General features: G+C 30.3%; 5 protein-coding genes across 10 annotated transcripts in view; 2 read left to right on the top strand and 3 right to left on the bottom strand.

Moving 5' to 3' along the window:
* Window positions 1-1,830, top strand: part of LOC101260962 (pectin acetylesterase 8-like) — a 3,566-nt gene extending 1,736 nt beyond the window's left edge. Inside the window, exons 7-13 of the mRNA XM_019215087.3 lie at window positions 1-67; window positions 617-677; window positions 792-845; window positions 929-1,006; window positions 1,101-1,206; window positions 1,304-1,449; window positions 1,535-1,830. The exon at window positions 1-67 is cut by the window's left edge and continues 58 nt beyond it. Coding sequence (XP_019070632.1) covers window positions 1-67; window positions 617-677; window positions 792-845; window positions 929-1,006; window positions 1,101-1,206; window positions 1,304-1,449; window positions 1,535-1,624 — 602 coding nt within the window. The 3' untranslated portion in view covers window positions 1,625-1,830. The remainder of the gene's footprint in view (window positions 68-616; window positions 678-791; window positions 846-928; window positions 1,007-1,100; window positions 1,207-1,303; window positions 1,450-1,534) is intronic.
* Window positions 1,831-7,542: 5,712 nt separating this feature from the next.
* Window positions 7,543-15,025, bottom strand: LOC101257588 (pectin acetylesterase 8-like). Of its 3 annotated transcripts, none has more exons than XM_010327331.3 (13): window positions 11,945-15,025; window positions 11,521-11,642; window positions 11,227-11,309; window positions 10,438-10,567; window positions 10,267-10,346; window positions 10,031-10,158; window positions 9,853-9,921; window positions 9,659-9,719; window positions 9,255-9,308; window positions 9,096-9,173; window positions 8,302-8,407; window positions 8,013-8,158; window positions 7,543-7,909 (listed from the first exon to the last, which is right to left on the bottom strand). In XM_010327331.3, exons 2-13 carry the CDS (start codon window positions 11,639-11,641, stop codon window positions 7,772-7,774), a joined length of 1,194 nt encoding a protein of 397 aa, XP_010325633.1. In that variant the 5' UTR covers window position 11,642; window positions 11,945-15,025; the 3' UTR covers window positions 7,543-7,771. The 3 variants fall into 3 exon arrangements, with proteins under 3 accessions (XP_010325633.1, XP_010325632.1, XP_025888145.1); XM_010327330.3 differs by having other exon boundaries at window positions 9,853-9,977; window positions 10,072-10,158; XM_026032360.2 differs by lacking the exon at window positions 9,096-9,173 and having other exon boundaries at window positions 9,853-9,977; window positions 10,072-10,158.
* A 15,092-nt stretch (window positions 15,026-30,117) lies between these two features.
* Window positions 30,118-41,373, top strand: LOC101260665 (exonuclease-endonuclease-phosphatase superfamily protein). Of its 4 annotated transcripts, XM_010327334.3 has the most exons (11): window positions 30,289-30,481; window positions 31,503-31,579; window positions 35,446-35,546; window positions 35,638-35,678; window positions 36,295-36,344; window positions 36,834-36,903; window positions 37,207-37,328; window positions 37,828-37,955; window positions 38,948-39,095; window positions 39,195-39,342; window positions 40,878-41,373. In XM_010327334.3, exons 3-11 carry the CDS (start codon window positions 35,465-35,467, stop codon window positions 41,178-41,180), a joined length of 1,092 nt encoding a protein of 363 aa, XP_010325636.1. In that variant the 5' UTR covers window positions 30,289-30,481; window positions 31,503-31,579; window positions 35,446-35,464; the 3' UTR covers window positions 41,181-41,373. The 4 variants fall into 4 exon arrangements, with proteins under 4 accessions (XP_004246039.1, XP_010325636.1, XP_010325635.1 ...); XM_004245991.5 differs by lacking the exon at window positions 31,503-31,579 and having other exon boundaries at window positions 30,118-30,361; XM_010327333.3 differs by lacking the exon at window positions 31,503-31,579 and having other exon boundaries at window positions 30,290-30,481.
* A 14,957-nt stretch (window positions 41,374-56,330) lies between these two features.
* Window positions 56,331-57,487, bottom strand: LOC138337798 (pectin acetylesterase 8-like). The gene is made up of 7 exons (XM_069288212.1): window positions 57,406-57,487; window positions 57,271-57,331; window positions 57,136-57,189; window positions 56,977-57,039; window positions 56,797-56,902; window positions 56,572-56,717; window positions 56,331-56,486 (listed from the first exon to the last, which is right to left on the bottom strand). Exons 2-7 carry the CDS (start codon window positions 57,295-57,297, stop codon window positions 56,382-56,384), a joined length of 501 nt encoding a protein of 166 aa, XP_069144313.1. The 5' UTR covers window positions 57,298-57,331; window positions 57,406-57,487; the 3' UTR covers window positions 56,331-56,381.
* LOC101264243 (pectin acetylesterase 8-like) lies at window positions 57,405-58,816 on the bottom strand. The gene is made up of 7 exons (XM_019215080.3): window positions 58,558-58,816; window positions 58,320-58,441; window positions 58,161-58,243; window positions 57,944-58,073; window positions 57,788-57,867; window positions 57,617-57,703; window positions 57,405-57,529 (listed from the first exon to the last, which is right to left on the bottom strand). Coding segments are annotated over exons 1-7 (549 nt in total). The 5' UTR covers window positions 58,560-58,816; the 3' UTR covers window positions 57,405-57,484.
* Between the last annotated feature and the right edge of the window lie 630 nt (window positions 58,817-59,446).

Raw genomic sequence — 59,446 nt, 5'->3', positions numbered from 1 at the left:
TCAAAAGCCTTCTTCCAGGGAGTGCCAGAGTAAAATGTGTTGCAAGTGCTGGCTTCTTCATCGACGGGTATGATTTTCCCATATTTACGTCATGTAAAATCTTATTCTACACCTTCTATTTGTTGGGTTTTATTTACCCTAAATTTCTTGCCATAAATAGGTTTTCCTTTTAGGAAAAATGTTTTGGATTGACTAATCTTTTTCTTGTAGGAAAAGGTTTAGGACTCTATAATAGAGGAATGTTCCTTCTAAATTAATCAGCATTCACAATGTAGTCTTAAGTCTTAAGGGCTTTGAGAGTTTTGGTTAGAGGGAAAATTTATGGGTCACAAGCTTGATACGTTATCACTTGTGTGAACCTCCCATGTATTCCGAGTGAATTGGTTGAGGTTGTTTCTGTTTGTATTTTGTACTCTCATATTTATAGTGGATTGCTCATCTCCTTTGTGGACGTAGGTCGATGGACCGAACCACATTAAATCTTTGTGTCTTTTGGTATATTTTTCGTTGTCTTCTTACTCGTGGTCTTTTGAGATTTGATTTGCTAGCTTCCGTGTTTACACTTGCTTATTTCCGATCCTAACACTATTAAGGGCAAGTTCATATTTACATGCAGCAAGACAATAACTGGTACTTCACATATTCAAGAGATGTATGAAGAAATTGTTAGCCTACATGTACGTTTCATATTTCTTGTTTATATATATATATATATATGTGTGTGTGTGTTTTATAGTGATTTTGGTATGCTTAACTATATATAATAGCCTTTTCTTTTCTCTCCTTTTTAGGGATCGGCCAAGAATTTACCATCAGCTTGCACGTCTGCAATGGAACCAAGTTTGGTAATTTCTTTAAGCTTTCGAAATAAAAACAAATATCTTTAATTGTATGATATAGTTATAACTTTTAATTTTACATGGTGCAGTGTTTTTTCCCTCAAAATGTTGTTTCATATATTCAGACTCCACTATTCATAATCAACTCAGTTTATGATTCCTGGCAGGTCAATGCAACAAATGTTAAATTTCTCTCAATTTTAAGAATTTTATTTGTTTCTTCTTTAGCTATTCTGATCATTCAACAATCTTTAACTCCAGATTAATAACACTTTGGTTCCTTCGTACCTTGATCCTCAACATGCTTGGAAGGGTTGCATCAAGAACATAAGTAGTTGCACATCTAGCCAACTTATAATTATTCGAGGTTAACATTTATCTAGAGATCAACTAATCTACATGATGTTACACATGTATAGTGACTCTTCATCTTGTCCTTTAATTTTTTTATTTTTAACTTATAGCCTTCGGAGTTGAATTCTTGAAGATATTTGGCGCACTACCCCCTTGTTTTACAAGGGGTTATTTCCTCACATCTTGCTATTCACATGGTGATATTCTATCAACATCATACTGGTATAATACTACCTCTCCAAGGTTACTTAGTAAGGTAATGTTTGTTTGTTTTATCCATATATAAAGTTTTAATACACACGTTTTTGTTTTGAATCTCTTATAACATTTTATGTGTATAGACAATTGCTGAAGCTGTTGGGGATTGGTACTTTGAGAGAGCAGGATTTCAACATATAGACCCGTATCCTGATGTTAAAAATTGCAAATAATTACAAGTTCCTTGAGATACTAATGAAGTTTTAGTACATATCAATGGATAGATGATATAGTTGTGGAGTGTGAATGTATACTAATTTACAACATCATCTTACTATAGTATAATTGTTCATTTTCAAGTCACTTATGTTTGATTTTGGACTTGTATCAATAGAAGATAACAGTGAGCAGCTTGAAAGATAAGAATCTTTTATCTTAATATTTTAAAGATTTTTTTAGTTATCAAGAGATCAAAAAAGGATAAGACCTTTAAAAGACAAGTTAAAAATAATAATTTGTATCAATAAAGTCATTGAACTTGTTTACTTGAGCTGATTGCTTAATTCAATAATACAAGCAATGATTTTTCTTTGTTAAAATCCTTTAATGCCCATATAATTTTTTCATAGCTAAATGAGTAATAACTTGTTTGACCAAATATTTAGAAGCTAAAAGGTATTTGTTTTTTGTCAAGATTTATTTATTCTAATAAACAATGAGGTGTTTGGGAGAAAGAAAAAAAGGTATTTCTATAGAGTAGCAATAAACTATTTTTGACCAATTTTCTTTTTTTTTATAAAACACATTTAAGAAAAATATATTTAGCAGCACTTTTAAGAATTTAGTCAAATATAATTGTTGCTCATAAGTGTTTTAAATTTTAAAATTAAACTTATTGGTTAAAAACAAACTACTTCTAAAATAAAATCTTGGTATTTCTCCTCAGGCAATAGGACTTTTATGGTTTCTAAAGAAAACAAGCTTTTTTAGGTCATAGAAGACCACTTTATCCAAATTTTGGAATATTAAAATGAATTTTATTGTTGCATTTTTGGGCTTAAATCTTATAATCCAACAAACTGAGGGCATATTAGGAAATATCATACAAAAATTATTACTATGGTTTTTGAACTATACTAGGTGTGTAAATCACCTTTTAATACTCTTAAATTTTGAGAAAACTAAGCAAAATACTTATAGAACAAAATTTGTTACCATTAATCTTGACTGATTTACCTCAATGAAAATAAAATCCTTTTAATATTATGTACATGAATTTTAAGCATTATGATTCTAAAATCTTAAAATATCCGTGATTATAATAAAATCTTTCAAAAACTCTTATATTGATTGTTACTAGTTTATTATAAGGCTAGACAATTAATTAAACGACGTCGAATAAAAACTTTCACGGCTATGCATTGAATTTATTTTTATAAATAGAAATATTATTATTGTAAAGATATTAAATAAAAAATATTTGATAAAAAATAATAATGCAAAATTATGTTAAAGTTTGTGACTATTTATTACTAGAAATAATTAATAAAAAGGGCATTCTAAAGAGTTTTAAAAGAGCGTTTTTGAACGTCATCATCATATTCATTCTAAATGGATTTGTCCGGCTATGATGTACAACTTGCTAAAGACATAGACAATATAAACTAAAATCATAAATCTGCTCTATTAAGAGTTTTAAGCACTTTTTGAAAAAAATAAAAAAAAAGAATGAAATATTATGTAAACAGAAAATCCATCACGTAAATTAATTTTTTTTTAATATTTCAATCGATCATCAAATAATGCAGAGATATATTATGCTTAAAATAAATTGACTTACTTCTCTTAAAATATAAATTTTTTTGAATTAGGATCAACTCAATTTTTATTCTTAAACTGGCATCTCAAATATTTTACGTGTGCCCTAAATGGAGGGGCGATCCATCTTGACCAAAGGGGTGTCAGAAAAATTACATTATAGGTAGAGGTTAAGTTTTGATTTAATAAATATGTATATAAGCATTGACATGCCTTGATACAAGTAAAAGGTCTAGTCTAGTGGTTATGGGATTGCAAAACTCCTTAAGCTCGTGTGTTTAAGCCTTGCTAGGCTCAATTATAGTTACTTTTTTTTTCCTTAACCTTTGACACCCCTAAATGTCATCGTTTTCTCTTCTAAAAATTTAAATGCAATTTAAAATAATTAACATGATAATTTTATTATGGGAAAAGGGTGAAAAATGTTCTTAAATTATATGAAAGGAACAAAAATATCTTTCGTTTATATTTTGGCTCAAAAATACCTTTACTATAAATATTTTGGCTTAAATTCACAATAGTATGGAACAAAAATGTTCTCCGTTTATTGCACATTTTCACCTTCTTTGAACCAAATTTCGATTCCTTTTCCTAGACAATTTTGCATTGGAAAAGACTGATATAAATGAGTCTATGATTTTTGAAAAGCTTGATCGATTTTCTGTTTATTCTAACCCTCTTTTGGCACTAATGGAAAAGCTTGATGAGGTTCCATGATCACAAATTCAGATTTCTCTTTTTTGGTTTTAGAGACTACAACTTTCTCAATATTTTCAAGGCTAGCTGATATTATAACTTTCTCCACATTCAAATCTTCTTCGACTTCAACCATATAAATAGTCACCACTCCATCATTTGGCTTGAGGTTACTATTGATATTAGGGGTGGCACTCTGAAAAGTGATGACTTTTTGGTCTATCAAATCTTGAATTAATATGTCCAGCACCTCTTGAATGATAAGCACATTGAAGATCTTGATCTTCTTGTGAGGCTAATCTAGATGACTACATTTCTAATCATGGCTTTGATACCATGTTAACTTTCATAGATAAAAAGTCTAAGTTCTTAAATAGAGGAAAAAGAACAGTAGAGGAAGAAGACTATGAAGAAATCTGAATTCTCATTGAATTCAACTTTACATACATGCTACAAGAAAGTACTATTTATACACATACAATCTTCAGTAGCTCATTAGTTAGTTCTCTTAACAGCTAGTCTGACTGTTTAAATAACTTATAACAGCCTTCTAACTGCATGAGCTAATTCTAACTCATGTCTGGTTACATCAGCTTGCTTTTTGTTAATATTCAAGTAAAAAAGACCATAACATAAAAAATCTGCATTTGAAGTGTGCACACACCATATAACAGTACGCTTTAATATTAATTAATGTTTACAATAAATGACTTACGCAGAATATTTGTAATAAGAGAACACTTAGCTAGTGTTTGATCATAGATATTCAAATATTTTTGGCAAATATTATTTGGATGAAAATTTGGGTGAAATTTCACCATGTGTTTGGCCATAGAATTTGGGAAACATATTTCATTTTTTTAAGAAATATGATTTATACCTATAAGTTTTTAAAACTACAAAATTAACCATAAATTTGTATTTTATATAGCAAAATAGAAATCTCGATTTTCAATTTTCTCAAAAAACTCATTCCTAACTTCTATTAATCGTGGACCACTGATGGCATAACCTTTAAATCCGGACTTCGTCGCATCATCATGCAAGACACTTACGAGGATTGATGTTTCTTCATCAGTCCATTTATCAACCGTTGAACCACGTTATTTATTTATTTTTTTACGTTTCTACAATACAACATCAACATTACAACACATCATATGCATAACTTTTTTTTTTGAGTGCACAAAATCTAAAAGCATGTCTTTACTAAAAATGAAAGACGTACGAACACGATTGAAAGTATATTACCCTGTTAATCGAAAAAGGTGAAGCCATAGAGTTCTCGTCGGAAATCTCAAAACCAACTTCAGGAATAATGGGCATTACAAAACTTAACAAACAAGCCTGAAAAATTAGTCGCACCAGTCGAATGAAAAAATAAAACACAAGGAGAAAAGATTCTTATTATTCCTAACTCTTAAACCTAAACAAGAGAACATATTCATACAAATCAATTCAAGCAAGTTCAATCTAAATGAAATTCACTATAAGAAAAAATATGTAGATTTTTACAAATTACCTTCAATTTGTTTCTCCAGAGAGGACTGCCACAGAGCTTTTACTATGGTTGTTCAACTAATTTTTTGGATATAAAAGTCCATGTACGTATATGCTCTATATAATAGAAAAGTGTATTAATTGAGTTAGTTGTCAGATGGGGAGCTAATTGAATTGGTTGGTGTCAATAAAAAGATTATTTTTGTAAAATATATAAGTTAGGTGTAAAAATTGAATTTCTAAAATTTTTCAAATAATGAAATTTAGCCCAAATACTAGTTTTTTCTAGTATTTGGGAATTTGGAAAATTTTCCAAATAATGAAAAAGTATATGGATAAACAAAATTTGTCAAGTTCTTTTCTAAGTTTTACTTGCAAAATCTAACGGCCCCTAATTAGTTGTTTCTCATTGAATCCTCAGTATTGTGCCTAACACATATTGAATGGTAAGCACAATGAAGATCTTGATTTTCCTGTGAGACTAATCTAGATGGCTACATTTTCTGATCATGATTCTGATATCACGTTAACTTTCATAGATGAAGAGTATCTTAAGAGGCACTATTCATACACATACAATCTTCAGAAGCTCATTAGTCAGTTTTTTTAACAGCTAGGCTGACTATCTAACTTCTAACTACATGAGTTAATTCTATCTCATGTGTAGTTATATCAACTTGCTTCTTGGCTTAAGAATATTAAAATAAAGAAGACCATAACATAAAAAAATTTGCATTTGAAGTGTGCACACGCCATGTAGCAGTACACTTTAATATTAATTAATGTTTACGATAAATGACTTACGCAGAATATTTGTAATTTTACATTCCCTTTGAAAGAATAATGTAGCGACAAATAATGTGAGTTCACGATTACTGATTTAACTTTGAAACTATATATTTTTTTTCAATAAAAATATAATTAGGTAGTATTGATTATGCATAGCTGAACACTGTGAGTTTTTTCTAATTGACGTGTTATATTATTGATTATGTATAACTAAAGACTAGACTAGGATACTTATTAGGTAACAGATCAGCGTCTATCTCTATTATCACTCCATCTAAAATTATCATATGACCGATCACTATTTATAAAAAATATATATATAATTTCAAATTTAGAATTCAAATAAGAAAACACTTAATTAGTTCTTTTAATAAGAGTTACTTCTATGGAGTATTATTTTTCTTTACAAAATAGAGGTAAAATCATAGTTGTCCTTCACATCTACTTCTACAGCATAATCATGCATTTCCCTCTAAATCCTCATTTCAATATCATCAACCCTTTCAAGAAGAACAAATTTCTTGTTGCTAACATGTAATCCTAATTATCTCAAGCTAAGCTTTTTTTTTTTTTTTATATCTGTTTCTTTTTGTTTCATTTATAACTATCAATTGTGTAAAATTTACAGCTGTTTTTGTTTGTTGTAGGACAAAAATATCAACAAGGTTTTTTCTCCGGAATACTTCATAATAATGCCAAAGGAAATCCAGATGATCGATGAATCTCATATATATTTTATTATTTTTACTTTTATTTTCTTTTCTTTTGTAATATTATGAATCTTATCAAATTTTGGTGCGTCCAAATACGTGTATCTCAGGATATATGGGGTCATTTATTCCAGATACATTATATCCAAGGAAATTCGTATGTCTCTAAGATACATAGACAAATCTCTTTTGCCTTCCTCCCATCTCGCTTTCCATATTCACATATTTTGTTCGTGTATCTAGTATGTCAGATACATGCGAATTTCACTAGACACATGTATAAGTGTTCTAGTGTGATTAGCATGTATCTTAGATATATAGACAAATATCGCTCGTTTTCCTTACATCTTGCTCGTCATATTCATATCTTGCTTGTGTATCTGGTATCACAAATACATGTAAATTACGTCGTATGTAATATGTACACATATATCTGAAATATGGTATGAAATTACTAAAAGGTAAAATAATATGTAACTATTTCAAACTATATGAAAAATTAGTAAATATGATAGCAACGTTGTATACTTAGGTAGTTTCTCATAAAAAAAAAACACGCACACAAACCTAAACAAAATAAAAACTTTCTGACCGGTGTATAATATATGTATATACATTGCATTTGACAAGCAAACAAGTGTAAAATCAATTTTATTGGGATTATCTTTACTAATTGCATAAGAATACATATATAGTATCTGTATAGGGCATCACAGCATACAATGTTATGCCATGATAACTTTTCCCTTATTGTGAAATATTTAACAAATCAATACAAGCTTCTTTCCTTCTATATTTTCTATTTCCCTTTGGGAGTTTCTGATTTTTCATATCAATGATCTCAAAGAATAACTTCTATCAATGATTTTATATATCAATGTTGAAAGTGTGGACATTCGGATCAAAAACACGGTTGTGACACGTTTTGTCACAAGGGTAAGGGCAATCAATCTTCTGGAATGGATTTTTGTCGTAAAACCAGTCTCCGAGTGCTTTGGCTATAGTCTGCAGAGAACACATTTTTAGCAGAATCAGTGGTTCTACTACACGAATGGTCTACGCCAATAAGAAGTTAAACGAACATGTTAGAGTTCAGTTAATTTCTTACCTTGTTTGCTAACTTAGGAGAGTCAGCCCTGTACCATGTTTCTTGAACTTCAGTTTGACAGTGTGCGTAGCAGGAGTTGATGAAATACCCTCTTGATGAAGAAGGGCCGAGCGCATTTAATGCTCTCAGAAACAACAATCTATAACCTGATGAATGAGTCTCAACTGTCAGACATCATGAACAAATGAAAAATGTATCTTTTCTATTTCGGAATGAAAGCTTAGACGTCATATTGTATCATCTAAAATTCAAATTCAACGTAGAGGTATTGAGGGATTAGAGTCCTGACCATGCATAATTTGAAGCTGCCTGGAAGAGCATTTCAGTATGTCAAGTTTGCAGTTGAGCCAGACCCCATAGGGATCAGCAACATCAGGAGCCAAAATGTTCTTTATCTGAATTCAAATAATACCAAGTCAGGAAAATCAAGTAATTTTATACTTTTTTCTACATTGTTATTCATGGCGTATCGGATGGATGTGTCAGACACACGGGGATCAGCAAGTCTGGGAGCCAAACTGTTCTTATCTGAAGCCAGATAATAATACTAAGTCAGGAAGACCAAGTAATTCCACTTTGGTTTATAAATATATCAGTGGTATCCATGTAATACAAAGTTATCGGATAAACAAGGCAATCTCATGAGATCAGAGTCTTGAAAGGATCAGAACTCATATCCGTATTTAGCCCAGGAACTTTAAATCTTGATCAGATTATTGATGGTGTTCGCAATTCTGAGATGATTCATGCTATGTGTCAATGACATATCTTGTCCAACGTTTGTGTCAACGCAATGAAATCACTCACAGAAGACGAAAAGCAGGTTTCAAGTACTTATTACCTAAAAAGTCAACATACAGTATCCAAAAGTGTGCTGCCTAACACCAAATCTCCCTCTATAAGTTTTAGGTGAGGTATTGTATCACAAACACCACAGAAATGCAAAAGTTTTCAAATCCAATGGAGCTAAAAAGGCAATAATTATAAAACAATCGAGGATTGAAATATAGCAGAGAAAGGAAATTCTAGAAGAGAAGATAGCACAATCCAACAGGAGTTGGAGTTTCCAGAAATGCTCTTTACCTGCCAGGAATCATAGGCTGCATTAACTAGGAAAAGTGGTGTCCGCACGTGTTGAGCAACATTTTGCGGGAAAAAACACTGAAAGATGCATTGGGTTATTGGTGTAAGATGCAGTAAAGTAAAAGGCAGAAACTATATTATGAAAGAAACAGCTCTTACCAAATCCGGCTTCAACCTTGAGGTACACACTGGTGGCAGATTTTTGGCAGAACCCTGAAGCCAATATAAGGTAAAATGAACATCAAATTTATCTTAAGTCTCTCCGTTGACTTCACTATTTCTTCTTTTTCTAGACACAAGTAACATTAGAAAATGGAAGTTCATAGAGAAGGAGATAAAAAGCTACAGATTTCCAACATTTTTATCCTCTAAAGAGAAAAGGAAAGATTACATAACAATCTACAGGATGTTCACTTCACAAATCAGATTGAATAATGGCTGGCTAAACCATGGATTGCTCATAATAAGCCTTGACACATCCAGAAGATGAAAGAAGAATGTGGAGCTAGCTACAACCAAAACTATAATGGAACTCCCATGAGAAGGATGTTAAAGAAACATACATGTAAGCTAACAACATCTCTGAAGTATTCTTCAATATGAGGCGCACCAGAAATATCTTTCCTGCAATAAAAGAGAGAATTACACTAGCAGTCGAAGGAAAGTAAAATTCTTGAAAGCTTTAAGAACACCAAGGTTTTTGTTTTTTTGGTAATTGGAGAACACCAGGATAGAAATAAACTATAAAAATCCTTACACATCGATAAAATAACCAGCATCCGAAAAGCACTTTACTTTAGCACCCATTGGTAGGAGTGCTTTGAAGCTGTCACAATGTAAAATTGAAGTCAATCCGCCAGCTGAACATCCAGACAGAATAGCCTAACATTAGAACTTGATTTGTGAGCCAGTCAACAGTGAAGTGTTACGAGCACCTAAGCATCTGAGATAGAGATAAGAAGGCAAAAGGCGGTACATTTTCAGCATTCTTCATTCCTTTTGCCAACAATTCCTCCATAACAGCAAGAAAAACCCGTGCCCCTCTGAAGTGAAGTTTAGTAATCTGATATGTACAAAGGATTTCATCAGAATCATTACGGTTTCTTTATGAGATATTGAGAGAACCATTGTTTAGGACGAATCAAGACTATCAGTATTAACTCAAAATTACCGGATTGACTTCTTGAACATCACCAGTAAAGGATGATCCATCACAATATCCAACCTTTACTCTGTTCCAGTTATAGAAGTCTACAATTTAAATAAGATGTAACACTGTTATTCAGACAGGAAAAATATTATTCATGAGAGCCAGCAATACCAAAATCAGTGAAAGCTCTACCTGGATTAAACTGAGGCTTGTTGCTGAGAATCCCTGAAAATGCGAGATTTTCTACCATCTGCTTAGATGATCCCAAGCGAGTATTCTTTCGGGAAAGACAAGTGGTGACATTATTGCACCAACCTCCTCCCTGAAAATAAAATTTTAACATTGAATTTCTATACAAATACATCTTGTCCATTCAACACTCATAGAGATACTTCAAAAGGTTTCTGTCAAAAGCATCTTTAGATATTATTCATAGATGTACCCTAGGCAATATGGTTGGTGAACTGTTATTTTTTAATGACAGGGAATCTGCAGCCGCTACCTTTAGGGTGCATACAGGGAAATCCCCCACCCGCAAACCACACATGACAGGTAAACTACACTAGGTGAGCTCCGTGCAACAAGTTTGACCGAGAAAGCATGTTGAGCATCTCAAACCTGAGACCCCTCATTTGGGAGATCCCCTGCTCAACCAACTCAGTCACCCTTTCAAGTTATGGCTGGTGAATTTATAGATCATTAACCCTCATAATCAAATTTTAAAATGTTCCTGCATATTATTCATGCATCATTTTCTCCTTCTGTATTTTATAAATCACTAGGGCAAGAACTCTACTTAGATACCAGAATATTGAAAACAAAAATCCAAATAATTTGTATTGGGATAGAAATATGATCCAAAAAAATGCAACAACAATAAAGTTCTTCCAATTCTGTCTTTCGCACAGAAGTCTATCGATCAACAAGCCTAGTTATCTAACTTAAACTCTAGTCATAGAAATTGTGATTAGATAAACAGACCTCCATTTGGATTAACCAACTGTTAACCCCTGTACCAAATCCTTTGTCATGATGATATGCCGGTGGACTCCCATCCAGACATACTGCAAACACATCAATGACATCAAAATCAACACATTTCCACATTCATAAACTTAAACTCTCGTCTGACCATAGATTTTGAAGTTAAATCTTAAAATTTCGAGTTTTTGAAGTCGTGATCTGAAATTTTGTGTTTGGACATACATGATAAATTTTCAAAATCTATAGTAAAACGCTAGCTTAGTTCGAAACAAAAAGAAAAACAATTCTTACCTGCTCCTTTTGCCACCCCACTGAGAACGTAAGTAATATTTACAAAGAGTGCTTCAGTTCCAAAAATAATCGAAAAAGTAACTAATGAATATATCCATTGTTGCACAGTCCCATTTACCATTCTGCAAATCATTTTATTAAAAAAAATAATAATATCAATACACAAAGTTCTAAGAACATGAAGAAGCCACAGTTAAACAGAGCAAACTGACCAATCACAAACAAAAAGTTTAAAAGTATTAACACATCCCAATTACATAAAGATTACATTTTTATACCAAAAAAATATGTTTTTACCCATATTTAGCATCAAAATTGTACTTTAACAAAACCCCATGACAGAGAAAGTGACACCAATGGTATTAAACCCTTTTTATCAGAACAAAATAAAAATCAAGATTTGAAGAAAGAAAAAAAAAAGTACCTGAAAATGGCAATGAAGAGATTGAGAAAATCTCAAAATGGGATTTTTTGGGATGAAATTTTACACTGAATCCAGTTCAGTGTTGTTATTTTGAAGCTAAAATAAGCTCCAACAACAAATGTAGATGTAAACTAAAACCATATGATAAAAAAAATCCAAGAAAATTTTTGATTCTGTTCCTTAAACAGCTTTTTTGTTTTGTTTATAAGAAAAAGAATGGATTTTTATAGAAACGATTTTGCAAATACAGAACCCAAGAAATAAAGAAGCAGCCGACACTTATTCGCAGAGAAATTTTATTTTTTAAAAGTGTATTTTTTTTTTTTTAATTTTGGTGTTTACTGTTTTTTTGTTTGTTTTTTTCTATTGGCTATTTTGTTGAGTAGTTTGGTATGATTTGATATATGACCCGACCCGAATGACATATATCACGAATCTTATCGTTTTACGCGCTCCACATTGAATATCGATCCGAATTGACAATCAAGAGTGAGAACGAAGAGAGGCTAGGTTTCTTCGCTATATTTATAGAGTTCAATTAATTTAAAATACGTACGTAAGATTCATTCATGAGATCCATTATTTTAGAAATATAGTAATGAAAGGAAAATTAAAAGTTTGTCACTAGTTTAAAATCTTAGTACTTACATGAATAATAGATAATTAATATATTTATACTAAAATATAAATTATAATTATGCTAGATTACATAAACTTGCAGAAATTTAATTTAATAAATACGTTTTGAAGCGTGAACGGATATCTTCAAACGAATGTGAATCCACGAGATAGACAAAAACTATAATGTTCTCTTCTAGGTGGAAAAATATAGTATATAGAAAACTGACTGTCTTTCTAAGTTAGGATAAATCTAATTTATAGAGATTTCTTTCCGGTCTAAAGTAGTTATTTTCCTTCTTAAGAAAACAAACAAACGTTGTTTTTTTTTAAAAAAAAAGTACACTCTTTTTTTCTTTTCCCTTGAAAATAAGATTCTAAGTTTTAGTTAAAATATGGGCACGGTGAACTATAAAATTAATTACTGATGCTTCCTACTATGGAAGTAATTCAAATAATTAATTTGAATTTATTTTTATCATAATAAATTACAAATCATTCCATTAGAAAATCGTAATTGCACTCTCTATTTATATTTCAAAATTTTACATAAAACACTTACGTAATTCTCCATGTTAAGATTACAGATAATAATCAATAAATTAAATTATTGACGAATTTAATCTAATGATTAATGTCCTTTAGAGTACTACTTAACTTATTTCATATGTCTGATTCATGAATTCACTTGCAAGGTTTAACACGATGAAAACTTGTAAGTTTCTCAAAAAGACATATCAATCAATCTCTATAACGAGACATGAATTTCATCAACTAACTTATTATTCATCAATATATAGTATTATCATCTAATCTACCAGATACATTGACTCATCTCAAAATCTCACATTTTAATAAATCAAAACGATCATTAATATACACAGATCATAATAGTTATGTCATGATTAAAAATATATGTATATTTAATAGTTTAGAGAATATGTTCTTTTTCCAGCCATTCTAAAATAACTATTTGTACTCGATCATATTCAATACATACAAAATGCACTAGCACAAGAAGTTGAAACTACATCGTTCCCTTAATCAAGATAAATTACATATATACTTATGCTACAATCGTATCGATGACATGTCCAATTTTCATCATAGATTGTGAATAAAAAAACTTTATACTTATAAGAATCGATGATTTAATTCTATGTGTATAAGCTAAAACTCTACACACTAATCATCAACTATACAAGTAAATAGACACCATAAACAAATATAAGATCTATTAAAACTGAGCAAATATTTATTAATAAATATTATATCTTAACATATGGTTATTAGTATATGTCTCAATAGATTTTTGATCAAATAGTATCGTCCAATTTTTATAGAATCTATTATTATAATACCCCTAGAGGGGGGATAAGGCTAAGCAGAACAAATATAGATGCTACGGGTACAATTTTATTTTTTTTCCGAAATTCATTCACATTTTAGATCTTTAAATTGACTCATCTAGCTTATTTATACCCAACTACATGATGGAAGTCCCATCGATTAATTGTCACTCAGTAGCTCGAAGTTGACCATTATAAATCGTGTACTTGCCTACTCATTTTTCACCGACTGATTTGTATCCAACTACAATCTTTTTTCTTATAAAAAATATTTAAAATTCTTTTTATACCCAAAACATAATATCAAAGTTTCTAATTAAGAAAAAAAGTAAGACCAATTGTCATTATACTATGTCCTTCAGTGGTAAGGTCTAACTTTTCAATTTTTTGTGCACTAGTATTCTTAAGCAATTTTGTTTTCATTCGAACAATTTTGTCTAAAAATATCTAAAAACTCTAAAATCCCTTCCTAAGTGCGTATATATATATACAAGGAGCCGTATAAAATAATTTAGTTGTGTAATTGAAAATTCGAAACAAGTTAAAGGTAATGCATAATTTTATTTTATTTTTGTATACCCTTACACTTGTAAAACATGCATAAAGGATTTTAAATATTTTGAGTTAGAGTTTTAGACGTAACTAAGCTCTCACCTTCTTTTGTTCTCTTGTTTGTAGCAATCTACAAATTTGGATCTTGTATCCATATTGAAACAAAAAGAGTTACGTTAAGTTAGTTGAGAATGTTGGCAACTTGTTGTTAGATCTTTTGCCGTGTTGCACCCATCCTCTTTTGATTAAAGGTTGTCCAAAGAGGACTAAGAGACAGATGTTGTGCTTGCAAGTAAGCTTCAGTCAAGCATCAGATAAATCAAGTGGTATAAAACCCTTGATTCCCTATCACATGTGAAAATTAGGGGTGACAATTTCAGTACATATTAATAAAATGAATTCATTTTGTTCATATTTAATGAATTAGATCACTCATATTTTAATTGATTAAATATGGGTTTCAAATTATTTTAAGAATTTATATAAATATGGTCAAAATGAGTTAAATATGGGTATCTATTTGATCCATATTAGATCACTTATTTTCACTTTTGAAACTTAATTAAAAAAAAAAAAAATTGTATTTGACCAAAAAAAAACTTAGGAGTAATTTGGTGGAAGGCTGGAGAGGGGGGATAAATATTTTTTTTGGAAAAATAGATCTTTTTTTAAAAAAAATAAGAAAAAATTAGGGATAGGTTGGTGGAAGGTAGGAGTGGAGGGCAGAGGGTAAATTTTTATTTTTATTTTTTGCAAAAATAGATTTTTTTTTGTTTTTGAAAAAAATAAATAGGTGTAGGTTGGTGGAAGGTGGGAGGGGGGGAGGGGGGCAGGGGGTGGGAGGGGGGTCAATTTTATTTTTATTTTTGTAAAAATAAATTATTATTCTTTTTATTGAGGGGGGTGGGGGGGAGGGTGTTATGTGGGCAGAGCTACATTTATGTTTTTGGAAAATAAATTTATCTAAATGGGTTAGAACCATTTTGCCTAGACCATATTTGACCAAATCAATATTTGTCCATATTATATTTGGATGGATTGTGGTCCAAATCATTTTTTTCTCAAACCATATTCAACCCATGCAAATTCAATCTAATCCAACCGTTTGTCACCCCTACATGTGATGTAAGTTTTGAATGTGTGAGGGGTGTTGAATTTTTATATCGATCACTAAAGGAATTAGTGGTTCTCTTTATCGGGTTAAGACAACATTAAGTTAGGTCGAAGGTTATTTTAGGAGTACTCGTCCTAATTCTTTATTTATCGATCTTTCATGTTTAATATAGAGTCTCACATATTCTATTAAATTGGTCAATCTCGTGGATTATGTTTTAAAGATATAGTTAGGCGCAAGATTCATATATTTTCAAAACTGAAGATACTTTTCAAACAAATGCAAATGAATCCTCACATCGGTTATTAAAATGAGGTATATTCGCAGAGTCTAAATGATGGATCTTCTCCTCGTGAGAAACGAAATACTAAAGATACGTACGTATACATGTTAAAACACAATTTAAGTAACTAATTAGGCCGCATTATTGAGCTTAAGAAATTAAAATGGGATTACATGTATAATTATATCGAGTTTGGAGTCTAAATGGCAAAAAAAAATTGACCAAAGGGATAAAATTGCTATGCCAGTAGCGATTTTTTGTCATTTCGTTACTCCCATTAAAGTTAAAATGGCTGACCCACGAGCAATTTTCTCGAAAATTCTTCTTTAATTTTTTTTAAAGAGTATTACTGTCTGTGCAGCGATTTTGGCCAATTTTTTCTTTTTGAAAAGTAAAGTCACTGGCTGTGCAACGATATAACCAAGAAAATTCAATCGCTGCCTCGATAGCGATTTTGACTATTTTTTTATTTTACAAAGTCGACAGAAATTTACATGTTGATTAATTGAAAAAAAACTAAAAAACTTTTTACTAAAATAGTTGATGAGAATTTCGTCTTTCTTCTGTAGTTCATCTCTCTCTATTAAGACCAACTTTCTCACAATAAAGTGGTCTCCCCATTATTATTTTTAGTAATATTATACACTTTCTATGATATTTTATAAGTGAAGAAAGTGTAAAAGAACCTCCAAACATAATGTTAATAAATAGATAGAACTTAGAAGAAAGTAGTTTGCTGCACTTAATTACCTATTAACTCTATTGCCAGCGATTTCTTAAAAAAATATTTCACAAATTAATAATAACGCTGCAACAGCAACGATTCAAAAAAAATCAAGGGATTTTGATCTGTTAACGGTGTCAAAAAAAAATCGCTACATTATTAGCGATTTTAATCTTTTGGTTAGAAAAAAAATTTAATGTGCCCTTTTGGACTAATTTTATCATATCTAGTACATACTTAAGCCAAATGTTGATAATTCAAATACACCACAAATTTTACTAGTTTTAGGACTGGTTTGGCCATGCGATATGGTATCATGATATGAATATGGAATCATAAGATGAAATTGATGTTTTGTTTGGACATGCGATATAGAATTTTTGTGTTGTATATATTCTTATAAACATGAAAATCCCATAAGTTGTAAAATTATTAAAATAGCCCATATGTTTATTCAATCTTATCAAATAAAAAATTATTAAATCGCATAATAAATTATTACAAAAGCATTTGTACTCCACTTAAGTAATTGTGTCATGTAGCTTTAATTTAATAAAAAAAAATTGAACATAAATTGTAGTGTACGAGTTTTTAATATAATTCTTCCACATAATACTTACAATTTCTCAAGTTGAACTTGCATATCTCGATCATGTGACTGAGAAGATGAACCAACATTGTTACTTTGAGTCATTTGTTGGTCAATATCATTCGCAACTATATTTTCATTTTTATAGACCATAAATATTTTATATTTTAAGAATCGGTACTTGTGTGAGTTAAAGTTACTATATATTGGTGAGAATAACAAATCTTAAAAAGTTATGATGTGATTATAAATTTTATTTATGTATGAAATAAATGGTTAGTAAATATAAATGTGTGGTTGTTTTAACAAAATATAAACGTGTGGATCAATTTTTATATTAAAATATCTCAAATCATTATCTGGAATCACCATGTTATTTCATATCATATTTTTTGGAGAATATGAAATTACATCTCATGATATGAAATCATGAGATCGAATTAACGTAAAATCACATGTATAAACACTAATTTCATCTCATGATATTATATCATGATATAATATCGCATGACCAAACATTTACTCCACTTGATGATGCATCTCCACCCTCTAAAGAAAAAGGTAAATTCTGTCTATTTAGTTTGTACCTTAAAAGTTATTTGTCCCATAAACTTTTGTCTCAAAAATTGCTTTTGGTGATTGGCACACTGTAAATTAGGATACTCGTTTATTACACTTTTTCTAATTTTAAATATGGGCATAACTTGCATTTTCATGTTTAACTCAAAAAGGCGAAGAATCGTTTAAAAATATATCTCATTAATCATTAACATAAATTTTTTTATTTTTTACCGAATTGTTACTTTTAATTATAAAATAATTGGCACGGTTTGAGAGGCAACCGAGAAAATACAAAGGAAACAGTCTGTCACTTCCAATTCTCTTTCACAAGTGATTTTACAATAATTTGAGTATTTTCGTCCATACAAGAAATATGATTTACATCACTGAAATAAATAAAGAATTTACTGACAATTAATTAATAGAAATAATATTATTGTCACTACGTTATATTTAACATAAATAATTAATATAATATTTCTAATTAATGTTTTACGTAAATAGCATTAAAGACTTTGACAATTTTAAATATAATAATATTAACTCAATTATTACTTAAAAATAAAATCTTATAGTATTAAATGTGTCTTTTATGATAGACTTGTAGTGTACTACTTCTAATTTATTTACACCAACAACTAGCAATACTTTAAATATTTCGTCCACACAAAATGCACCCAAATATCACTTTATAATTTTCTTTCACAACCGATTAGCAATTGTTTGTTTTTTTTCATTCAATTGTTTTATATTTTTGGGGTTGTGAAATAAAATAGTTTGTTAACCGTATTAAAATTAAAATATGTATATGAAATATAATATTTAATCCATATATACAATATATATTTATTGTAGAGAAGAAAACATGTGAACACGAGGATGCCGGTGATTAATTTAGGCAAAGCATAAATACACTTGAGAATTAAGAGGACAGCTGTCATCCACCTAATGGATACTTAAAAGGTGGGTCCTTTATGGTGCACCACTTTTCGGCGCTTAAATACACTTGTAAATAAGATGATACTGGTACTTGGGTAAAACTCGGACGTATTAAACATTTATATCAAGTTAATATATATATATATATGTATGTTATGTTTTTAAAATAATAATTATTTTACTAAAATATAATTAGTTTATATGTGCATTATTTTATTAATTTACGCAATACATTGACTTAACGTAAACATCTGATACAAATAATTTTTTTTATAAACTATGTAAAAAATACTATAAATCATAATAATTTATAATTCAAAATAATTAAAAGATATATAAAAGAAATTACGATTAAAGTGCCACATAATTAAGACGGAAGGAGTAATACTTTTTTGAGCTGAGAATATTTCAAAAGTAATTTCACTACATTTATAAATAAGAATGAAAATTTGTATATATTTTACTCCTTTAATATCACCTATAAAATTACATTAAATATGTTATTATTGTTATTTTTTTAATTTTAAAATATATATATATATATATATATTATTTTATTTATTTATTATCATTATTTTTTAAGAGTAGTGCTAAATATCAGAATTTAACGAGAAATTTAAAAAATCTATAGTATTCTCTTTATTTTAAGATAAATTAATCTATTTTTTATTTTTTAATTGCAGGATATTTAAAGTTATAAAGATAAAAATATTTTTAAAATGTAAAATAACACATTATAAAATATGTCATTTTACTCGCCAAATTTTCTGACAAAATTTTTATTTTTAATTTTTAAAACCTCATTTTATTTTTTCTCCCTTTTAAGGATTCTTTTGCTCACTTTTATCCAACCATAAAGACAATTCCTTTGTTTTATTTAATTTTGGAACCATTTATTAATGTTATGTTTTGAAAACGGGTGGGTCGGGCAACGTGCCCTAGGTGTTTGGTTGTCTCGCTTTGATAGAGCATTTGTCATTTGTAATTTGCATGTGAAAACAAATGATTACTTAAAAGGCCTTTTTCCTCCCCCAAGAATTCCTACAAAATTTCCCAATTCCAATGCCCTAAGTTACGAATCAAATTTCATTTTTTTAAAAAAATATTCATTTCGTATCTGTATCTGAATCTGATTAAAATTTAACTTTATATTTCGTAATGATAGAAAGCGAAATTGAGAGTAACTTGATAGTTTATCTTATCTTATATAGATTTCATTTGAGGGAAATTGTTTTCTTTTTGTCTTATCTTACATCGATTTCATTTAAAATGAATTATTTCCTATCTAATACAATATATTTTAATATCTAAAATTCGAATTTAAGATACTTTTAATTAAGAAAAAAAATGTATCTAGTGAACCACATATATTATGAAAACCTCGGGCTTTCTTAATGAATTTATTTATGTATCTGTCTGTGTGCATATATTACGTTTAGGTTCTCTTCATTCTATGAAGGATGTCAGATTGTTGTATATTTTTTAAAGGATATGTTAATAAAATATAGTAGGTCACATACTATGGATTTTCTTGCATATAAAAATTAGTAACACATGGATTCTAGGTTCACACTCCCGCTTAAAAAAATATTAATCTTAATTTCATGTATGTGCTCCTTGTAGTTTATTATTTTATCCGTTCTTATTTACTTGTTTATATTTTTTTTTATATTTATCTTTTTACTTGTTCATATTTCGTTTTATATTTGTCTATATTTACTTGTTCATTTTAACAAATCAAAAAAGGACAATATTTTTTTTCTTAATATGCCCTTATTTAATTCTAGAAAATTTCTAGTACTACTAAGTTGTAATGCATGCTTTTTGAATATAGAAAATATATTTATTATATTTGGGGAGTTGCATAATCTTTGAAGTCAAGGATAAAATTGTAACTAACCTATGATAATAATTGGTGTCTTAATATGTGTGCCACGACAACTAAATAGGGACAGAGGAAATATTTATTATAGAATACTTCATTTGCCCAAAATAATTATTTTTCCATCTCAATAACATCTCGAGAGTCAAAAAAATTAATTTTGATTGTAAATTAGGGTCTTAATTTTTTTAAAAACAAAATATATGCATTCGAAAACTACAATTAAAGTATTATAAATTATAATAAATGACAATTTAAAATATCTAAAAGACATATAAAAAATTATGATAAAATATAAATTTATTTAAATTTTAAATTTCAAACATGTCATATACATTGAAACAGATAAAATAATACTTTAGGTTTGTGTATATACATTAAGGAATTCATCTAAAAATTAAGACGATTTTAACTAGAATGTCCTTAGTTATTGAATTTCCCCCCTTTTTAGATTGACATAATTATCATTGAATAATTAGAAATACGTCAAGGGCAATTTTTTTTTTAAAAAGAGTGTACTAGTACTTTTTGATTTTGTGAAACATTCATTATTTTAGGTCAACTTTATATTTTAAAGATTAAAACATTATTTTGAATGGGAATATTGAGTTAATATCATACAATATCACTTGATTTTACATGCTATAACAGTAAAATTACAAAATTATATATATTTTTATTCTAAAAATAAGTAAACTATGTATGAATCTCAGTAAATATAAATGACCAAAAAGTGTGTTCCCTCACTGTATCAGTGGCTGTCACTTCGTAAATTTTATATTGGAAATTAAATTATTTTTATCATGTGAATATTTTGACTTTGCATATTTTAAAACAAAATGAGATCTAGAAAAATGGGGAAAATGATTTTATTCTTAATTAAGAATCAAAATGATTATACTTTACTGAACTTTTGGCTTAAAGATCAATTGTAATTTGTTATTAAAGTTTAAGTTTATTTAGTGGGGCAAGTGGAATTCCACTACTCAATATAGCAAATGAGTGGTGCATTAATATGAATCCAAAAGAGGAGCAATCTTAGAATTATAAGTCCATGTGCTTGTAGGGATTTAAATTAGTTGATGCATCAATTTAGTACTAGTGAGTAGTGACAGCTACTAGAACCAAATGTCAATTCCTTACAATAAAAAATCATGGAATATATATATATATAAAAAAATCAGTTTGCACGGTACGTAGGTAGAGAAATGTCAAAATTTTGTTAGATTCTATCAAACGATTTTTATTTAATTTTTATTAGAATTTTTAAAGGCTATTTTATCATAAGTCTTAGCTCACACCAATTACAAAGGGTAACATGTTTCTTTGAATACATCTCGAATACTACATAAATTCTTGAGATATTCACGAAGAGATCAAGGCGTCAAATATATCGTTCTCTCAAAATTTGTCTGATTGGTCCCTGTGATCAAATACATATATATACTGCGCTCATCATATGTTTGAGTAACGTATTATTAACAATATTCCTTGAATTACGGGAAAATATTAAAAGAGAAGAAACAAAAATAAATAAATTTTTGCTCACAATCTTAACGAATGAACTTTTTTACTTATTTATTTTGTGTTTACAGAATATTTTTTGTATTTGAGAAAGAATATTACAAACAAGATTACAAGAAAATCCAAAATTTAAAATTTATGAATTCATGCAGCAGTCTCGGAATATAATATACATTAATATATAACACAATTTATTACGAAATATTTTCATATAGGTAGTGATTTTTTCTTTTTTTTTTCTTTTGGTACTAATATAAAATAAGATGTATGTAACTTGTGAGTTGTGATGCTAAATTTGATTCTCTTCATTACCAATGAGACCAAAAAATAACGAAAAATAGAGCTTAATTAATTAATAAATTTAGTGTTTATATGTACGAAATATTCTGATGCATATTTAATTATTTGTGGTGATAGAATGACAATTAGTTTGTTCCATAAAATATTCATGTGTGTGCATAAAGTTCAGTTTTGTTCTCTCATTTCAAATGAGAGGTCCATTATTTTCGTCGTTACAATCTAAATATACAAATTTCTTTGTTGTTTGTATCCTTTTGTATACACAGATCAAACTCTATTTGATGATACAAATTATATTGTTGATGTAATTTGTGTTTATCGATATAATTTTTATTCGTCGATATTATTTATATTGGTCGGTGGCCTAAATGCCTGTATGATCCAATGAAAAGGAAATGATTTTCTTCCTAATTGTCTAATTTTTCTCCTTCATATATTAATCTTTCTTTTCAGTTTACTATTAATTTTTCTTCCCTACCTTACAAAGCATCTACATTTCTCAGTCACATGAAAAAAAATTTAAATTTTAAATTATTGTCAACTCATTTTGGGCTACATGTGTACATGGTTTTGGCTTTTGCTTTAGTATTAATATTCTTTTGGAGACAATTCTCTATATTTAGTTGCACAAATTAATTGAGGACAATATATATATATATGTGTGTGTGAGAGAGAGAGATTTTTAACTGGCATTTATGTCTTTGCTTTAATTTTGAATATACTCAAGTAGATATTTAAATTATAAAAAAATAGATAAATAAATATATTCATTCTATGTGACATGATATACGTAATATTCGAGATATATTATGCCATTTCAAACATATATGTCTATTTGTTTAATTTTATAGAAGTTAAGTTTCTACTTAATCAAGCCAATAGGGGAACAATCTTAGAATTATAAGTCCATGTGCTTGTAGGGATTTAAATTAGTTGATGCATCAATTTAATTTGTACTAGTGACAGCTACCAGGACAAAATGTCAATTCCTTAGATTAAAAAAATCATGCACTATATATATTTTCATATGTGCGTATGGTAGGTAGAGATAAAAAATTTGTTAGATTCTACCGACGAGTTTAATCTCTATTAGAGTTTTTAAGTAAAGGCTATTTTACCAAAAGCCATAGCATTACGCCTATTACAAAGGGTAATATGTGTTCATATAATTTTTTGAGCTATTTATAAAGAGATTAAGACGTTAAATATTTTTTCTGAAAGTCTGTTTGATGCTTTTAATTGTGATCAAATATATTGCAAGGAGATCCAAATTATCTTACATTAGATAATACACTATTAATAGTCCTCGAAGAGAAAAAAATTAAGAGACAAACAGATTAGCATTCACAATCTTAAATCATTTATTTCGTGATTACATCGTATTTTTTGTATTTAAGAAAAAATATAACAAACTAGGTCAGAAATGAATTCAAAATTTAAAGTTCATAAACTTCTGTTACAACAGTAAATAAGTGAATTTATAATTAAATATTTTTATATACTTGGTGAATTTTTTATATAAGAATATAAAATGTAGTTGAAACTATTATAGATGCAACTTGTGTTGCTAGATTCACCCTTATATAGGGATGACAATGGGACGGACGGATGCAGGACGGGATGAATTTAAGGCTATGAGAAGCGGGGCGGGTCTATACGGGGAAGGATGGGTGGTTTGAAAAAGAAAAAAATTATTATGCCGGGTAACGCGAAAGAATTAAAAATTATGTAGATCTGTCTATACCTCACTCGGTTCAGTAAGATAAAGATATGGTTTGATGTGTGAGGCCTCGCTTCACTAACAAAAGTCGCTTCCTCGCTCCACCCCCACCCCCACCCCCCACCGCCCCACTGCCATCCATGCCCCTATATTAGGACTGGGGTTCAACTAAATATGATTCTCTATAGATTTTTCGAATACAGTAATAAAAAAAAAAAAGAAAAATAGGATAGATAGCACTGAAGCTATCTTATATAACGTTGACAAATTTTGTGGCTCTCTAGTACTCCCTCTCTTAGGAATTGTTTGTCATGTTGCGTTTATTGAAAGTTAATTTGACTAACTTTTAAAGGTAAATTGGATCACATTAATTTGATATTTTAAACAAAAAAAAAATAGATATTTTAAAACTATATGAAAAGTACTATAAATTAAATTTTTTTGCATATTAATATGATGAAAAATTTCATCTTAAAATGTTAGTTAAAATTTTTATAGCTTGACTCTAAAAATAGGAATTATGACAAACAATACCGGATGGAAAGAATATCAATTACCTAAATAAAGTAAATAGTAATATAAGTCTAATAATTCTACCAAGAAAAAGAGTGTCAATTAGTTTGTATCCTTTTTATATACACTAACTGTATTCGACTATATGAATAATATTTATTTATAGAATAACTTATATTCATCAATACAATTTATATTGTAATTTCTATTTCTAGTAGCTTAAATGCATCTTTCTTTTCAGTTTTACTATTAACCTTTTCTTCCCTTTCTTACAAAGCATTTACAATTCTCAGTCACATAAAAAAAAAAAAAAAAAATTGAACTATTATCAACCCATTTTGGGCTACAAATGTACATGGTTTTGACTTTTGCTTTAGTACTAATATAAATATTCTTTTGGAGACAATTCTCTATAGTTGCACAAATTAATCAATGATAATTTATAAATCCATGTTTTAATTTGGCACAATCATTCTCAAATTTTTGATGTGCTTAAGTAGATATTTAAATTTGTATAAAATTGAAGAAATAGATATTCATTCTAGGTAGCGTATAGGTGGCAATTTTATATTCTCTGTGACGTCCTAGGTGTATTATGTCACGTGGAACATATATATCTACTTATTTAATTTTATATAAATTTAAATATCTATTTATATATAACTAAAATTAAAGAACATAAATATCAGTTAAATTAAATTAAAAAATATATTTATATATTAATTTTTTGAGGCTTCTAAAGAAGTCAAAGTCATCATGTCAATCTAAATACTATAGCCTAAATGAACCCAAAAGCATGGAGACAATTACATCAACTTTTCTTTTAGTGGTGCTTTGTTTTTCATTGGTTAATTTTCACAATATTAGAGTTTCATGTGCATGACATGACAATAGTGAGAAAAATGTCATGTCCTTGTGAATATGGTTTCTTGTAATGTAGTGACCTTTTTTTCATTAATAAAATATCATACTATAATGTCTGTGCTAAGATTATGCCTTAGATTCTCTTCATGGGTACTAGACAAGTCCCAGTTCCTATATTTGTATTTGTACTTATATTTATATAAAAAAGGAGTATATATTAGTTCAATTCATTAAAAAAGAAGGATTTTGTATAGTATATGACATAAAAGAACTGACTAGATGCACAGGGAGGTTCATTCAGACTTTATTGGGTAGAAAATTACCTTATTATAGTGATTTATTTATTTTAAAAATGAATAGATATTAAATCTTGAATTTCTTTTAAATTTTTTATGTATTTATTTTTCATATTTTAAATTCTTTAATTAATGACTACAAGTAAAATGGCCTAGAGAGAAAATAGTTAATTACTAGCTTTATCCTTCTATTAAATTCTATAAATTGTCACAATTTCTATGAGTATTACTTTATTCTTTCAATTTGTTCATCTGATTTTAACAAAGTTTAAGAATTAAAGAAATTTTTTGAATCTTATGATTTATGTATCAAAATATCTTTTAATTTTTTAGTATTAAGTATATCACTTAAAAAATTATATTTAAATTTTTTTCAAAAACACGTAAGAAATATATATTTTTGAAATGGACTAAAAAAAGTAAAATAAATAAATAAAAGGAAAAAATATATATTGTCAATCACAACGGCGATTGGCTTAATAGCTCCACAAACTCGCATGCAGATTTACATACGTAACAAAATTCTGATGAATCATTGGGATTTCAAATTTATGGACAAAACTTGCCTTGTCAAAATAATTCCTCAAATTTCTAGTCAAATTGTCGAAATTTTAGCCACAAATCTAAATAATCTGAAATTGATGGAAAACATGCCTTGTCAAATCCTGATGGATCCTTCGAGAATTTGTGGCCAAATAATTATGAGCACATATCTTGATAAATAGTTAAATTTTGTCAGTAAAATATTTACTGATAGTAACTACAGCTTGTTACTGATACGTTTTTGCTTCATAATATCAACTCCAAATTTGAATATGATACAATCTTCTAGTGCCAATCCCAACAATTTTATTCAACGTAGAAGTTAAATCCAATAGACAAACTATGTCTTCTTCAACAAGTTCTATACAAACTCAATTTGTTCAGTAATTTTTTTAAAAACCAAACCAATACAAATTATCAAGGTAGCACAATATAAACTGTTAGTGAAAAAACTTACAAGATAATAAAATTGCAAGATTACAATTGAAAATAAAATGAAGAAAGTAATTTCTTCAGGCTGAGGCGCGGATATCTCGCTCTCTTTAAGGAGATTCAAGCCCACTGCAGCAAATGTTTTCACCGGTCCAACAGTAGTCCTCTTTGACTTGTCCCATCCAGGATACAACAACCTTCACAAAGTATAACTCAACAACTCTGGACAAGAGTTGAGTCCAAAGCTCCACAAAAAAAGAACACCTTCCTTCAACTAATAAGAACTCTCTTTTAGACTAACTCTTTCACTCTTTGTTTTCTCTTGTGTTTTGTGTGTCTCTAAAACCAAATGAAGACTACCACTATTTATACTACAAGAAGTCTTCCTAGCAATGAATAGGAAGATAATGGAGGTAGTAAATAGTGAAGATAATGGCCTTAGGAGTTACATAGGTTACAATGGGAGTTACATAGGTTACATAAGTTACAATGGGAGTTACATATGTTACAAAGGGAGTTACATATGTTACATAGGTTACAAAGGGAGTAATGGAGGAATTAAGAATGAAATACATTGATGGATAACCAATGCTAATGGATGATGTAGAAGCATCCATTCTTATAACTCCAAAATAAAGCAATTTAATAGATTAAATATTAATATTAAAATGCTAATAACCTAACATAAACATTACTTGGTCAATTCCAACCACAAATAGTAATTAATCTTTAATTTCCTACGACAAAGAAAATAAAAAACTGAGAAGAATTCTAATGAAAGCCTAATAACAAATATAATGTATATCACATGGGTGGTCTATACATACACCTTATTGTAAAAGTATTGTTTTCGATAGATTTGATCACGTAAGTCTCAAGTTACTAATGAGATTAAATACCCTATATCAACCACAGTGGGACTCAACAAAATACACTGACAATTTGTAATAATATTGGTTTTAATTTCTTCTATCCTTACTACCAAAAGATAAACTAAAATAATGATTTACAATAGTGTTAATCTAGCTTGAGTCATAGAAAATTGGATGGAAAATGCTAATAATACCTAATAGCAATCAAGAAAATAAAGTAGGCTGGACCCTTGTATAAGTGGACCATAAGTAGTTAAGTGGTCACAACACCACTTATTAATTTCATGGTTGAATTTTACCCCTCTAGTTAGCTAGAGCTAAATGCCAATAATGTCATTGTCCATTGTTCTGGTGAGATTGGTTTCTATATCAATTGCATAGGTTACGCAACTTCATTGATGAGTCAATCAAATTGTTTGGTTCATATTGTACATAATGGGACTACAATGGTTTCACTTTCAAGCCATCTTTATTAAATAAATTACTTGATTTTTTTGATAACATAAGTTGAAAAAGGATTTGATCAACATGTTGGCGATATTATCATGTATAGATAAAGTATTAGTACTTTAGATAGACTTATATTTCTCGAGAATATCTTTATTCAATTTTTGTTCATTATCTATTAATTTAGCTTATTGATTTAACTTTTTGTTTCCTTTGGGCTGACGTATAGATGACATAATGATTGATGTTATGGATGCATTGACTCGACAAATTCCAAGAAAGGTGTCTTGATTCATATCGGATGATATAGTTTTGGGTGACGTGTCTTGCGATCGATGGCTTTGTAGACATATCTTGAAGTTCAATTTGAGTAGGATAAAAATAATAATATTTGGAATGCAAGTTCAGTAATATAACACGTGAAGATGAAATGGAAGTAACGCTAGATACCTTGGCTATCCAAAAAAAGAGATGCACGAATGACTTAGTGTGAGAGGTTGACCATAGATGGTTTCAAGAGAAGTAGATGTAGGTCCAAGAAAAATTGGAAAAATGTGATTAAATAGGATATGACACAATTTCAACTTACTAATGAAGATATGACCTTGAATAGGGGAAGAACACAAATTGTGGTAGTAGGTTAACAAGAAGTAGAGTGTGGTCTTGACTATTCTTTAATACCCGTAACCGTAGTTTCTCTTGTAGTTTCATGTTTATTGATTTAATTTCTATTATTATTTGTCACTTTTTGTATTTTGATTATTGTATTTTTCTATTATAGTTAATGTGCAAGATGCTTTGTCATGCTTAATAGCTATAGTATTTTGCCATGATTTTTTCATTTTTAATATTATTTCCTTTTTTTTTATTGCTTTTATCAGTATTTCATTGAGACAAAGATCTATTTTTTTTTAAATAAACCTCTTTTTATTTTCGAAATAAAATTTACATATATCTACACTTTTTAACTTTTTTTATAGCATTATATTAAGTATGCTATTATTTTTATAAAGAGGACAAATCCCAAGGATATAGTTTTTAAAAGCTGGAGCATTCCTTTTCTGTAATCACTTTCATACATAATTGCAATTTTATAAATTGAATTAAAGTAGTATTCCAAGATAAAGATATCATAATTTTTTTCTTATTATATATAGAACTTGATTATTCGACAAACTTGATAAGATTGAGATACCGTGTTAAAGTGATGTTCATTTGATGATGCGACTCGCTCTTGTGCTCATTTTGTGGATCACATAGCTGCTTGTCATCCATTTCTACATAGGATTCAAGTAGTTTGATTACGTTTTGTTTTTTCTCTTCGGGTTAAAGATTTAAACTCTATAAATTATGAATATAAAACATTTGTTATTCAATGTTTGCACACTCGTCAAACTAATTCAAACTTATCGGAAATCTTTGTAGGACTTTAATAAGAGATCTCTAATCAAAGAAAGAGATACTTATAACTAGATTTGTATATTTGTTTGGCTCTCATCCAAAAGAAAAGAAAAAAGAAAAAGACAAAGAAAAAATTATCACCTAATATCTTTCAGTCATCTAGTTCACAAAAATATGTATAAGTGCATAGATAGTGTATAAATTTTTAGAGAAAAAGATAGAAATCACATACTGTTAAGGCAAAATTACCATTTGTCCTTATAAGTTTATAATACAGAAATCTCTCACATTGATACAATAATATAAGCGCTGATACATTAGTCTGATGCGCGAGATATATTAATGTTTAAGTAAGATACACTACATTTTATACATGATACACTAAAATTATGTACATTTTATACATGATACACTAATCTGATGTAGGAATACATTAATTTGATTCGCGAGATACATTAATCTAATGCACTTATACATTAATCTGATGTGCGAAAATGAGGAATTTTGGAGATTTGTAAACAAACAGGAGATAATGGTAGTAATAGAACTTAAAGGTGGGATTTTTGTCATTTTTCCATTTTTTTAATACTACATAAAATGTACAATCAAATGTATATATAGTGTATACATCGCCTATGGTAAACTAGATAAGCAAAGTGTACAATAGCTACTTATTCATATTTATTGGGCCATCGAAAAAGCCCAAGCCAAAATTCTTTAGCCAAAAACTGGATTTGGGCTGTGAATGAAGCATGGATCTTCTTTTGGGCTTCGTTGAAACCTAAAGGCTGAAACTTAAGAAACCATTAACGGCTCCTAAAAATCTACCGAAGCAATGTTGAAAAGCTCATTCTTTTTGCTTCCTCGTTTTCCTTTAGCTTCTACACCCCACAGGTATGTATATATGTCACCGCTTTATTGCTTGTTTCCTCGACGGTCTTTCGGAAATGGCCTCTCTCTCTGCTTCCATGACGTACTATTCTCCCCAGACCTCACTTAGTGGCATTTCACGGGGTATGTTGTTGTTGTTGTTGTATCTCTTTTGCTTGTTCTTACATGTATGAAGGTCCATTGTAATTGAATATAATTATAGCTCAAGTGATTGAATAAATTATAGTGTCACCACCTGTTTGATGAATTGCCACATTGACATTAGCTGGAAAATATATATTTGAAGGATAACCCTTTGTTCTGATGTTGAATTTCTGCCCTCCATGAAAAGAAGGGAATTAATCGATATACTTATTGATTCTGTGGCTAAAAGCTTTGCCTTGGTAAATTGATGAACATGAATCCACTGTAAGAGTTGAACAATTCCTACTTTCTTAAACGGGAAATAAAGTTTGGATGTTAATTGACTTGTTAAGTGACATAGTTCTTTGTATAAAGATTAGAGATGTACTCTGGAGATAAAAAGGAAAATACGATCCACCTTCAGAAGCACATCATATAAAATTCCAACCGGCCTCTTCACCGTATGGTCTGCCATCAACAACCTTGTTGTAGGACTAGGAGTACCCAAACCCGATTTCTTGACTATAGCAAGAGGCATCAAGTTGATGTTAGCACCAAGATCACATAAAACTTTGGTAAATTGGTAGACTCTAAGGGGTCTTTTGGTAGAGTGTTTTAGGAAAAATAATGCATGTATTAGCCTTGTACCTTGTTTGGTATTCTTTTTGCAATTTATGTATAACTACACTCTATTGTATTTAGGTGTGCATTGCTAATACCATAGATTTCTAGGTATTAGCAATGCAATTGTTTTAATGCAGGTATTAAAATGATAAAATACCCAATTATAGCTCAAAACCATTTTTTACATTCTTTCCACCATAAAAGTGGAAGGTATCTTTGTAAATAATTTTTTTAATGCAATACATATTGCTTTTATTGCATCAAACAGACAATGCATTAAAATAATCTATGTATAATTAATGAAAGCATAACTAATACATGCATTACTAATGCAAGCATTACTAAGACACTCTATTTAACATTATTCTTATACACTCTTCCAAACGACCCCTAATAGTGCATGGAATGGTGAATGCTCTCGAGTCTTCCTCCTTTTGGACCAACAAGTTAATGACATTGGAGCTACAACGATGGGTAACATTCAGTCTCAAAGCACATTCTATTTCTTTGTAGTTAAGTCCTTCATGACAATTGTTTCAACATTGTGATGAACTTGCCAAATTTTTATTCTCCACCTTCTTCAAGAGCCTTTAGGGGAACAGGAGAGGAAACTTTGGTAATGGCAATGGAAATATGGCTTCTACTTTGCTTTTGCCTTTGACAAGTCCTTCATTTTGAATGGGGGCAGTCTCTACACCTCTGGTAGCTTCATCAACATCAATAAGCTTCTCAATACAAACCTTTTTTCTCTTGCGATTTGTTGACACTCAATTTTGTCCTTCCTTTCTTCTAATTCATTTCATTGAACTTCTAAATTATTATTAAGTCAAATATTTGTTATTTCACTACTATTTTCGGTTATTAATATTGTTATCGTTGTTATATATTGGATACTATTGTAACTACTAGTTAACAATTATTATTATTCTTTGTTATCAGTTTCACTCTTCTTAAAATTCTATTTATTATTGTTGTTATCAACATTACCATTATTATTTATATCAAGTTTTATACCTATTAAATTAATTATAAATATTTTAACTTTTATATAGTTATTTATTGACAATGATTAAGATAATTTGCACTAATTATCAAATTAGTAGCTAAAAAAATCAATTTAAAGAAGGAAAAGACCATCAACCAAACTAGTCCAAATCTTGCACCCAATTAATCACTCAACCCAATAAGTAGGAGCCGATTCCAAAATAAAAAGCTCATGGCTTGCCACAAATAACCCAACAATCCACATTCTAGATTTTTCCTACCATCCAAATCTCCAGAGCAACCCCCATTTTTAATCATTAACATTACTACTATTACTTTATTATCATCTTCTTTTAAAATTGATTGTCGTTACTTTATTATAAGTTTCTTATCTACTAAACTTTTTATAGAATTATCTATTTTTGATTTCAATACATAAATGTTGCTAATTATTAAATTAGAAGCCTAAAGGGAAAAACCAATTCAAGAGTAGCCCATTTTCTATCTTAAAATATGTCCAAAATTAGCTTGAATAACGGCCCAAATCCTCTATATAGCCCAACCCCAATGAAACGCGAACCCTAGATTCTTTCCTATAAATACAACCTTATTTTTCCATCAAAGGCTAGGTTTTGACACTCCTAAGGAAACCATTCTCTTACATCTACATATCATCCCTCAAAGTATTTTCTGTTCTCCTCCCCGTTTTGCTCAACTTTATTTGAAAAATGAGTGTAGAATTCGAGACCTCAATGAAGCCCCAGTTACTGCCCTGTGGGAGGTAAAAGCTGACTCCTCTGTCACTTATTTACTTTCTTTTAGATCAAAGTGTTTTGTTTGCTCAGAAATTTTAGTGAAGGTTGTTGTGGGACTTTTTTTATGACAAGGGAAACCCGCAGTCGCTACCCTTTGGGTGCGCAAAGGATAAAATCCCAGCTCCTATGCAATGCTCGCAAATCATATAGGAGACGCAATCCACACCAGGACCCAGAAGGGCAAGGGTTTTGAACTTGAGACCTCAAACATGAAGTCTCGAACTCAAACCACTGGGCCAACCCGAAGGGTGTTGATATGGGAATTTGTCTGCTAGGAAAAATCTAGAATGTACATTGTTGGGTTATTTGTGGCCAACCATGAACTTTTTATTTTGGCGCAATTGGGCTGCAACTTATTAGGTTAAGTAATTTAGTGCCCGCTTGGATAAGTTTAAGCAATTTATAAATCTATAGCTAAAAGTCATAAGTAGGATACCCTACTTTTGATTTATTTCAAAACTTTTTTGGCCTAGAGATGAATGTTTTAAAACACTTCTTAACTTTTTCAAATACCTCCAAAACTAAAGAAGTGCGTAAAAACCAAACATAAAAATAAGCTAATCCAAACACCCCCTTGATTGGGTGCAAGATTTGGACTAGTTTGTTTGATGGTATTTTTCTTCTTTAAATTGATTTTTTTGAGCTTCTAATTTAATAATTAGTGCAATATATCTTAACCATTGACAATAACTATATAAAATGTATAATATTTATAATTAATTTAATAGGTATGAAACTTATAATAACAATAATACATATAATTTTAAGAAGAGTGAAAATGATAACAACAACAATAATTAACAAATAGTAAAAATATCATATAATATATAACAACAGTAACAATAGTAATAATAAAAAATAGTAGTGATCATCGAATATTTGACTTATCAGTAATTTAGAAGCTCAATGAAATGATTTAGAAGAAAGGAGTAACAAAATTAGGTGTCAACAAGATCCACGTTACTTTCCACCACATTTGTTTCATTAACTATAATTTTGTCAACTTCCACCACCTCATCGCCTAGCACCCTTCCGCTTAGTATAGTAATGACCATACAATGGGCACCATTTCCATTATCATTCTATTTCACTGTATCACTAGGAAGGGGACCCTTTTCTTTGATTGAGCGAAGAAGATATTTGGCTAAGTTAAGACTGAAATTGGTTAATCGAAGTTGAGTGGGAGTTGACCACCCAATGTTTTATAAGCCATTTTAACCTTTTCACATTTGTGTCAGTAGACTCAACACTCTTGAAAGTGTCTTGTGGAGTCACTAGTGGACAATGGGCTACCTCTTGGAGGAGCATAGGTGTATAGGCTTCGATGATTGTAACCTTTGTTCTGGGCTCCTTGGTCCTTGATTTCTTGAACCTTGCCTTGAGGCTTGGGTTAAGATCGATACCAACAGTAATCCAAATACTAAAATTCCATGACCTTGATTGGATCCATGGTAGTTAGGGCGGGACCCCCCTACTTTGTTATTCACTATATGAGCCTCATTTTCAAAATCTTGATGACACTCTTCATTTCGGACCCCACATCACTTGGCCCAACTGAATTCTCTTTTCGGGTGCTAACTCCCATAGCATGCCTGGTGAGCATTGCCATTCCTATTGCTCACCTAACCATGTCGCTATTGTACCCCACAACCTTGTAAAGTATGCAATAACTGAAGAAATCTCCATGGGTGACAGTAAAACTATTCCTATTGCTCATACTTATTCAACTCTAATTAGGCATCTAAAACTACTTCTAAGCTTTTTGACACATTTTGTGCTCCATCAATGAAAAAAATCTCATTTTTGTAATTAAGTTTTGTCAATATAACCTCACATCTATTTAATTCTTTGTTTTTACTTGTGTCGGGAAGCACTCACGTACTCTATTGACCAATACACCAAATATACTTGGTTGTATACACTTACAAATGAAAGTGAGGTTGTGTCAATAATCTAAAGTTTCATCCTTTAGTTGAAAATTTCTTCACTTTGTACCGTCGGAGGGGGTGAGATCATCGGTCTTCAGCCCTATCTTGAGATAAACATGGATTTGAATCCTTAATTTCACCTCCTACGCAGGACAACGTGTTGCCATAGCTGAACGTAGGCATCGTCATATTCATGAAACCAATAAAACCAGTTCTTCATGGGAGCATCCTTACCACCTGAATTTTGGTCTTTTGCCTATCTTTATGTTGTCTACCTTACTAATCGACTTCCCGCTCCAATCCTGAATAATGCACCGCCCTACCAAAATTTTTTTGGTTGATAAATATAGAAGCCACCATAAACTGTTTTTCACCTTTTCCTTACTCCGTGCATCGCATAGGTGTCGACAACACACCTCTCTTTATATCACCAGGTACTTGAGGGTGGTAATAGATACTGAAAAAGGAAGTTCAGGGGGTTTATACAAACACCCATAGTTTGTGTAAGTTGTAAATGGAGCCAATACTAGGGGCTTCTTATCTATTATCTCCTTTTATCTTTTGATTGGAGACTTCATTTGCTTCTTCTTTTCTTGGTTTACAATATCTACAGAACAATTCATTTCGCCAAAATGAGCACAACACCTGCACCTCTGTCACCAAAATTTGTTCCTGCTGAAAAGAGTGGAATTACTTCAGTAAGCAAATCAGATGGTAAGTGGATTATTTAACTTTTCTTTTTCGTTTTTGTATGCTTTTGTTGTACAGCTGGAGTTAATGTTTTACTTTTTATCAATCGTTGCAGGTTTTAAGTTCAGTTTGGTATCATATAACATTTTGGCTCAGGTAATCCGACCATGTTCAAATTTCTTGACGCAATTCATTTATTTTATTATTTTTATGAAGTATATGCAAGTAATACTTCAGTAAAGGAAGTTAAGTGCTGCTTTCCTAAACTATTGAGCATCCTTATATGGCTAATACACTGTAAATTGTCTATCTTGACTTTGAAAATCAAATAAAAAATGTATTTATTCATCAGCCAAAGTACTCTTGTAAACTTTGTGAACATGTCACATCTTGGACAAACAAACAAATGAAAGTCAGAAGAGAGTGAGAAATCTGATCCTAACAAAAAGAATTCGAGGCCTCCCTCTGCTCGCCTGTGGTTGAACCACCGTGTTAAGTAGAGCATACATATCTGGATAGGAAAGCCATTATTGATGCACACATTTGCTGTTAATTAGTCAAGTGTACTACTAACATGCTTGGTATGTCCTTTGATTTGTCTTTTAGGACTATAGTGCACAATTCAAGTGATGTTATCTCATACCTTGAGACTTGTATTCTGAGATGTTAGTCAGTTCTAGTTTTTCTTGTTACTGATTCAAGCCATTTAATCTATTGAGCTGTATGGATTCTGTTTGCTGATATTTCGTTGTTCTGAGATTTTTTATTGTAGGCATATGTTAAGGGTGATCTGTTTTCACACTCCCCAAGGCCTTGTCTCAAGTACGTCATCTATATCCAAGTTTTCATTTTTGCATTTCTTATACAGAGCCTGTCGGATATTGTTTCTCTTCTCTTTGGAAAGTCCAATGCGATTTGATTACATGTTTGAGTGGACCCAAATTAACTTGTTTATAATGCCTAAGGCCTTTATGGAATTCTAATATGATTGTTTCATGTTGCATTACATTAGTATTATATTCCTTGCCTTCAAGACTGTTGGAGAAATGCTTCAAGACTTGGAGTCAGGAGCATATGACTTTTATTGGATTTTAGTAATTCTCTAAGCTAGTGTTAATAGAAGATACATAGTCGTGTTTTAGTCAATTTTACTTCTTTTCTCTTCGAGTATTTGAAGAGCATCTATTGTAAAATTTATTTCCAAAGCATTGTGACTTGAAGCCATGTGGAATGAGCCTTCATTGAGACAGTTTTCAATTTCTTTCTTTTACTCGTAATTTCAGAATCAACATTTGTTAAGTGTTGTGTTAGGTGGAAAGCTCGTTCACAGGCAATCCTGACAGTTCTCAAGAGCCTTGGGGCCGATTTCCTTTGCTTACAGGTTTGGATTTTTTGATAATTTAAGATTGAGCAATATACAGTCATCCATTTTCCTTCTAATAACAACTTCTACAGCAAAAGGTTGTGGTGAAGTGGCATCATTAACTGGAGGAGGGAGGGAATAAGGTTGCCTTTGGCAGGGGATGCTTTACCCCAGAAAGTGGGTTTTCCTGACGCGTATCCGTAATAGTTGGGCCCTAAAGTTCATACCTGAAACCGGGAGGGGAACTTTAAAAAAAAAAGAAGAAAGGAACTTCTAATTTCTTCTAGGTTATATTTTAATCAAGATTGTGTTATGTGCCAGGAATTGGATGAATATGATAGCTTCTACAAAGGAAATATAGAGAGTGTTGGCTATTCAAGTATCTACGTCAAAAGAAATGGGCAGAAGCGTGATGGATGCGGGATCTTTTATAAGCCGGATAGGTGACCATCTATTCTCTCTTCTTTCCTTAACCTCTATATCTATAAGTGAAAGAATGCTAAGCTAAGCGATGAAATTATTTGTATTATTTGAGGAGACTTGCTGGTCATCTCATAGATGCATTATGTTTGGAGTACTATGATATGATCATGCACTTTCTAGCTAAAAAATAAGACGATTAGTTATAAGTTCGCGTAAATAAAGCTTAGGCGTCGTATCCTTGCAACTTCAAGGGATCCAAGAGATGAGTGATACGGCACAGAACTACATTTTATTTCACATCATAACATCTTACTCCCACCTCTTCAGTAGATTAAGTTACTTCTATCATGCTAAAGTTACATCGTTGCATAGTTAAGGACTGAGAGAATTCAGTCCTAATATCAGAAGTTCTTATGGTTTGGATAAATATGTTTCTATAACTTCTTCAGGCAGAATAAAATATGGTTTGGATGGATATATTTCTAACTCATTTTATCTGAAATTTTATGCTATTTATAGTGCAGAGTTGCTCATTAAAGAAAAGGTTGAATACAATGATCTTGTACCCTCAAATCAAGACGATACTTCATCTGAGGATAAAGAGGAGAATTTGCCTGCTGGTGGAAATAAAAAGTTAGCGTCAAAAGGTGGTATACTCTTGCTTTTGTCCACCTAGGGTTTGTCTTTACAAAATTGGAGCATGGTCTGGTTTAAAAGTATCAGATATAGAGTCAGGGAAACACGTCTTTATACAGTTAACTGCTAATAAATTCTGTCCAAACTCCAACATAATTTGAATCAATTCGTCTTCTTCCTATCCTTTTTTGCCCTTTTCTTTTGGGGGTGAATGTGGGTAGGTTTAGTACTGCAGTTATAGCAGATTTCCTTCAAACAGTTGATGTATGTGTGAATTTCATATCTAAGACTTAATAATCATAATGAAAGAGGGGAATAGTATTTAAATTGCCATGTCGTGGTAAGATCCAAAGATTTTTGTACAATTATAATTGAAGTTGGTACTCTTGAAAGCTGAATACTGTTGGAGCTTGGAAGTGGACCTGTTATTGTCAGCCTCTAATTTCATGTAGCAAGTCAATCTGTATCAGCTAAATAGAAACTTCCATAGCAAGCTCTACTGTATCGTTAAAATGTTACAAAGTGATAAGGGAGGCTTTTCATATTGTAGCAGAAACCTGGATTGACATTTCAGTTGAAACAGTTAATAACTCTTGTGCTAGATCATACGTTAAGGTATGTTTTGTTAGCAACGACAAATATGTGAGGAAAGAAATCATATTTAAGTTTGACTTGAGGGTTTTGCGAGGGAAGATGTCCATGATAAAGGATAGCACCAATGTTGGATCTAATGCACTAGTGCAATTTCAATAGGCACTGAAGTTAACTTCATATTAAAAAATAATCAGCTCTTTCAAAATTAAATGACTTGAATTTGAAACTTAAAAGGGGGAGATTTTTACACGTCTCATTTTTGGGAGGTGAATAAAGTGTTGTGACACGATGGGCTATGGATTCATCTTTGCTCCTCAATGCACAAATTTTGTGGTAATGGATGCTTTATGCTTCATAATCCTATCACCATGGTATGAGGTAACTGTGATCTTTCTCATTCCAATTTCAGATGCCGGTTTGAAAAACAAGCGAGCAGGTCATGGAGACCTAAATGATCCTTGTGTTAGATTTAAACGTGACTGTGTCGGTATTATGGCGGCCTTTAGGCTGAAGGATCCTTCTCATTTTATCATTGTGGCCAACACTCACATTTACTGGTATGTCTGTTGTCCATTCTTTTGTTATTGCAACACGTCTGGATATTCAATTTGGAAACTCTATACACTGTTGACATATACGAATGAATGATACCACAGGGATCCAGAATTGGCCGATGTCAAACTTGCACAAGCTAGATACTTGCTTTCACGCTTAGCTCAATTCAAGTTACTAGTGTCAGACAAATTTGATTGCTCGCCTTCTGTGGTTGTTACTGGTGATTTCAACTCACTTCCTGGGAGTCAGGTCAGCTAATCTCTTGTTTTACCTTTTGAAGCATCTGGTCCTTTTGCTTTGCTACGGGCCAAGCTCTATTGAACAACATCAACTTACTCTATCTAAGTTGCATTTGTTTTATTTGATTTCCTCATATTTCTAGTAGGATTCGTTATTCCAATTAAGAAAAAATGTCCTCGAAAGCTAATTCATGAGTGAGAATATCTGAAGCTAATATGGATCAACAATTTGGGACACTCCAACACCCATCTTATGCCAGGCATGGACATATTGGAGTGTTGATAGCATACCATAGGAGCCCAACATTAAGAAACATAACAGGAGAGATGGATCACCTCTTATACCATATTAATAAAAATAGATCTCAGGCCAAAATCAACTCCAAACTAGATCATGAAATGAGGATCCCTAGACCATATAGGGGGACACCAACCCACTCTCAACCAATGTGAGATTCCATATTGCAATTTTTGTAGCTTCTGGCTCTCCATACTGATTCATAGATGAAAATCTGACCTAGATTTTAGAAGACGGTACCCATTGTCGTCATACTTGTCTACATCAGACTATTAGTCCATTATTATGTCAACTTGGGGTACACAACCAATCTATATTTTGTTGTTGTCTTAGTGGTCGAGCAGAGTCCCATTTTTGGTTTTCTCTGATATTTGGGGTCTTACTAGAGTGGGGGTTCAATTTTTGGGTTTCAGCATTTTGTTAATTTCTTTGATGATTATTCAAGGTCTACGTCTATTTTGTTGATGAAATGTTGTTATGATTTGTTTCCATGTTCCAAATTTTTTTCGTGCTATAGATGAAACCAATTGGTGTTTTGAACATTTTTCATAGTGATAATGCACTTGAATATCTGTTCTTACGATTTTTCAACACTTCATGACTTCGTTTGGAATTATTCATCAAACATCCTTCTACGTCTATTTTCTTGATGAAATGTTGTTATGATTTGTTTCCATGTTCCAAAATTTTCTGGTGCTATAGATGAAACCAATTGGTGTTTTGAACATTTTTCATAGTGATAATGCACTTGAATATCTGTTCTTACCATTTTTCAACACTTTATGACTTCGTTTGGAATTATTCATCAAACATCCTTTTTTCTGATAAAATTGTTCATAAAAAGGGTTCCTTTTTTTTACTTGATGAAGTCACTCATTAGATACTTTGTCCTTACACTGCACATTGTTGAGAAATTATTTCAACACATATGGATTTTCACTCTTCTTATAAAATCACATGTTCAATTGCGTCTTGGGCGCCGGGATACAATTGTCACATATTGCTATCCAGAATCAAGTATCATCACACTCAGTTTTATTATCTCACACGCCTTGTATTTTCTTCCTACTTGTGTCTTTTGGAGCACATTTTTTGCCCATAACTTAACCCTGGCCCGGGAAAGACAAATTAGCCTGTGGTGCCCTTGATTATTTTTTCTTCTTATCGTGCGTGTGTTTTCCTCACTCTATTCTCTTTACATTTCATTGGTGTGTTTAGTAACTTGGCTTTGTTTCTTATTGTTTCAGGTATATCAATACCTTACGTCAGGTTCATCAGAAGCGGGAACTCTGCTCGAAATCTCAGATGATGTGCACATTCCCTTGTGCAGTGCTTATGCAAGTACCAGAGGAGAACCACACTTCACAAACTACACTCCTGGATTTACTGGAACTCTAGATTACATACTTTTTTCTCCTGAGAATATCAAACCAGTCAGCTACCTCGAACTTCCTGAGCCCGAAGCTTCGGATATTCAAGGTGGTCTACCAAATTACTATCATCCTAGTGATCATCTCCCAATTGGTGCTGAATTTGAAATAATTCAGTAGCTATGTTGTTACCATTATCATGGACTTCTTTTTTTTTGGTCTTATCATTATTGTCTGGTGGTTAAAGAGTTATTTGAACCTGCAATTATTTTGTAATTTTTAAGCCGTTTTTGAACGGACAGTATCAACTATTTTGACTAGTGTTTGGAGAATGAAATTTTGGTGAATTAAGTACATTTTATTTATTTTATCATTATGAGTAGTTTTGGTAGTGATATATTTTTTTCAGATTCACTAGCTGATTGCATTGAAATGGCTTCTCTTAATAATAATGCATAATAAAGTATTATGAGAAAGTATGATAGACCTCATTCATTGCCAAACACTCCCTTTATTTAACTAACATACATCTAGATGTCTAAATCAAACTATAAATCCATTAATCATGAATAAATCTCCAAATTTCGAGAAGAATCTAAACAAGGTACAGACTTTACACAACAAACATAGCCAATACTTAAAGAGTACTTTAAACACATGTAAACATGAGTTTATAAGAATTATTACACTATTAGGTCATAGTAACAATAAAGAACGACAACTTGTTATAACATGTTAAATTACATACTCAATCGAGCTAAGCTTTATTTGTAGTGGTCGGAGGAAGGACAGGGACGGAGAAGTAAGGATCAGCCAGAGGTACCTCGTCGTCATTTCCATTACTGCAAATCCACTCATAAAATGCTTTAGCTTTTCTCAAAATGTATGAATAAGCTACCACCACCCACAATGATGATGATGATGAGGTGCTGTTGTTTTGCTCAACACTTTTCTCTCCACATGACTTCTTCTGCTTTGATCCTCTTCTTTGCTTCATATACATATTTTGAGACCCCATTTACTTAATTAAGGTGACTCACAGGTTCCCTACAACTTTGAATTATTTTTCCAACGCGGTTTTATCTTAAAATCTCAAGAGGTGATAAGAGTATTGAGGAGTGTTTTTGGTTGAGTATGATCAAAAGTGTGTCCTTGATGGTTTAAATAGGAAGGAATGGCGTTTAGTAAGTACAAGTTGTTTTCAGTATGCAAAGTTGGAGAAGTTTATCAAGAACAAGAGTTGTGCTTTTCATTTTCAATGGTTGGCAAAAGTTTTTGGGGGAACGTTACAACATTTTGATGTTGATTTTCTATGTGAATGATATTCCCTACTTAAGCTTCCAATCTATGTGACATAGGTTGAATAGACGGAAAGAACGTAAAGATTTTTAAAATTTGTGATCTAGTTATAATACTTTTTTTAAACTTATAGATTCAAAGATGCCATAATATTTGTGTAGTTATTAAAGTTTCTCATCAAAGATAAAGATTGGAAAGTGTATAGCTAAATTTAGAAATGTGTCTTTCTTTTTTAAACTGAAACGAAGGAACTAGTAGTAATAATAAGATCTAGCTAGTTGGGTTCTTCTTATCTTTGGTTGCTCATATATACATACGAGTTTTCTATAGAACAATTGGTTGTAAATGGAGTGGGACTCTCTCATAATGAGCTACGACTTTCTCAAGTGGAAGGGTCACATTCATATATATATATATGGTGGAGGGATAATAATGGTTAAAGACATTATGGGAAATTAGTGAGATTTTGTTACTTTGAGGCTCACCACCCACAATTCACAAATACAACGTGATATATGGAAGTGTTTTAGGTAAGGGATGTAGACACAAGAATTTTAAATTTCATAAAATTAATTTAAAAGTTTTTGTCATTGAATTCAATGAATGTTTGAAATTATGAATTTCAAAATTTAATATTTATCTAATAGGTGAGTTCATTATACAATTGAAAAAGGATGAGGACTCGTAAAATTAAATATACGGAAAAATTTCGAACTATCGTAAATGATATACAGATATCCTCCGTCATACTTTTGGAATATTGGTACCCCTGCCATCCAAAAACTAGAGCATATATGCCCTCCACTCTGACGGAAGGCTAAATAGGGACACGTGACAAAATTTATACGTCCATTACATATTTAATAAATGTCAAATCGGTGGAGAAGATTATGACACATGTATGTCCATTAGTATAAATGATATATATGCTTTAGTATTTAGACGGCAGGGGCACCAATATCCCAAAAGTATGATGGAGGATCTACATATCATTTACGATAGTCAGAGATATATTTATCTTTTTTCCCTTAAACATAATATCCATAAACAGGATTCAAAGTTCAGTATATAGTTTAAAAAAGAGAGAGAGAGAAGATAAACACCACTATATCTATTAGAATAAAATTAACAACATAAAAGTTATTAGACACTAATTTGTCTTCATTAATTAGTTTTATAATAATATTACGTAATCTACGAGATGCCACTAGAAAATTAAAAATTCTCTTTTCCCCACTTTAAGTCTATTTTTGGCTTTTAAGATAGCTACATTTAACGAAAAAGTGTGGTACAAGTTAACTCCTACTTTAATTATCCAATAAACTTGCTAATTAGGGGAAAATAAAGTCCTCTAGAGAACATGTGTGATTAATTAATTGATAAAATGAGAAAGAAAGATGGTTATTCACCACATACCTATGCCTTTCTTTAATCCTATTTTTGGCCAAACACCTGAGGTTTTCAAGGGTCATTTATATTCTAAAAAAAAAGTGGTCCTTATAGCAATAATTTAACTACAATTAAAATAGTGCATAGGATGGTTCTAGATTTTAGATCTAGTGACCATAACCTCTGGGAAAGGGTCACTCAAATAGAATAGTGTATGTATTGGACCACCTCAACTATGCATCACAACAACAATAATAATATATTCGATAAATTTTTACAAATAGAATTTGAAAAAAAATAATAATGTATGCGCATACGTTACTAGAAATTTGTTATTTTCTAAATTGAAGTTTCCCATTGAAGAATGTTCAGTTGTTGTTTTAACAGATATTTTGATTGAATCAGTGAAAAAATGTTCAGTACTATCTATTTTCAGTATTTCAATGGAAAGTGTCTTTACCATGCGTTTTTCCTAGTGAGCTGATTAAGTGAAAATGAAATGAAAAAAATTGTTTTTTATTTAGCATAAATTTTTCATTAATTTATGGTGGGGCATTTAGATCTTTAGTAGTGAGAGGTAGAGATCTAGGTTGTATAAGATATTAATCAGTAAATTAATTTAAGAAAAGAAAATACAATAAAAAAGAAGTTAACGAAAAAATATATTATATTGTAGTCAAACAAATAACATGAAAATCAAAACAAATAAAATATGAAATAATAATAAGATTGAAGAGTAATATAATACATAAAAGCATGATAATAAATTAAATCATCATATTCTTTGAGTTAGATGCTAAACAAATCATGTCATAATAAAGAAATACATGCAATATGTGGAAAGCAAAGTGAAGATAATTAATGCAAAAATATAATAATTTTTTCCCACCTAGTATCCTCGATAAAAGTTGGATTTTAGCGTTGAGAAATCTCAAAATATTCTCTAATAAAAATAATTTCGTTTTCAAGAGAGACTCAAACTTGAAACATCTGATTAAAAATGAAGGAGTACTTATCACTTTACCACAATCATTATTGATAAAAATATAATAATTAACTATATAACTCTTGGAGTTGCTACATTCTTTTGATGTTAGATAGATGTAGCTATTATATAAACTTTTACGGAGGTTGTTATGAATTGAAGTTGATATATAGGTATGTGTATTTGTAATGAATTCTCAAACAAATAAATATTATATAATTTAAATGAAAGTTATTAAGTTCGTCGATATTACTAACTCCCACGTAAAGTATTTCTAGATACTACTCTCACCTTTGTGTATATAAATAACTCAACTCCGCAAAGCTTTGGAGGGAGCTGCAACTATATTTTCATTTTTGGGTTATATTTTTAATCGTCTCAAATTATGTTTCATCATTTTATTAAAATAAATTTTAATTAAGAAAAGAAGACTTTTAAAATTTATGGTCTAAATACTTATGAACCATTTGTGTGACTATATATCAGAAATATTATGACGTAATTTTTGAGATGGATTAAAAAGAAAAATATATCATATAAATTAAGACAAACAAATGTAACAATTATATTTTATTTTAAATAAATTTCAGTTTATCAGCATATTTATTTTTCGAACTTCAATTTTGTCCTCCTTATATATATATATATATATATATATATATATATATATATATATATATAAGAAATCGGATTTGGTTTCGGAAATTTTAGGGCAAAGAACATAGCATAAATTTTGTCAGCATTGAAAAGGCTCTTTACAAGGGGTATTGTTAGACCCGCAAACTACTTGATCTAACTACGTGCAGACATGTCAAGGACTTGGGCATTGGTCTTGACATGGATGATGGCAAAACAGTGCAACACAAGTTCAAGTGCTTGGGTGTTGGCAAGGCATCTTGAACGTGCATGAATTACGTGCGGGATAAGGGCGTTGGCAAGACAGCATGTTGTCTTGATGAAGCAAGGCTGTGAAGACTTGGCAATGTTAAGGACAAAGGCAGTTTACCCGAAATTGCTGAAATAAAACTAAGTGTGGAAGACAGCTAAAATATTGTAACTGTTGGAAGCTGGCAGGATTATTCTAAGTGTTGGAACGAAACCTGAAATATTCTAAGTGTTAGAATATTAGTATTTCGTGTAGATAAGAATGTAATTTGAATTAGATTCTATCTGTTGGAAATATAACTGTTGGAAAGTTAGTTTTGAACCCTGGGCTGACATGTGTCGGACAGGTGTCATTTGTAACCGCTGCATGTAACTGCCATAGTGCAGAATTTTGATTTAAGGTGGAAATTCGTCTAAGGCAAGGGACAGAGAGTTTTCTAGCCTTAGACTGATTTGTGAAGCCTTCCTTTGTATTAATTGTTGATTAATAAAGGTTTGGACTTGTTCCTGTAAACGCTGCCTGTTTATTGCTTGTTTGACATTGCTGTTTAAGTATTTCTATACTTAGTCAATTCTGTGGGTGTAAGTAGGCTGAAGAATTACAGACGCTGTAAGACTGCCTAGAGTGGTGCGCGAGAAAAATAAATCGACTCTCTTTCAGGTATTGTACATAGTACAATAATATAATTTTGGTTCATATTAATTGGTACCTAAGTATTCTGAACAAATTCTAGTCACAAAATTCTAGTACTAGTAAACTCAAGATAAATTTGAGTGTCACAGATTTTTTTTTAATAATAGATCTTGGGTTTATTACAAAGGCAAATATAAATGAGGCCAAAGAAAAGGTAGAGGCTTTGGTGGACCACTAGATAAATGGAGGAAAATAGTAAATCACATTGACTAGATTATATTAATTCATTTTTTTAAAGTTGGATTTTCAAAATTATATAAAAAGTATTATAAAATGCATGCAATTTTTTGCATATCAATAGGAAAATTCTAAAATATTTGTCAAAACTTTTATAGTTTGATCCTAAAAAAAATCATGATAATTAAAAAAAACGGAAGGAATACTATACAAAATAATTATATCATTAAATTCACGCTAATTAAATAAACTAAAAAGTAACAATATCACCATTCGAATTCTAAAAGGCTTTACTAAACTTGTCTACATATATACGGCCATGTGTATCAAAATTCATAATTGTAGCAACAAACGATTATGACAAAAAAAGTTTTTTATTCTAATAATTCATGTACAAGAAATCTATAATTTCAAAATTAACAACTAATTAGAAAAAAAAGGTGAATAGTAAAATATTATATTATGAGTGATAAATCAGAGAATATGACGTAATTATAATGTTTAATAAAGCTTTCAATATACTCCATTTATTCAATTTTTACCATAGTAAATATTATTATCAATGAAATTACAAACATAAAGTTATTATACCATATGTGATACTATCTAAATTACTAGGGATCACCCATTAATCATACCCTCATCGTACTCCCACTTGAGCTCACAGTAAAATCGCGCTTCTTCTTTTTTACATATTTCTTCTAACTTTGCTTGACGCATATGACCATATTTTTCAAAATTATAATATTTTAAAGAATAAACGCAGTCATGGAGACAAATACTTTCTATTCGTGGAGGATATGTTTTACAATTTACTAATGTCATACATAATACGAAGAAAATCACACAAATATGCTCCAATGCCATCTTGTTACGACTCATCCTTGTGTATATTTATAATTCCTGTATACATAAACAATTTATATTTACACATGTTTAAAATGGTCCTTAATGTATATGGATTAAACTATTTTAGTTTTATAATCTTTCTCTTTTAACACAAATATATTATATATATTTAAAAAAATATTTATATTCCAAACTATAAAACTTACAGCCTTAGGGTATGAAAACAAAAACAGTAGTGGAACTGAAACATTTCTTTTGGTACCAACAATTACCAAATATTGTATAATTTTTTTTTATGACATGATAAGTTGGAAACTTTTTCGAAATATTTCAAATATTTTTGTTGCTACAAACAACTTATATATAAAACACGAAATATTTAAGAAAATCTTCTCAAATATTATTAAAAAATCACATGGATGTTCGTTTTTTTTTTTTTGAAATATTAACTCTCAAGGTACCTAGGCTAGTTCGATTTTGGTTCTTATTAAATTAGGCACACAATTACAAAAAGTGTTTTAAAAAAAAGAGAATAGAAATTAAAGAATTAATTCATAAGAAGATGTTGCTAACCCTGTATATATCTTGATGGCACAACAAATTTTTGGTTAATCTGATATTTTCTGACGACAATGTTATATAGGGCATACAATTAATGGAATTTAGACATGTACGTGCGTTATGAGTGAACAAAAATATTTATGTCATATATTTCCATATTGCATTTATGTTAAAGTCTAAAAAAGCTCATATATTCATATGAATTTGATTAATTGCACTCTTTTTATGTAATAATAAAGTTCCATTAATTAATATGAGAAGATATTTATTTTCAACTCATTCATATGTATTCAATCCTTAGTTAATTGTGTATGTTTCTACTAAATATGAATAAAATAAGATTGAAGCATATTTGTGTATTTTCGTTAATAATATTGTTGATGAGATTGGTTAATTGTACATGTAAAACGACATATCCTTGTGTCGTAGAATAAGCTTGTTACTGTTTGTTTGTGCATTGAAGATTGGGTTAGCGATAATGCATACTACAACTTATGGAATGCCCTTCATACCATAATTTCTAGACTAAATTATTATTATTATTATCTCACAAAAAATAAGTTTACATATGTAATGTTGACACCCAATTTTGACCCGCGCCGGTATAGATTAGTTTTCGAGCATCTTAAATTTCCAAACAAGTTAAAATAGTTAGTTTTATAAATTTAAAAAAATGTATATATAAAGTTCGTGTTATCTTGAGTAATTTTGTCATTTCTTATAACTTCTAGATAATATATATATTTTACATAATTATGTATATAATTAGTATATCTTATGATTATAAAAAATATATATATATATATATATATATATATATATATTTTAATAAGTATTCTATTAAACTAATTTAGTTTTAAATTATGGTTATATTTTGAATCACTATTTTACAATTTAAATAATTATATTACTAAACAAAGAATGCTCGTTAATTAGTCAATACAAATTCGTCATTTTAATTGGTTGTTTGTTAAGTTAATCCAATTCCCTTTTCCCATTTTAATTAATTCCCCCCACTCCCAATTTCAACCCAATTCAAACCCAACAGCCCATTTCCCTTTTGTTTATCTTCAGCCCACCTCATTTCGAAATTAATTCCCCTCAACCCAAGCCCATTCCGTCGACCCAAACCCACTTAACCCGCTCCGACCCAATAACCCGTTCCCCCCTCCTTCATCCCTCTCCCCTTTCCTCGTCCAAATCCCCAATCCCCAGAAACAGAACACCCAGCAAATTCCCAGACCAAAACGCGACAAACCCGGAAAAAAAAAACGGAAACCCGCGTCTCTCCACCCACGCGACCTCTCTCCCTCGTCTCTTTCACGCGTCCCTCTCTCTCTTCTCCTCTCCAGCGCGTGGACGAAGCGAGGAGCAACGGATACCTGCAGCTGTCAAGCTCGTACAGTCCATGTTGCGCAAGACGACGCGAAATTCGTCCTTGGCATCGTAGGATCGATCCACGTCGCTTGCCAAGGACGAAGGACTCATCTCCACCCTCCACATCCCCTTTTCCGTTCGATTTGTCCACATTTGGAGAGGATTTTGAATTTCAAAATTCGAAATGACCCTCCCGCCTTCCTTTTCGAAACCCTAAAATTCCCTTCTATATAAACCCCCTCCTTCTACAGGGTAAAGGGTTAGAGATTTTTGTCGGAAAAAAATTCAGAGAGGAAGAACTTGGGGTTTGAGACTCTGGACGAAATTTGAGTTGAAACTCTTGAGAGATTTTGGGGGTTGGAAAACTTTTGTTAGATTTTGGGTTGGAGATTTTGGATTGGGAAAATTTTCGAAAAAATCTCCTTTGAGCTTGCAACGTCTTTTCGAGTCGAAGTATATAGAGTTCTCTTTTATCGGAAACCAAGGATAGAGAAGGAGAGAACCCGCGAGAGCCGTCTTCGATAAAATATTTTAAGGAACTTATAGACGACAGTAAACTCGTCTGGTTTTCATTTTCTCTTCCTGTTTTGTCTTGTTGTTCGGGTCGTTGTCGCATCGCTCCTCCGCTCATTAGTGTCTCGGCTTGTTGCTCCCAAGAAGGTAAAATTTCTCGCTTAACTTGAAGTCATGTAAAAATTGAATGCTCTTTTCGATAACAACTCTCTCTTTGCTTTGTTCCTTTACTGCTCAAGTCTATGGAGGATTTTCTTTTACTTTATCTTACGTATGCCAATCGAGCAAGCCTTGTGAATGTGTTGGTGATAGGAATTCGCATCAAAAGCCTGAACCTCCCTGTTTAGAGCACTTTATAGCTAATATTGTCTTGTTGATTATATATATATATATATATATATATTGGCCTCATTTGCTTGATTCAGTACTAGTTTCACGACTTTCTTTGCCTGATTAATGTTATGGGATTGCTCGGAAAGGCTAAATCTTTACATCACCGTCCATTGACTCCATGGGTTTTGACAAAATTTTAGTTTGGTTTCCGTCATGGCTGTGTTGTGTCGTGTTATAATATTTCGATTCTAGCATGACATTGGTCTCTTTAGTGATGGTATTACTGAGTTATGTTACGATTTTCCTTAAAATTACTTGTTCGTTTCGAAATTGTTAAATGTGTTGTTCCGTAACTGAGCTTATGTTTTATGATTACGATAATGTTTATGAAGCTGGAGGAAGTAGCAGTGGCTTACTTTTGAAGTATGTTACCATACCTTAGCTTACCTTGCATTTGATATCGGTTTTCATTCTTAAAACGGGTGGGAGGCACACTGTTTTTGGTTTAATAATACGACTATCTAATACTAGTTTCGTTCCCATGTTTAGGTGAAATCTTGTTTTAGAAATTTTGTGTTTTTCATGTATTGCTAGCATACTGCTTGTTATTTATTTATTTATTTATTTATTTTGCTTTGCTTTTGATTTGTTTTGAATAGGAATTTAGCTTGATATCTTATTGTGTTAAAAGTATTTGTTGTCTCCTAAGGTGGCGTCTTGAATTAAACATTATTATTTTGGTTTGTTTGCTCGATATAGGATTTGAGTTTTGGTCTTTCCGTCAATGAAGTTAATTAGTACAAGAATAGAGAAAATAAGTTTGATTCATGTATTATTTGAGTGCATCATTTTGCAGATTCATTATTTGGCCATGTGATTACGTGTTTCTAATTGAAATTGAAAATCCATTAGAGAGAGAGCATTTCCTAATTTACTTCCTATTTCATTATGACATGTAAAATCCGTTTGGGGGCTCACTATGAACACTCACTTATGCGATTCGAGAGAGTTTTAAAGACTCACATCTTTCCTATTACCGAGTCAACCCACCAAAGCATGACGTACAAATCGAATTCCATGAAGACTGGAGGAGCTTGAGGAAGGCGAATTGGGAGAATTTATTTATGCTTATTTTTGTATTTTTATTTGTAATGGGCCTAAGCCCTTATCATTTTATTTTCTTCTAATTTATTTTATATGTTTAGATTAGTACAGGTGAAATGGGTCGAAAAAACAAACAAGAAAATGGGTCCAAAATTCGGTTAAGGCGAACAGAACCCGAATTTGGCCCCAAATCTCTCTCTCTCTCTTTACTACTTGTTTATGTTTTGTTTTGAATGCCTTTAGTTTAGGGTTAGAATAACTCCAAACCCCGTCGAAATGTCTTTCTATTTTATCAAACTTAAAACTCAAAACTGAATTTTAAAGCGATAGACGTTTCAAATTCACTAGTTTGCTTAGAGTTAAAAGTTTTAAGAGGTTTAACTTTAAATGGAATCTTAAAACAACAATGTTTTGTAAGCTTGTTTATATTTGAGAAATCTAAGTTCAAAATTGCAAAAGTTAACAAAAATAGTCAAATAAGTTAATCGTTGGAAAACCGTATTAACGGAGTTTCTTAGGTGCCTTAAACACCTTCCTAAGACACTAATATGAATCCCGAACCCCCTTAAAGTTTTCAAAACGATTATTTTCTGTTTAGTTGTTTTGAAAAAATAAGTTTTCTTTATTTTTCTTAAAAAATTAAGTGGCGAATCCCAAAAGTCGAAAATACCCTTTAATAAAACAAGCTCTTTTCGAAATCAATTTTTTCGATAAAACATGTAAAATTTCACATCACCATCATATTTATTTATATCTCACAATAAAAAAAATGCAATGAATCTTTGTTATTTTATCATGAAAATAAATTAACACATTTATTTAATTAATGTTCTAATCTAATTGATTTTCTAATTTATGGCCTTAATATATGCTAGCTAGTAACAAAGCATACACTCATATTTCTAATAAAATTTCAAATGGTAATATTATAGTAGTCACAGAATTTATATTATATTCATTATTTTAAGATTTCAAACGAAATATTAATTCTTGCTCATGATATGTCATGTTTTGATCTTGAGTTTAGGTAAAATCGTTACACAAAGTATATTAATTTTCTCAAGCGAACAATTAGGAGATATTACTCATAATATATGGGTAAGAGATGTGACAAATTTATATCATAAGCAAAATAAATTTAATAGTAAATCTTCATTTAAATTAAAAAAATGTATTATCCAATTAAAAGGAAGGATTTGTCAAGTTAAAATGTTGCATCATTATGCGTAAAATTTAGAAAAAAAATAAAGAAGATGCAAGGTCTAAGCTACTACATGGTGAATGCTAACTTGTTTACTCTCAAAATGATACTCCTCAGTTCACCTTTAATTGTCATGGTTTTCTTTTTTAGAGTCAAACGACATTTTATAATGTGATTTTTCATCATATAAATATGCAAAAAATTTCAATTTATAGTGCTTTTCATACAATTTTTGAATATCTATTTTTTTTTAAAAAAATTATCAAATTAATATAATTAAATTTAACTTTAACATTAATCAAATTGACTTTTAAAAAGCACAACATGACAAATAAAAGTGGACGCATAGTATACGATTGAATGTATATATGTAATTAAAATAAACAATTATGTACTTATGAGCTTAAATGCTAGCTCTTCAACAAAAAGTAAGTAAAATCATATTTGTTTATGGCTACATATCGAGGGACAAGCACCACGAATATGTACTAATAAAACTCATATTATTAGTCACTAAAATCACATTATTATAGTTGAGTAACATTTGACGAAGATCTCAATATTTTTTATAATGATTAGATATTTGGCTTCATTTCAAGATCAATTTTTATCTCCCGTTTGACCTATTATGAACTCCACGTGTTTCATCTCATTCGATTATTTGTCAAATTTGATTAACTATAAGAAAAATATAAATTACTTAGAGATTTTACAAGAAATCTTTTTCGGCATAATTTCCCCATGAATTTTTCATGCAAAAACATGAACTTTATTAATTCTAGAACTTTGTACAAGAGAAAAATATTCCTCCAAAATTTGGCATCATTTTATGCACGGCCTAGAAATTATTTGGGGATACTAATTTATAAGCATCATTTTCATAGGTAAATTTTTAAGTAATCAATAAAATTAATTTATTTTTGTTAATTTGCGAGAAATTCCTCAAAAACTTACTTGAAGATTTAGCTAGGGATACTTACTCGACGATATTAATTTTTATCTGTGGTACTACATGGAAATTACGTTTTACAAATTTTGTTAGAGATTTTTTCTTGATAATTTACTTAGAATTTTCTTGCCTAGATAATTACTGGAAAAAATATATTTTGTTATAATTTAGCTGGAGTTGCCTTTGGAATTTACTTGGGAATATGCATACTTGAAAATTAATTACGGAAAATTTTCATTTCCGCAGCTGGAATTGTTTTCTATGGAATTTACCTTAGAATTTTTTATTTGGGGATTTACCTAAAACTACGGAAATTAAAATTAAAACTATATAAACGTGATAAAGACATCACAAAATAAATTTTATTGTTAAATATTTACTTTCTATTTTTAGCTTAAATAAATTATTATACAATAAGCTCACTGTAATGAGGTGTGAAAAGGAAAATGTTTAAAACTACCTTTGAATTTTATCATATTTAGTTTTTGTTTATTTATAAAATGTCGTGCACATTTATCATTTCTTAAAAACTTAAATGTAGTCAAAATTTAATCCCATATAAGAATCAATGGCCACATATTCGAAATCATAAAAATTACTTAGACTAGTTATAATCCAATAGAAAAATAAACGATTTTCTCAAAGATACATCTTTTGAATTAAAAAACGGTTAACTTTCATATATAACAAACATAAAATTTATATTTGTATGATCTAACAAAGTTTGCATAATTATGCTTAATAACAAACATATATATGTATAATCCACTATACATATACAATTAAAGTGAATTATATAAAACGAAGTGTATAAAACGAGAAAGAAAAAGAGACTTGGGCAGAGAAGTGTATAATATAAGTATATAGGACGATTATATACAATTTGAATTTGTATAAAATGAGAAAGAGATAAAGGCAAAAGAGACTTAGGCAGAGAATATACAATTGAATCGAATTGTATAAAACGAGAAAGAGAGAAATTATATACAATTTGAATTTGTATAAAACGAGAAAGAGAGAAAGGCAAAAGAGACTTGGGCAAGGGAGTACTTTTATTGTATAATTATAAGTGTATAGGATAAAAATATATGTATTTGCATGTGTATATACAATTTTCTCTCAATTTATACGATTAGAAACACAATTTATACAATTCTATTGTATAAAGCGAGAGAGGGGAGCGATACGAAGCCAGCGAGAGAGGGAGAAAGACGAGCGAGAATATGAGGGAGAGAGGGTCTGACAAACAGTTCGCTATGAAACACAAATAAATCAAACGGTAGCTACTATATTTATTTTATCTTATTAATTTGTCACTCTATATAATTATCTCTTGAAAAAATATCTATTTTTCATAATAGATATGGATAAAGAATTCATAAAAAAAATATTTAAAATACTTGAATCTAATTTTTTATCAATAAAGTGAAAGTTCAAATAGTTAATAAATTGAATTACTTAGGTTCCTTGATTTAAAATACTTAGTTATGGTCTTATGAATATATATTGGCTATAGATTCAAGATACTGCAATATTATAGGAATCTTTATTTTTATTAATAAAAAAAATACTATTTAAATTACTTAGGGATCACCCACTAATATAACCCCATCATATTTTCTACTTGAGCTCACACCCAAATCTTGGTACTTCTTTTTTTACATATATATTTCTTCTAATTTTGGTTGACGCATACGATTAATCTTTTTAAAATTATTATATTTTGAAAAATTAATGCAGACATGAAGACAAATACTTTTTATTCTTGGAGGATATGTGTTACAATTTACTAATGTCATAAATAATACGAAGACGCAAATATGCTTCAACGCCATCATCTTGTTACGAGTCATTCTTGTGTATATTTATAATTATGTAAAGATAAATAATTATATTTACACATAGTTAAAATGATCCGATTGAAGTAATTTTTCTACGATATTTTTCTCTTTTAACACAAATAGTCGTAAAAAGTGAATATTTGTATTCCAAACTACAAAACTAACAACCTTAGGGAGTTGGGGTATGAAAACAAAAGCAATAGTGAAACTGAAACATTTCTGATGATACCAAATCTATATAATGACATGATCAGTTGGAATTTTTTTTGAAATATTTTAAATATTTTTTGCGAACCCTGTATATATCTTGATAGCACAACAATATTTTGTTAATTAAGCTGATATTTTCTTGAAGACAAATTTATCTAGGGCATAAATAGAGAAAACAATTAATAGAATTTAGACATGTACGTTATGAGTAAACAAATATTTATTTCATGAATTTCCATATTAAAGGCTAAAAAAGCTCATATATTCATATGAATTGAGCTCTTTTTACGTAATAATATCGTTTAAAAAAACAATTAATGAAGTTTCATTAATTAATATGAGAAGTCATTTATTGTCCGCTCATTCATGCATGTCACTTTTGAAACCATTGAGCGAAGAGGACCAAACAAATGATTCATCTATATATATATATGAGATTTTTTCAATCCTTAGTTAATTGTGTATGAAAAAATGATAGTTGGTGATGAGATGATTAAATTGAAGTATATTTGTGTATTTTGCTTGATATTATCTATGACATCGGTCAATTGTATATGTAAAAAAACATATCCTGATGCTATAGAAAGAGCTTGTTATTGTTTGTGCATTGAAAATTGGGAAACTGAAAATGATGATGTGCCTACTGCAGAAACCGAACGAATGTGTAAAGAAGGACTCTCCCATTGTAGCATTAAGGATTCGTATGATGAGGCGGATGACAAAACACCCTTTCTACAACCTATTATAGAATGCCCTTCTTACCATTTTACTTAAAAATGAATTTTACATTTGTAATTTCACATCACCATGATAATTTATATCTCATAATAAAAAATATGTGATGCATCTTCGTTATTTTCTCATCATGAAAATAAGTTTATATTTATTTAATTTTTTAATCTAATTGATTTTCTAATTTATTGTCTTAATTCACAAGTAATAATAATTCACCAAGGATGCGCATGAAATTAAGTTATGTGCGAATTTTATATAAAAAAGAGGGCTCCCAACATCTCAGTGATTATTTAAGTCTTTGCAAACTTTAACACAAGGGTACGGATCTATACATTGAAACCTTGTTCTCTCAAAGTACCAATCTGCAACGGTTTCACCAATTGTCTACATAAATTAACATAACAAAGAAATTAAAATTTGTTATGATAAAAAAAAATGTAACTTTATATGGATAAAACAAATTAATTACCTTATTAAGTAATCTAGGAGAGGTAGAACTGAACCAGTATGGTGGTGCAAGTATTCCCCCATGAGAATAGCAAGACGTGAGGAAATAACCCCTCGTAAAACAAGGGGGAAGTCCCTCAAATGTCTTCAAGAACTCAACTCCAAAGGCTATACATTAAAAAAACATATAAATTCAATTTCAAAGAAGAGATGTGTAACGTTGTATACATTATTTAATTACTATAACCTTGAATAGCTATATGTTGGCTAGACGTGCATGTATTTGTATTGTTCAAGCAATCCTCCCAAACATGTTGGGGATCAACGTGTGGAGGAACCAAAATGTTTTTCATCTGTGTGTTTGAATAATCAGAATTATGTGTAGTAAATAAAATTCAGAGAAATAGTAGCATTTGTCTCTTTTCACCTGCCAAGAATCATAAACTGAGTTGATTATGAAAAGTGGAGTTTGAACGTATGAAACCATATTCTGAGGAAAAAAACACCGCACCATATATCATCAATTAGTAACCGTAATGTCATACTATAATTAATTAAAGTAATTGTTTTTGTTTTCGAAGCTTACTAAACTTGGCTCCATTACAGATGTGCAGGCTGATGGTAAATTCTTAGCCGATCCCTTAAAACAGAAGAGGAAAAGATTCAACTTATAGCTCTTATTCTTAACCAAAATTACTTTAATTGAGAAGATATAACTCACGTGTAGGTTAACAATTTTATGATACATCTCTTGGATATATGAAGTACCATTTATTGTCTTTCTGCATAAATAGTGAATTAGACGCTAATAAAGTTAAGATATTGTGTATCATTAATCTTCTTTAGAAGGACTAACCCATTGATGAAGAAGCCAGCATCCGCAACACACTTAACTTTGGCATTTTCTGGAAGAAGGCATTTAAACTTATCGCAATTTAAGATTGTTGCCAAACCACCTGCTGATATTCCGATGGAATTGCCTGTCATTATATTAGTAGAGATTTAGCAAACAAGATACTACTCCAATTTTTTTTTCGTAAAGCACTAAAAGTACAGTATATTCTCACATTTTCAGCACTTTCCAATCCTTTGCTCCACAAATCTTCCATAATAGCCTTAAATATTCTTGCCCCTCTAAAATATAATTTGTTCTCCTAATAATAATGATTCACATTTGATCAATTGACTAGAGAGATGCATATATATATGTATCGTAATACTAGTATTTAATTTCTTACGGGGTCAACTTGTTCAACATCACCCGTAAATGATGAACCGTCACAATATTTTATCCTCACTCTGTTCCAATTGTGAAACTCTACCAAACAATGTATTAGAGTTAAAACTTCAAACACGCGTACAATCAATAACAAGATATGCATTATATTGATCACCTGGATTTCTTATGGAAGTATTATGGAGTATTCCGTCAAAAAAACCCTCTTTTCCCATATGTTTGGTAGAACCTAAGTTGGTCGTTGAACGATTTAGGCAAGCTGTGATACTGTCACACCAACCGCCTCCCTATAAATATGAATGAATTATTTCTCCAAGCTAAATAATTTGTGTTAGATATAAAAATTCATAAATTAAGCAGTCGAAGTAACTAACATCCAAGTAGATAATCCAGCTGCCAAGTCCAGTACCATGTCCTCTATGAAGATGATAGGCTGGTGGACTTCCATCAAGACATACTGTGCAAAAAACAAATCCATATCTGATTATTATTCTTTGAAGAAATTAAGATTATATATTTATGTATTAACATACCCGCGCCTTGGGCAGTTGCACTTTCAAGAATTGTTATATTAACATACAAATCATCTTTCGCGCCAACAACATGACTTGTACAATAAAGCAGTACTAGAAAAATCAACAGAAATATTTTCGTCCTACAACAAACAAAAACAAGTAAAAATTTAAAACGAGAACAATTGAAGAAAATCAGTTACTAATATGTTATTATAAATCGGAAAAAAAAAACAGTTAGGTATTGAAGTTTTAGTACATGTTATGAGCAACAACTTGTTCGTCTTTAAAGTATTGAGAATAAAAGGAAGAGTATTTTAGAGAAAATGCTTATGATTAGACTTAACAAGTGCTATGAGACTATGAGTTCATCTCTCCTTTTATAAGCAAATAACACTATAATGCTTGTATGGCACTTATAATAAATAAATAAATAAAAACATTCGATGCATATGTAAAAAGTTCAATGTGTGATTAATTAATGACTTCTTTTTTTTAATCTACTCCCACAGGCAATTATATCACCTAGTCTAGCACCTTTAAAGAGTAGCGATGCCAATGGGTGGGGCGGGTCTATATAATTTTTGTAAAAGTGATATAACATTATCTATTAAGATAGTTTTTTAATGTAGATAGTTTTTTAATGTTATTAAATATTTAAAATAGTAAATAAAATGGTTCAATCAAAATTAAATAATTTCTTACATGCTTCTCAATGAATTTTTTTAAAAAAATTATGTAATTATCTATTAAATTAATACAAATTAATGAAAAAATGAATTAATTTCATGAATTTTATTTTTAGTATCAAACTTATCTCGAAAAAGAATTAAAAAATTTATGCAAGACAAAGCAGGACAGACTGAATTAATAATAGGTTTCTTTTTATTGACATATCCATAAATTATATTGACCTGACATGTGAACATTAATAAATATACATTTTAAAGAATATTACATGTGCAATCAGTAATGAGGTAACAATGAATTACAGAATTACCGTTACATGACATGTGGTCTAGCCTACATTTACTTTTAAGAGAATATAATGCATATTTCAAAGATTATCATCTCGCCGATGTATATTATGTATGTATATAATTGTATATTTTACACAGTTTCATGGATATTCAATTCATCGATAATAC

This window comes from Solanum lycopersicum, chromosome 8 (assembly GCF_036512215.1).
Source record: "Solanum lycopersicum chromosome 8, SLM_r2.1".
Lineage (NCBI taxonomy): Eukaryota > Viridiplantae > Streptophyta > Magnoliopsida > Solanales > Solanaceae > Solanum > Solanum lycopersicum.
The sequence above is the reverse complement of the archived record's forward strand: the minus strand, read 5'-3'. Positions and strand labels throughout refer to the sequence as shown.

What these genes read in the sequence shown, in the direction of transcription:
- LOC101264243 (XM_019215080.3), bottom strand. An exon ending in GCTGGATTATCTACTTGGAT is followed by an intron (nt 58,074 to 58,160) that starts GTTAGTTACTTC and finishes TCATATTTATAG; the next exon opens with GGAGGCGGTTGGTGTGACAG. An exon ending in TACTTCCATAAGAAATCCAG is followed by an intron (nt 57,868 to 57,943) that starts GTGATCAATATA and finishes ATTGTTTGGTAG; the next exon opens with AGTTTCACAATTGGAACAGA.
- LOC138337798 (XM_069288212.1), bottom strand. Translation starts at nt 57,297, where the DNA reads ATGTATCATAAAATTGTTAACCTACAC. An exon ending in CAGTTTATGATTCTTGGCAG is followed by an intron (nt 56,903 to 56,976) that starts GTGAAAAGAGAC and finishes TCAAACACACAG; the next exon opens with ATGAAAAACATTTTGGTTCC. An exon ending in CTCCTAGATTACTTAATAAG is followed by an intron (nt 56,487 to 56,571) that starts GTAATTAATTTG and finishes TAATTTATGTAG; the next exon opens with ACAATTGGTGAAACCGTTGC.
- LOC101257588 (XM_010327330.3), bottom strand. Translation starts at nt 11,641, where the DNA reads ATGGTAAATGGGACTGTGCAACAATGGATATATTCATTAGTTACTTTT. An exon ending in GAGATGTTGTTAGCTTACAT is followed by an intron (nt 9,309 to 9,658) that starts GTATGTTTCTTT and finishes TATTGGCTTCAG; the next exon opens with GGTTCTGCCAAAAATCTGCC. An exon ending in GCAGCTTCAAATTATGCATG is followed by an intron (nt 8,159 to 8,301) that starts GTCAGGACTCTA and finishes CTCATTCATCAG; the next exon opens with GTTATAGATTGTTGTTTCTG.
- LOC101260665 (XM_004245991.5), top strand. Translation starts at nt 30,303, where the DNA reads ATGTTGAAAAGCTCATTCTTTTTGCTTCCTCGTTTTCCTTTAGCTTCT. An exon ending in TCCCCAAGGCCTTGTCTCAA is followed by an intron (nt 36,345 to 36,833) that starts GTACGTCATCTA and finishes GTGTTGTGTTAG; the next exon opens with GTGGAAAGCTCGTTCACAGG. An exon ending in ATCTTTTATAAGCCGGATAG is followed by an intron (nt 37,329 to 37,827) that starts GTGACCATCTAT and finishes TGCTATTTATAG; the next exon opens with TGCAGAGTTGCTCATTAAAG.